The following is a 72,089-nucleotide window of genomic DNA, read 5'->3' as shown; positions in this document are numbered from 1 at the left end:
ATTGGGTTATAACATATTGCTATATAATTATTGTCTCTGTGTTCTTTGACATCATATCATATTATTGTATGTGGGTGAATTGGCCAGAAACTATAAGCCAGTTACATACATTAGTCAACACTATCCATTACAGAGGTTTTCAACCTGACCAACTCAGAGAGAAGGTTGGATGTCCTCTTTTCACTGGTGCTAGAAACCTATACTTCCAATCTTTCTGCTTCTTAAAACACCAGTGAATATAATCTTATATGGTTTGGTTACTGTCAGTAAATTATCTATAAGCTGCTCAGGACTTGGTACACTATCCATTACAGAGGCTTTCAAACTGACCAACTCAGAGAGAAGGTTGGATGTCTTCTTTTCACTGGTGCTAGAAACCTACACTTCCAATCTTTCTGCTTCTTAAAACACCTGTGAATATCATTCTATAGGGTTGGTTACTGTTAGAACACTATCTATTAGCTCATCAAAAAGAAAGTAGGACCAAGGCACTCTTCATATAATTAATATTAATGTCTTTATTTGTATGGCATGTTCAATGAACATTATTTATTTTATTTATTTAACCTTTGTTTAACTAGGCAAGTCAGTTAAAAACAATTTTCCCGTATTACCAAAGAGCACCTACTGTCTACCAAAATCTACTATAGTGTAGCTTAGCAGCGTTTCTCTTCCTCCTTTTATTAACTTTCTATTAGCTGTTCAGGACTTGGTCTAAGGAGGTTTATTCTTATACCGTGTCCATCCCATAATAAACTTTCCCCCCATTCAATTGCCTTTTACCAGTGCTTCTCTACTCAAGGCCAGAGTCAACACAGAATGACCACTGAATGGAAATCAACAGACCCAAAATACTCTACCACACTCATGAAAATTAAAAAACATGGTTTCTCTTTGTTGTTGCAGCTGTAGCACTTGTCCCACAACTTGTCTAGAGAATAAAGATCAATTGATCCCCTAGTACTACTAGCCCTTTGAAAGTATCAGTGTTTGATGTGGATGGGTGGCACATGTCTGAGAGAAGTGGGATCAGACCTCTTATAATGTCAGGCAAATTGGAGTTACCTCTCAGATAGCACATTTGGTTTTAAAGGTTAAATTTAAAACCAAATTGCAAGTCAGTTAATAAGAAAAAATTATTATTTACAATGATTGCCTACCCCCAGCCAAGCCCTAACCCGGACGACGCTGGGCCAATTGTGCGCCGCCCTATGTGACTCCCAATCACAGCCAGTTGTGATACAGCCTGGAATCAAACCAGGTCTGTAGTGACGCCTCTAGCACTGAGATGCAGTGCCTTAGACTGCTGCGCCACTCGGGAGCCCAAAATCTATCATAATAGATAGTGGTTACTTGGAAGTTGTGGGAACATATGTTTTTTGTTTCACATTGGTTGTGGAAACGAAGCCATAATGTTTTACTCTGGTTCTCTGAATGTTTTCTTGGGAGGTTTTATTAACGAGAACGGAAAGTATAGAACGGAAGTATAGGTAATATGATCTATTCTATTGACAAGTGTCACGCCCTGGCAATAGAGGGTTTTATTCTCTATTTTGGTTAGGCCAGGGTGTGACTAGGGTGGTCATTCTATGTCCTTTTTTCTATGTTTTGTGTATTTCTTTGTTTTGGCCGGGTATGGTTCTCAATCAGGGACAGCTGTATATCGTTGTCTCTGATTGGGAGCCATACTTAGGCAGCCTGTTTTCCTTTGGGTTTTGTGGGTGGTTACTTTCTGTTTAGTTGATGTTCCTGACAGAACTGGTTGGCTGTCGTTCATGTTCTTGTTTTGTTTAAAGTGTTCTATTAAAAGTTTATGATGAGCACTCAACACGCTGCGCCTTGGTCTACTCCTTTCAACGGCCGTTACAACAAGATAGTCAAGTAACCGCTCTAACAGTGGAAATATATGTCCTGAAAGATGTAAGGCAGACAGGAAAAGGCGACATCAGGTGGGAAAATTCTGGCCAATGAGAGGGAAAATACACGTGAGCAATAGGCACAACTCCGATATAAAGTCGTTTTTTTCAGTGTTGCCAAAATGCTTATATCGGTCATCACTAGTTACCACAACCACAAAGTCAGAATGCCAAAATGGCTTTAGGCTATCATAAAAATTTATGAAAACAACATTTTCTTTGATTTCATTTAAGGTTAGAATTAGGCATAAGGTTAGCAGTGTGGTTAGGGTTAAGGTTAGGTTTAAAATCAGATTTTAAGAAGAAAGATTGCAGAAATAGGCAGGTTTTAGCCATAATTATGACTTTGTGGCTGTAGTAACTAGTGACTTACACTGAGCGGACAAAACATTAAGAACACCTTCCCAATATTGAGTTGTACCCCCTTTTGCCCTCAGAACAGCCTCAATTCATCGGGGCATGGACTCTACACGGTGTCGAAAGCATTCCACAGGGATGCTGGCCCATGTTGACTCCAATGCTTCCCACAGTTGTGTCAAGTTGACTGGATGTCCTTTAGGTGGTGGACCATTCTTGATACACAGTGTGAACAACCCAGCAGCATTGCAGTTCCTGACAAAAACTGGTGTGCCTGGCACACAACCTTTTGTCTTGCCCATTCACCCTCTGAATGGCACACATACACAATCCATGTCTCAATTGTCTCAAGGCTTTAAAATCCTTATTTAACCTGTCTCCTCCCCTTCATCTACAACGGATTGAAGTGGATTTAACAGGTGACATCAATAAGGGATCATAGCTTTCACCTGGATTCACCTGGTCAGTCTATGTCATGGAAAGAGCAGTTATTCGTAATGTTTTGTACTCAGTGTATATTGGTGTATTCATAAAACCTAACCTAACGTAGCAGGCGTAAAAAGACGCCTGAGCAGAGTACCAACATTCGTTTTTCAGGGGAAACAGAAGCTAGGTTGAAAATACTGTATCCTTGAAAACCGGAAACATCCACTTTCTGCCGACCCAGCGGAGAGTGGTAACAAATTCAACACTCTTACATTGACCTTCATACAAAAGTTCCTCACTTATTTTCGTGGACAGATTTTGGGCGGAGTAAACCATCTCGCTTCGCCTCAACATTTAATCGGGACCTTTTTTTTAGGAAAGCTTTTAGAAATGTTGATTTAAACAGCGCACGAAGACTGAATTGCACATTGCAAAGACAACCAAGACTTTGGACTAAACTTTTGTAATACTTGGTTTGTATATCCATTGTTGCCTTAGTTAGCATTTACTGGTAGATACCATAAGTTGAAATATGTTTCCTACCTATCCTACCGGCCACTGATGTTGTTCTCCTGTGAGCTGCTCCATTTGACAACAAGTTGAGAGCTGTGCACTCTTGCTGCCTGATTCCTCTGAAACTACGCACTGAGCACAGATGTCAATTGTACCCGTCTCTCCCACGTTGCTCCAATGTAATTGAAATTACATGAAAACTTAGTTGATTCAACCAGTGTGTGCCCAGTTGGTAGGCTATGTGTGCAGCACACATGTGAATGTGTTTCACATGCATTTGCCTTTGTGTAGGCTATTTTATGCCTGATTTCTCTGTTGTACTACATAATTCATATGGTGTATTCCTCCACTATTGAGCTCAGGTGATCATCCTTGAGATGTCACTACAACTTAATTGGAGTCCACCTGTGGCCAAGTCATTTTTTTGGACCTTATTTAGAAAGAAACACACCTGTCTATATACAATTCCAGAGTTGACAGTGCATGTCAGAGCAGAAACTATACCAGGAAGTCCAAGGAACTGTCTGTAGATCCCCAATATGTAAATGTGATTTGGCATATATCTGGGGAAGGGTATAAAACCATTTCTAGAGTGTTGAACATTTCCAAAAGCATGGTGGTCTCCTTCACTGGGAAATACGGAACTATCCATACTCTGCCTAGAGCTGGCTGTCCGACCAAACTGAACAACCGGGCAAGGAGGACCTTGGCCAGGGAGGTGATCAAGACCCCAATGACCACTCTGACAGATCTACAGAGTTTCTTGGCTGAGATGGGCAAACCTGCCAGAAAGGACAACAGTCTTTACAGCACTTCACCAATCTCAGCTTTATGGGAGAGTGGCCAGACGGAAGCCACTCCTGAGAAAAAAGCACATGACAGCATGCCTGGAGTTTGCAAAAATATATGTGAAAGACTCTGAGATCATAAGGCAAAAGATTATGTGAAGGGGTGAAGGGGTGAAGATTTACATTCCAACAGGACAACGTCCCTAAGCATACAGCAAAAGCAATACAGGAATGGCTTCAGAACAATAATGTGAAAGTCCTTGAGTGGCCCAGACATATCCCAGACTTGAATCCAATTGAAAACCTTTGGAATGACTTGAAGATTGCTATTCACCACCGATCCCCATCAAAATTAACAGAGCTTGAGAAAATCTGCAAGGAAGAAGGGGAGAAAATCCACAATCTTGATGTGCAAAGCTGATACAGACATTCCCAAGATGACTCAAAGAGGAATTCGCCACCAAAGGTGTTTCTACAAAGTATTGACTCGGGGGTGAATACATATGTAAATGAGATTTTTCTGTATTTCATTTTCAATACATTGGCAAACATTTCTAAACATGTTTTCACTTTGTCATTATGGGTGTGTTGGATTCTAGCTTGAAATACTGGCAATACTAGAAGTTAATGATAACATGCATAAGGAATATATATGGTGGGGTCAATGGAGGTTGGATAAGAATTACAGGTCTGGAAAGTTGCTGAGGGAAGAGGCAATCACTTGGTTGCGGTCACTGATAAGGTTGGATAGCTGTGGATTAGTGAGGAATGTGGGCCAAGGTCAAGTCAGGTCAGATGAATTGAGAAGGAACAGTTTTATTACACATATCACTTAACTTCCTGACTAGCATCAAAGATGTATTGTCTGTCTAAATGTGCAAAGAGGAGAATCAGCCTAATAGGAGGGTATAAATACTTGTGCTGGTGGAAACATGTCTTTGTCTTTTCAGCTGTTTGACCCAGTGGGTGAATAAACTTGGTTTGAGCACTGACTGTTAGGTTCTGACAAACAGAGTTAGAAACTAATAGGGTTAATGTGTGTAGATGGGTGACAAAAAAATGAATACATTTTTTATTCAGACTGTAACACAACAAAATGTGGAATAAGTTAAGGGGCATGAATACTTTCTGAAGGCACTGTATCATGTCACTTTCTGGAGTCCAGAGCAAGCAAAATCATACTGCCTACTTGTAGATGAGGTTACAGGATTGTTTGGAAAGCATATTCTGTCTGCACCACACCATCACTTTGGAGGACAGTCTGCTTGCAGTGCTTGTTGACAGTCGGGTAGCCCTGTTGTTCTTCAAATATCGTAATCATTTCACCAGAATCTTCATCCCATAATACTGAAGGCAGTGCGATGTTACATTGCGATGGTATATATGCAGTGCATTTGGAAGGTAATCAGAGTCCTAGACTTTTTCCACATTTATAGCTTTATTCTAAAATGTATTAAATAATTTTGTTCATCATCAATCTACACACAATAGCCCATAATGACGAAGCAAAAACAGTTTATTTGTATTTTTTTGCAAATATATTAGAAATAAATAACTGAAATATCACATTTACATACAGTACCAGTCAAAAATTTGGACACACAAACTCATTCAAGGGTTTTTCTTTATTTGTACTATTTTCTACATTGTAGAATAATAGTGAAGACATCAAAAGAATGAAATAACACATATGGAATCATGTTGTAACCAAAAAAAGTGTTAAACAAATCAAAATATATTTTAGATTCTTTAAAGTAGCCACCATTTGCATTGATGACAGCAACTGTATGCACACTCTCGGCCTTCTTTCAACCAGCATCATCTGGAATGCTTTTCCAACAGTCTTGAAGGAGTTCCCACATATGCTGAGCACTTGTTGGCTGCTTTTCCATCACTCTGCGGTCCAACTCATCCCAAATCATCTCAATTGGGTTGAGTTCGGGTGATTGTGGAGGCCAGGTCATCTGATGCAGCACTCCATCACTCTCCGTCTTGGTCAGATAGCCCTTACACAGCCTGGAGATGTGTTGGGTCATTGTCCTGTTGAAAAACAAAAGATAGTCCCACTAAGCACAAACCAGATGGGATGGCGTATCGCTGCAGAATGCTGTGGTAGCCATGCTGGTTAAGTGTGCCTTGAATTCTAAATAAATCACAGACAGTGTCACCAGCAAAGCACCCCCACACCACCACACCTGCTCCTCCGTGCTTTACGGTGGGAACCACACATGCGGAGATCATACGTTCACCAACTCTGCGTCTCACAAAGACACGGCGGTTGGAACCAAAAATCTCAAATTTGGATTTCTGCCGGTCTAATGTCCATTGCTCGTGGTTTTTGGGCCAAGCAAGTCTCTTCGTCATAATGGTGTCCTTTTGTATGGTTTCTTTGCAGCAATTTGACCATGAAGGCCTGATTCACGCAGTCTCCTCTGAACAGTTATTGTTGAGATGTGTCTGTTGAACTCTGTGAAGAATTTATTTGGGATGCAATTTCTGAGGTGCAGTTAACTCTAAAGAACTTATCCTCTGCAGCAGAGGTAACTCTGGGTCTTCCATTCCTGTGGCGGTCCTCATGAGAGCCAGTTTCATCATTGTGCTTGATGGTTTTTGCGACTGCACTTGAAGAAACTTTGAATGTTCTTGGAATTTTCAATATTGATTGACCTTCATGTCTTAAAATAATGATGGATTGTCATTTGTCTTTGCTTATTTGAGCTGTTCTGTTATAATATGGACATGGTCTTTTACCGAATAGGGCTATCTTCTGTATTCCAACCCTACCTTGTCACAACATAACTGATTGGCTCAAACGCATTAAGAAGGAAAGAAATTCCACAAATTAACTTTTACAAGGCACACCTGTTAATTGACTACCTCATGAAGCTGGTTGAGAGAATGCCAAGAGTGCAAAGTTGTCATCAAGGCAAAGGGTGGCCACTTGGAAGAATATAAAATATAAATTATATTTTGATTTGTTTAACACGTTTTTGGTTACTACATGATTTCATATGTGTTATTTCATAGTTTTGATGTCTTGACTATTATTCTACAATGTAGAAAATAGTAAAAAAGAAAAACCCTTGGATGGGTAGGTGTGTCCAAACTTTTGACTGGAACTGTAAGTATTTAGACCCTTTACTCAGTACTTTGTTGAAGCACCTTTGGCAGCGATTACAGCCATGAGCCTTCTTGGTATGATTGCTACAAGCTTGACACATCTGTATTTGGGGAGTTTCTACCATTCTTCTCTGCAGATCCTCTCAAGCTCTGTCAGGTTGGATGGGGAGTGTCACTGCACAGCTATTTCCAGGTCTCTTCAGAGATGTTTGATCAGGTTGAAGTCCGGGCTCTGGCTGGGCCACTCAAGGACATTCAGAGACTTGTCCCGAAGCCACTCCTACATTGTCTTGGCTGTGTGCTTAGGGTCGTTTCCCTGTTGGAAGGTAAACCTTCACCCCAGTCTGAGGTCCTGAGCGCTCTGGAACACGTTACTGTGCTCCGTTCATCTTTTCCTCTATCTTGACTAGTCTTCCAGTCCCTGAAAAACATACCCATAGCATGATGTTGCCACCACTACCACCATGCTTCACCGTAGGGATGGTGCCAGGTTTCTTCCAGACGTGATGCTTGATATTCAGGCCAAAGAGTTCAATCTTAGTTTCATCAGACTAGATAATCTTGTTTCTCATGGTCTGACCAAACTGAGAAATCAAGAGAGAAGGGAGGTGACTAAGAAACCGATGGTCACTCCGACAGAGCTCCAGACTTCCTCTGTGGAGATGGGAGAACCTTTCATAAGGACAACCATCTCTGCAGCACTCCATCAATCAGGCCTTTATGGTAGAGTGGCCAAGCGGAAGCCACTCCTCAGTAAAAGGCACATGACAGCCCTCTTGGTGTTAGCCAAAAGGCACCTAAAGGACTCTCAGAACATGATAAACAAGATTGAACTCTTTGGCCTGAATGCAAAGTGTCACGTCTGGCACCATCCCTACGCTGAAGCATGGTGGTGGCAGCATCATGCTATAGGGATGTTATTCAGCGGCAGGGACTGGTAGACTAGTCAGGATTGAGGGAAAAATGAACGGAACAAAGTACAGAGAGATTTTTACAATTTATAAAAACCTGTTTTCGCTGTGTCATTATGGGGAATTGTGTGTGGATTGTTGAGGGAAAAAATGTCATCCATTTTAGAATGAGGTTGTAAAGTAACAAAATGTGGAAAAAGTCAAGAGGTCTGAATTCTTTCCGAATGAGGTGTAGGCAGTGCAATGTTATATATAGGCATATAGCCAGTAGGCACCAAATCTAGGCCTATCTGAAATCTGAAAAGTATCAATCAAATCGGCAGGTAGTCTATTGGCAAAGAGTAGTCACTAGTAGATTTGCTAAACTGTATTTTCTATGGATGATAACACACAGGCCTAGTCTGTTTTTGTCAGTTAAAAGTTATTTTTGGTCACTAATCTGGATATGCTCGGCCGCCTTTGCACGGGCGAGCAAAAGGCGGGCATTGGTCAACAATGAAGATGCACAGCTTTTTGGTTCTGACGCACTAATGAGAATTTAATGACAACTTGCGGGCAGTGGGTTCAGAACAACAACGGCAAAAAATATATTCAAAAAACATTTGTGGGGAAATGATACTAGCAACAAAAAGGGCGCTTTGGAGTCTGGAAGGGCAAATGGGCAAGTGCTCTGCACAGGTAAAGCCCTATCTATGCACGTGCCTGGACCACACTAAAGAGCTTATAGGCGCACTTGACATTGCACGCCCACTGGAGAATCAGAGTTGAGGGGCGGCATCGGGCTCACATCGATATATAGCCTAATAAGCAACTTGTCACGCCCTGACCATAGAGAGCCATTGTTTCTCTATGGTGAAGTAGGTCAGGGCGTGACTGGTGGGTATTATAGTTTATTATTTCTATGTTGGTGATTTGTATGATTCCCAATTAGAGGCAGCTGGTAAACGTTGTCTCTAATTGGGGATCATATTTAAGTAGCTGTTTTTCCCACCTGTGTTTGTGGAATATTATTTTGTATTTTGTGTTTTGTGCACCACTGAGTCACGTTTCGTTTATTCTTTATTGTTTTGTGAGTTTCACTTTAATAAAATATGTGGAACCCAGATCACGCTGCACGTTGGTCTGAGTATGCTTCCAGTTCGTACGACGAGCGTGACAGAATATCCCACCAAACCAGGACCAAGCAGCGTGCCCAAAGAGGAAAGGATTTCTGGACATGGGAATAAGTGATGGGGAGATGCGAAACCCTTCCTTGGGGACAGACGGAAAGAGATAATGGAAGACAGCGACAACGCCAGGGTTAGCGGCTACAGAAAGCCCAAGGACAGCCCCAAGTTTTTTTGGGGGGGGGCACATGGAGCTGGCAGCTGAGCAGAGGGAAGAGCCAGAGACTGTCAGGGAGGCAATGGCGAAGTTGGGAGAGAGTGAGATGAGAGAGATGTTGTGCAAGTGTGTTCTGCTCAACATCTGATCAGAGGATCCGGTTAGCAGTCTGGTGCAACCTGTGCCGGTTCCACGCTTCTGGCCTCCAGTGCGCCTCCCCAGTCCGGTACGTCATGTGTCTCCTCCTCGCACTCTCCCTGAAGTGCGTGTCCCCAGTCCAGTACGTCCTGTGCCTGCTCCTCGCACTCTCCCTGAAGTGCGTGTCCCCGGTCCGGTATGTCCTGTGCCTGCTCCTCGCACTCTCCCTGAAGTGCGTGTTCCCGGTCCGGTACGTCCTGTGCCTGCTCCTCGCACTCGCCCTGAAGTGTGTGTCCCCGGTCCGGTACAACCTGTGCCTGCTCCTCGCACTCTCCCTGAAGTGCGTGTCCCCGGTCCGGTACGTCCTGTGCCTGCTCCTCGCACTCGCCCTGAAGTGAATGTCACCAGTCCGGTGCAACCTGTGCCGGCACCACGCATCAGGCCTCCAGCGTGCCTCCCCAGTCCGGTGTGTCCAGTGCCTGTTCCTCACACTTGCCCTGAAGAGTGTGTCACCAGTCTGGTGCAACCTGTGCCGGCCCCATGCATCAGGCCTCCAGTGCGCCTCCCCAGTCTGGTGCCCCCTGTACTGGCTCCACGCACTAGGCCTCCAGTGTGTATTCACAGTCCAGAGCCGCCAGCGACGGTTCACAGTCCAGAGCTCCGGGGACGGTTCCCAGTCCAGAGCTTCCGGCGATGGTTCCCAGTCCGGAACCTCCTGAGACGGTCCACAGTCCGGAACCTCCTGAGACGGTCCACAGTCCGGAACATCCTGAAACGGTCCACGGTCCGGAACCTCCAGCGACGGTCCATTGTCCGGAACCTCCTATGACGGTCCACGGTCCGGTACCTCTTGCAACGGTCGACGGTTTGGAGCTTCTAGACACGGCGTCCAGTCCAGCTCCATGGCTGGAGCCCTCCTCTGCGCCGGTGTCCAGTCCAAACATGGCATCCAGTCCTGCTCCATGGCTGGAGTCTTCTTCTGCGCCGGTGCTCAGTCCAGATACGGCATCCAGTCCCGCTCCATGGCAGGAGCCTTCCTCTGCACCGATGTCCAGGCCAGGGCTGGTTTATTCGCGGGATGAGCGGGTTCTTCGGCCCGCACCAGAGCCGCCACCAAAGCTGGTGGATCCGCGAGCTGAGCGGGTTCTTCGTCCTGCACCAGAGCCGCCCCCGATGCTGGCGGATCCACGGGATGAGCGGGTTCTTCGTCCCGCACCAGAGCCGCCACCGATACTAATCACCCCCTACTCTCCCCATTTGATTTCAGGTTTTGCGGTCGGAGTCCGCACCTTTGGGGGGGGGGTACTGTCACGCCCTGACCATAGAGAGCCATTGTTTCTCTATGGTGAAGTAGGTCAGGGCGTGACTGGGGGATATTCTAGTTTATTATTTCTATGTGGGGTTCTATGTTATTATTTCTATGTTGGTGATTTGTATGATTCCCAATTAGAGGCAGCTGGTAATTGTTGTCTCTAATTGGGGATCATATTTAAGTAGCTGTTTTTCCCACCTGTGTTTGTGGGATATTATTTTGTGTATGTGCACCACTGAGTCACGTTTCGTTTATTCTTTATTGTTTTGTACGTTTCACTTTAATAAAATATGTGGAACCCAGATCACGCTGCACGTTGGTCCGAGTATGCTTCCAGTTCGTACGACGAGCGTGACACAACTAATTCTAAAACAATTACAAATTACATGACCCTCCCCTGGACTCAATAAAAAAAACACTAAACCCTCCCCTAACGGAAACTAAAAAGCATGACCCTCCCCCATTGTCCTCCAGGTCATTTTGTACATTTCTAACCATCCCTTTTTAGGGACAGACGGCTATTTTATACTCGATGTTTAAGGTACTCCTGTCTGAACAGACATTAATAAAATCATAGAAAATACTACAGAAGAGAGCATAATTTAGCCACAGAGGATCAATAGCTTCCAAAAAATTGCTGTGGATTGTTTTTTCACAAGCACTTACTGTCGGGAGGGCCGCAATTTGGGCAGCATGCGTGCCAAATATAGAACAGCTTGATGCGTTGTGACTATAGACATATTATAGTGGTGGCAGCCTATTAGATGATCGTTAGGTGTGGCTTGTTGGAAGCGTGGCCTTGGGATAGCTCTGTTGGAGACCTGTGGGAGAACGTGTCATACCAGTTCATGTGTTGTTGTACTCTTAACTACAAGATCACTGTCCTGACAATCATGACAGTTGTTACTCAGTATATGATATGTGACTAGAATGGTGTTGTAAACAACAGCCAACTGTCTGGGACATAGATGTTTTACATTGTCAGAAGGCTTAGATGATTGTTATATAACTGCAGTGTCCAATTTAAAGTAGCTATTACAGCAAAAAAATACCATGTTATTGTTTGAGGATAATGCACAACAACAAAATACTTTTATCAATGCAACTGGTTTGATACTTTCACCTCTGACAGTAAATAATGTACTTACATTCAGTAATCTTGCTCTGATTTGTCATCCTGAGGGTCCATAAAATCCCTTTGTATATCCTAACACGATCCATGTTGTATACAGCGTTTTGCATGAATTCCGACTCTTTCAACTTGCAACAAAACAGTTTATGAAATCTAAATCGGCAAAACTTTGTTTAACCCGGTCAAGTTCGTTTTTTTGTCAATCCTCAGACACTTTAGAAGGCAACCAAACTTGTTTCATCATTCTACATTAGTATTGGTGACACAACACGTCAATTAGCCCATGAAGGTCAGCCATCATTACGCACCAATGAGACAAGCGTTGTTCACTTGATTGACAGTGTCTTGGTCCAATGACCACCTATTGTTTTGAAACATAGCTAACTATATTGCCAATGAGCTGGGCTTTCCAGTAGTATGTGACGCCCTTTGTACGACAAACAGCCATCACGTTAGAGCTGTGCGCAACAGTGTTCATTCTCAAGGGGAAAGCAAACAGGACGCACGGTAGTTTATGATATGCAGTGGTTCGTTCTCTTCTACAAACTTTTCTCAAAACTGAAAAAGTAAACATGGCTACCTAGAGTGGAAAAGCTAAATTGAAGTCCAAGTATACAAATCGGGATGAGATTATTGCAGAAATTGACCGGGAGGTTGACACAGAACGAATGGATGAGGACTCTGTGAGTGAGCACAGTTTTGATTACAGTGCGGAATAAATGTTTTTGAAAAGAAAATATCCACTTTTAGATCAGTAAGTAAAATATGTTTTTGCTTCTCATGCTAATGCAGTTGTTTAAATGGTTGCATATTCATTTCAGATATTTTGGGGGGATTTCTGTATATATATGTACAGCCTATGTGTATGTTATGTTGGCTATGACATGCTGTGGCAGTGGTTTTTGAGTGTCTGATTGCCTTTTGGTCCACCTATTTCAGTATAGTGATTGTGTTCTCCATACTCTATATAATATAAATGTTTATAGATATGTGTTGATGTTTTGATGTAGGGTTCATCCATAAAATTATTGATGCAGGGCTCTCCTGGGAGTGTGTAAACGTACATTTCTTATTACCATAGTATTTTTGTATGTTCTCTATAGTTTGTACTTGAAAATGTATCAATTGACCAATTTGGCCACTTGGGTATATTTGGGCAAACTCATGAGGGATACCTGGGAGATTTCATACTAAATATTATGTAGCTCTCTCATTCTTGAATGTATCAGTCTGAAACTTTGCACACACACTGTTGCCCTGTAGTGGACAACATCTAAATTATCCCCAGCCATATCTCAATGTATGGCCTTTATTTTGCATTTCAAGATAAAATGAAAATAGAAAAAACATGTTTTTTTATCTGTTACCATATCTATTGTGTTATATTCTCCTACATTCATTTGCAATCTCCACAAACGTCAGTGTTTCCTTTAAAATAGTATCAAGAATATGCATATCCTTGCTTCAGGTCCTGTGTTACAGGCAGTTAGATTGGGTAAGTCATTTTAGGTGGAAATTGAGATGAAGGGTCCTATCCAGAAGAGGTTTCAAAAAAGGTTATTAAGCTTGTACACCGCCAGTTCTGCAATCTTAATGAGATGGACATAAGCGTATGTGATACCAAAAGTCTACTAGAGTTCCATTTTCTAACATTGGTGTCAGAAGTGGGATAGCTATACACCTAAGCCTTGATGAGATGGATGACACCATGAAGCAGCTGGCGAAGAAGACCGGGTGTAATGGAAATTATATGATTAAAGGTTTGACTAAATGATTTCACTCAGAAACCATATAACCAGTTGAAATGTATTAGCAATTATAAGGCTATAATAATATGTTAAAAACTATAACCCAATACTGTGTGTGAGTAGACTGTTTAAGACTAGGACACTGTTACCACTTCAAAATGAGCAGGGCAGAGTTGATAAAACGACCTTGGGAAAGGAACAGGAGAAGAGGCCTCCCTAAGTTAGGGAGAGAAACAACGGCCTGAGAACAGCTTAGCTGGCAGTAGATTAGAAGACAGGTGGCAAGGTTTGATAATGAATGTATGTGTACTGTGGAAAAATACAGCCGCCTAAAGCGGGGTGGAGTTCTCTACTGATGCGAGTTCATTTGGGTGTGTGTGTTAATATAAAAGGCTTTGTACATTGTATGGATTTTAGAGCTTTCATAAATAAACGTTTTGACCATTGTAGGCTGGTTCTCCGTCTGCTTTATTCAACCGGAATCTTACACACTCTGGGGGGGCAGACTGAGTAGTTTAACCTGTTGGGGGTAGGGGGCAGTATTTGCACGGCCGGATAAAAAAACGTACCCGATTTAATCTGGTTATTACTACTGCCCAGAAACTAGAATATGCATATAATTATTGGCTTTCGATAGAAAAGACCCTAAAGTTTCTAAAACTGTTTGAATGGTGTCTGTGAGTATAACAGAACTCATATGGCAGGCAAAAACCTGAGAAGATTCCTTACAGGAAGTGGCCTGTCTGACAACTTCTTGGGCTTCTTGATTCTCTTTATTGAAAACTTAGGATCTCTGCTGTAACGTGACACTTCCTACGGCTCCCATAGGCTCTCAGAAGGCGGGAAAAAGTTGAATGATGTCTTTGCAGCCCCTGGCTGAAAAACATTAGCGCCTTTGGTAAGTGGTCTATCAGAGGACAATGAGACTGAGGCGCATGCACGAGGTGACACCATGTTTTTATTTTCTCTCTCTTTGAATGTAAACACGGTTTCCCGGTCGGAATATTATCGCTTTTTTACGAGAAAAATGGCATAAAAATTGATTTTAAACAGCGGTTGACATGCTTCGAAGTACGGTAATGGAATATTTACAATTTTTTGGTCACGAAATGCGCCATGCTCGTCACCCTTATTTACCCTTTCGGATAGTGTCTTGAACGCACGAACAAAACGCCGCTATTTGGATATAACAATGGATTATTTGGGACCAAACCAACATTTGTTATTGAAGTAGAAGTCCTGGGAGTGCATTCTGACGAAGAACAGCAAAGGTAATCCAATTTTTCTTACAGTAAATCTGACTTTGGTGAGTGCTAAACTTGCTGGGTGTCTAAATAGCTAGCCCTGTGATGCCGGGCTATCTACTGAGAATATTGCAAAATGTGCTTTCACCGAAAAGCTATTTTAAAATCGGACATATCGAGTGCATAGAGGAGTTCTGTATCTATAATTCTTAAAATAATTGTTCTGTTTTTTGTGAACGTTTATCATGAGTAATTTAGTAAATTCACCGGCAGTGTTCGGTGGGAATGCTAGTCACATGCTAGTCACATGCTAATGTAAAAAGCTGGTTTTTGATATAAATATGAACTTGATTGAACAAAACATGCATGTATTGTATAACATAATGTCCTAGGGTTGTCATCTGATGAAGATCATCAAAGGTTAGTGCTGCATTTAGCTGTGGTTTGGGTTTATGTGACATTATATTCTAGCTTGAAAAATGGGTGTCTGATTATTTCTGGCTGGGTACTCTGCTGACATAATCTAATGTTTTGCTTTCGTTGTAAAGCCTTTTTGAAATCGGACAGTGCGGTTAGATTAACGAGAGTCTTGTCTTTAAAATGGTGTAAAATAGTCATATGTTTGAAAAATTTAAGTTTTTGCATTTTTGAGGTATTTGAATTTCGCGCCACGGGATTACACTGGCTGTTGAGTCGGTGGGACGCAAGCGTCCCACCTAGCCCATAGAGGTTAAGGAAATTTGTATAACTGATTATGATGATGGAGTTTAAAGTTTTTAGACACATTGCTAATTTTAACCAATGAGAAGACTGAAAGGGCAAAGCCTTAGACTAAGGGTAGGCTTCCTTAACATCTCTGGGCCAGTGGGACGTTTGCGTCCCACCCTAGTCAACAGCCATTGGAATCGCGTGGCGCAAAATAAATGCTACAACTTCAATTTATCAAACATATGACTATTTTACACCATTTTAAAGACAATATAAATAGATAGAAAACACTCTGAAGTTTCTAAAACTGTTTGAATGGTGTCTGTGAGTATAACAGAACTCATATGGCAGGCAAAAACCTGACAAAAAGTCAAGCAGGAAGTGGGAAGTCTGGTGCTTGTAGTCCTTTCAAGAGATTGCCTTGACTGTATACAGTGACTTAGGGTTCATTTTGCACTTCCTAAAGCTTCCACTAAATGTCAGCAGTCTTTAGAACGGTGTTTGAAGATTCTATGGTGAATTTGAAGGGAATACCAGCTGTGGTAAACTGGTGTCCCATTATAAGGCATGGGCTCAAGTCACGCGCAATGACTTTGGAGCGAGCTGAGTTCATATTCACTCCTAAAGAGAACGGATATGTCCGGTTGGAATTTTATTCAAGCTATATGATAAAAACAACCTAGAGATTTGATTCTATACATTGTTTGACATGTTTCTACAAACTGTAGTATAACTTTTTTGACTTTTCGTCTGGACTTAGTAAGCACGCGCGTAGTGGATTTGGATAGTGAACCTAATGCGCTAACAAAATTGATTATTTGGAAATAAATATGAACTTTATCGAACATTTATTGTGGATCTAGGATTCCTTAGAGTGCCTTCTGATGAAGATAATCAAAGGTAAGTGAATATTTATAATGTAATTTCTTAGTTTTATTGACTCCAAGATGGCGGGTTTCTGTTTGCTAGTTGTTAGTGTCATCTGGGCTGTACTCAGATTATTGCAAATTGTGCTTTCGCCGTGAACCTTTTTTGAAATCTGACAAAGCGATTACATTTAGGCGAAGTGTATCTATAATTCTGTGCATAACACTTCTATATTGATCAATATTTACGATGAGAATTGACATACTATGTGTGCTCATTGTGCTCACTCACTGGCGGGTTTGGAGGGAAAACATTTCTCAACATTACGCGCCAATGTAAAATGCTGTTTTTGGATCTAAATATGAACTTTATCGAGCAAAACATACATGTATTGTGTAACATAATGTCCTAGGAGTGTCATCTGAAGAGAGATCGTCAAAGGTTAGTGCTTCATTTAGCTGTGTTTGGGGTTTTGTGATGCATCTAGTTGCTTGGAAAATGGCTGTGTGGTGTTTCTTGTGAAGTTTATGTCCTAACATAATCTAATTTTATGCTTTTGCTGTAAAGCCTTTTTGAAATCGGACAATGTGGTTAGATTAACGAGAAATTTCTCTTTAAAATGGTGTAAAATAGTTTATTGTTTGAGAAAATGGAATTATGAGATTTTAGGTGTTTAAAATTTGACGCTCTGATTTTCCACTGGCTGTTGTCAAAATCAATCCCGTTAACTTCTATGGGCTAGGTGGGACGTTTGCGTCCCACCCTAGTCAACAGCCAGTGGAATCGCGTGGCGCGAAATACAAATACCTAAAAAATGCTATAACTTCAATTTCTCAAACATATGACTATTTTACACCATTTTAAAGACAAGACTCTCATTAATCTAACCACATTGTCTGATTTCTAAAAGGCTTTACAGTGAAAGCAAAACATTAGATTATGTCAGGAGAGTACCCTGCCAAAAATAATCACACAGCCATTTTCAAAGCAAGCATATATGTCACAAAAACCAAAACCACAGCTAAATGCAGCACTAACCTTTGATCTTCCTCAGATGACACTCCTAGGACATTATGTTATACAATACATGCATGTTTTGTTCAATCAAGTTCATATTTATATAAAAAAACTGATTTTTACATTAGCATGTGATGTTCAGAACTAGCATACCCACCGAAAACTTCCGGTGAATTTACTAAATTACTCATGATAAACATTGACAAAATACATAACAATTATTTTAAGAATTATAGATACAGAACTCCTTTATGCAAACGCTATGTCAGATTTTAAAATAGCTTTTCGGCGAAAGCACATTTTGCAATATTCTGAGTACATAGCTCAGCCATCACAGGCTAGCCAATTTGACACCCACCAAGTTTGAGGCTCACTAAACTCAGAATTACTATTAGAAAAATTGGATTACCTTTGCTGTTCTTCATCAGAATGCACTCCCAGGACTTCTACTTCAACAACAAATGTTGTTTTGGTTCCAAATAATCCCTAGTTATATCCAAATACCTCCGTTTTGTTTGTGCGTTCAGGTCACTCTCCGAAGGGTAACGCGCGAGCGCATTTCGTGACAAAAAATTTTCAAAATATTCCATTACCGTACTTAGAAGCATGTCAAACGCTGTTTAAAATAAATTTTTATGCTATTTTTCTCGTAAAATAGCGATAATATTCCAACCGGGCAACGTTGTATTCATTCAAAGGCTGAAAGAAAACAAATGGAGAAGTCTAGTGAACGCGCATCTCAGTCTCACTGTCCCCAGGCTGACCACTTACAAACTCTGCTGCTGTTCTTTGCCCAGAGACAGCAGACACCCCATTCCACTTTCTGGCGGCTTTAGAGTGCCAATGGAAGCCTTAGAAAGTGTCATGTTCCAGCACAGATGCTGTATTTTCAATAGAGATGCAACAGAAGGACAACAAATTGTCAGACAGGGCACTTCCTGTATGGAATCCTCTCAGGTTTTGGCCTGCCATATGAGTTTGTTTATACTCACAGACACCATTCAAACAGTTTTAGAAACTTTAGAGTGTTTTCTATCCAAATCTACTTATTATATGCATATTCTCATTTCTGGGCAAGAGTAGTAACCAGTTTAAATTGGGTACGTTTTTTTTATCCGGCCGTGAAAATACTGCCCCCTAGCCCCAACAGGTTAATGGGATGAGAACGGAAAGGGGTCACCAACAGGTTATAAAAGGCTTTGTACACTGTATGTATTTTAGAGTTCTCATAAATAAAAGTTTTGACCATTGTAGGCTGGTTCTCTGTCTGCTTCATTCAACCGGAATCTTACACACTCTGGGGGGGGGGGCAGACTGAGTAGTTTAATTGAAGTTTGGTTTAAGAACACTGATAACTTAATTCACGTAACACCGGGTAAGAAGAGGAGGAGCTGATCACTCTGCTCCAAGAACTGAGCCTCTGTTGGAAGTGGCTCCCCCCCACATGAACGTGGGGGAAGTACGATGAACGACCCCTGGGAGGAACAGTCAAGTCGGCCACGGATCCTGCATCGGAGGGCTCATACCAGGACACCCCACTCGACACCCAGTGGAGGTTCCTTTTTCACCATGTCCACAGCTCCACCTGGAGGAATGTGCGGTGCCTCATCGTCCTGCACAGTGGCATGGAGACGGACCTGGACCAGATGGTGGTGGTCAAAGGAATTAAGTACCCACCCGGAACGTGAAGGTTGCCCGCTACTGGGGAGTGGAGTACTGGGAACCCTACCTAGCCCAGTTTCAGCTATCTATGTGGCAAAATATATGGGTTGAAGAGAAAATGGCTGTGCAGCTTGCCCTGGCCCAGGAGGGGCGTGCGTTACAGGCCCTACAGACCTCAGCTCTGATCAGCGGATGGACTACACTGGCCTAACTACCACTTTGAGGTATAGGTTTGGCAGTTGGGACTCCAGCGAGAGAATGTGGGGGAAGTTAGCAGGTCATAAGATAAATGGATGTGAGAGCCTTGGCATCCTGACTGCAGATATGTTTTTTCGCCAGACAAAGTTACCCCCAGTTTGCCACGACTGCTCAAAATGAACTGGCCTTACAATCTTTCCTCCGGACCTTGACACCAGAGAGGCTCCAACAGCAGGTGTGCCTGGCTGCTCCTGCCACACTGTGTAAGGCCCTGGAAGAAGTGGAATGAGTGGAAAGCTTCTTGAATCCAGAGAGTCGGGTTAGCCCAAGGATGCGGTGGGTAGAAACGGAGGTGGAGACCAAGAGTGATTTCAGATGAGGTGGTCTGTCAAGCCAACATGGAACACTGACAGTGGACTCCATGATGGTCCACTTCTAGAGGTCAACACCAGCCTAAAACCATCTGTTTTCGTTATGGCCAGAAATGCCACATCGCTCAACACTGTGAAGCCCCACCTCAGCCCTTGCCCGCCCCTGAGTCGACAGAAACGCTAGGGGGATGATGAAGTGAGGGGAACATCATCTGAGTCCCCTGAGCCCCTCGTTGAGCTGGAACATCAAGTTGGTCGTTTGGGCCAGATGCAGGGCCTCTACCTTCCATGCAGCATCAGCGGTGAGGCCTGCCAGCCATTGAATGACAACCGGTTCCACAATATCCCTTGTTTGGCGGAGGTCCTTATCGCTGAGAGTTGGCAATGCCTCGTTGGCCAACATCCAAGATAACTGCATCCTAGTGTTGGATTTCCTCAGTCAAGTGTGAGCATACCTAGATCTTGGAAGGCAGAAACTCCAGATGAAAGACTCTGATGGGATTTTGGAGCAGTGGAAGAAGACAACGGCAGCCGCAGGTGACTTGGCAGGAATTGGCGACACAGACTCACAAAGATCCTTTTTCCAGATGAGAAGGAGCAGCCCACTGAAAAGGTGAGTGAGAGGAAGCACTGATTACACAGTTTGTGGATATCTTTGCAGCATGAGACAGACTGCCAGAGATCCAGTCTGGTCCAACACTCTATCGATACTGGAGACGCAGCACCTGTCCGTTTGCGGCCCCATCGCTTGCAATTGGTGAAGAGAGAGGTAGCGGCACAAAAGATCTGGTAGATGGGGAGAAAGGGTTCATCGAGCCATCCAACAACCCTTAGGTGACCTCCGTAGTCCCTGTCAAGAAGATGGACAGCTCTTTAAAAAAAAAACATTTTAATGATTTAGCAGACCCTCTTATCCTGAGTGATTTACCGTAGTGTGTGCATACATTTTTGTACTGGTTCCCCATGGGAATCAAACCGAAAACCCTATCATTGCAAGGGCCTGTCACACCCTAATCTGTTTCACCTGTCCTTGTGCTTGTCTCCACCCCCTCCAAGTGTCACCCATCTTCCCCATTTATCCCCTGGGTATTTAAACCTGTGTTTTCTGTCTGTGCCAGTTCGTTTTGTATGTTCCAAGTCAACCAGCGTGTTTTTCCTGTGCGCCTTCCTTTTCCATTCTCTTTTGCTAGTCCTCCTGGTTTTGACCCTTGCCTGTTTTCTGGACTCTGTACCTGCCTGACCATTATGCCTGCCCTGACCTCAAGCCAGTGTGCCACACTGTATCTCCTGGACTCTGAACTGGTTTTGACCTTTTGCCTGTCCACAACCATTCTCTTGCCTACCCCTTCTGGATTTTTAATTTTTTTAAATTTAATTTTATTTCACCTTTATTTAACCAGGTAGGCTAGTTGAGGACATGTTCTCATTTGCAACTGTGACCTGGCCAAGATAAAGCATAGCAATTTGACACATACAACAACACAGAGTTACACATGGAATAAACAAAAACATACAGTCAATAATACAGTAGAAAAAAAAGTCTATATACAGTGAGTGCAAATGAGGTAAGATAAGGGAGTTAAGGCAATAAATAGGCCATGGTGGCGAAGTAATTACAATACAGCAATTAAACACTGGAATGGTGTATGTTCAGAAGATGAATGTGCAAGTATAGATATTGGGGTGCAAAGGAGCAAGATAAATTAATACAGTATGGGAATGAGGTAGATAGATGGGCTGTTTACAGATGGGCTATGTACAGGTGCAGGGATCTGTGAGCTGCTCTGACAGCTGGTGCTTAAAGCTAGTGAGGGAGAGATGAGTCTCAAGCTTCAGTGATTTTTGCAGTTCGTTCCAGTCATTGGCAGCAGAGAACTGGAAGGAAAGGCGACCAAAAGAGGAATTGGCTTTGGGGGTGACCAGTGAGATATACCTGCTGGAGCGCGTGCCACAAGTGGGTGCTGCTATGGTGACCAGTGAGCTGAGATAAGGCGGAGCTTTACCTAGCAGAGACTTGTAGATAACCTTAATAAATATCAAAGACTCAAACCATCTGCCTCCCGTGTCTGCATCTGGGTCTCGCCTTGTGCCCTTATAGCGCCATGCTTTACCAACTGAGCCACACGGGACCACAAGCTCATGGCGCTGGACTACCTCACAGCATCATGGTTGTTCAGTGTCCTTGATCTCCACAGCTGTTATTGGCAAGTGGAGCTTGCCCCTTAAGCCAGGCTGAAGACCGCTTTCTCGATTGGACAAGAACTGTGGCAATTTACAGTGATGCCCTTCGTCTCTGCAATGCTCCGCCAACATTTGAAAATCTTATGGAGCAAGTGCTGGCCACAATCCCCTGCAACAAGTGTGTAGTCTACCTGGACGACATCTTTGTGCATGCAGCAGACTTCCATGGATTTCTGGCGAATCTACTCAAGCTCCACCCCAAGAATTGTGACCTACTGCAGCGGGAGGTCAAGTTCCTAGGCCATGTCGTTGGGGGAGGCGAAGTCGCAGCTGATCCAGCCAAGGTGGTGGCGGTTCAGCACTGGCTGACCCCCCCCAGGACCTCTCTGAGTTGAGAAGCTTGGTTGGCCTAGCTTCTTACTGCTGGAGTTTGAACAAATTCCTTGCAACAATAGCCAGCTCTCTACACTGCCTCACAAACAAGGCATTGTGGACACAGATGACAGCAATGTGAGTTTTGGGGCCGTTCTTTCGCAGGAGGAGCAGGGTGGGGAACGGGTGATGGCCTTCTACAGAGTGCAACTACTGTGCCACCCAGCGAGAATAATTGGCTCTGGTCAATGCACTCCATAATTTCCGACCCTACCTCTACGGTACCCAGTTCCTCCTCCCTACTGACCATGCCTCACTCACCTGGCTCCTCAACTTCTGAGAACCACAAGGCCAGGTGGCTCGCTGGATAGAAGAGTTACAGGAGTATGACTACCAGATGCACCCCCGAGCTGGTCATCTCCACACAAACGCTGATGCGTTGTCTCGCCGGCTGTGTGAAGAAGAATACTGCAAGTACTACCCACGTTTGGAACAAAAGTGGCAGACAGGAGCTCAGCACCTTGGAGACCTGGAATGACCAATACCTGAAGAGGGAGCAGGAAGGTGACCCGGTGTTGGCAACTGTTCGGGGCTGGTTGGAGACCGGCCAGCGGCCTGCCTCGAACAGTCTCACCCCTGTGCGCCTAAGCCAAGGCATAGTACTCCCAGTGGGACAACCTTTCCATTCATAATGTGGTGCTGTTTCGAAGATGGAGAGAACCAACATGCAACTCAGTGGTGTGGCAGCGGCTGGTGCCTCGTTTCATGCGTGCCCATGCCATCAGAGCTGTCCATGGGTCAGTGGGGCCAGGCCACTTTGGGTACACAAAGACCCTCCAGTATGTGAATGCCTGCGACACCTGTACTGCCCACAAAGGACCAACCTGACGCTCTCATGCCCCGTTGCAGCAATACCAGGTGGGGGCCCCCATGGAGTGGGTTGGTGTGGACATCCTTGGTCCTTTCCCTGTGACAGAGGCGGGCAATCGATTCATACTTGTGGCCATGGACTGTATTATCAAGCGGCCAGAAGCCTACTCGGTCCTCGACCAGGGTACCACAACCACAGCTGTTGTTGTCTTAGGTCTCTCTTTATGTAGTGTTGTCTCTCGTCTTTTATGTGTGTCATGTCCTACGTGGTTACTCCTCTTCACAGCCCTGGACCATCAGACAACGCAGCGGTTTCCTCACACGAGTGGCAAGGTGAGAATGGGACTCCCACAAGGCAACCAGAGCGTCGTCACTGCAAGCACCCATCTTGAGTTTCATTACTTTGTTGGATTTCGGGGTTGTCAGGGATGAACCTTTAGGGGGGGGGGGGGGCAATGTAGCAGTGGCAGCCTATTAGAGGCTTGTTGGAAGCGTGTCCATGGGTTAGCTCTGTTGGACACCCGTGCAAGAAAGTGTCATGCCAGTTCATGTGGTATATTGCACTCCCTTTTAACAGTTGAGCTTGTACACTGCAAGTTTTGCAGTTTTAATGAGACTGACAAATGTATGTGATACCAAAAAGCTACTAGAGTTCTATTGTTAACAGTCACTATTTACTTATGATATGATCCATATAAGTAGGGGTGATAAATGTAAGTAATTTGGCTGAAATCAAATCGAAATAATTATGCCAAAAATTACAGGATATTACTCCTGTCTGAACCAACAAAAATAAAATCATTAAATACTACACCAAAGAACATAATTTAGCCACAGAGGAACAATAGCTTCCAAAAAATTGCTGTGGTTTTATCACAAGCACTAAAACATGATTTACAGTCAATCTGGCGTCTGTATTGGTCAAATCAAATTTTACTGGTCACATATATATGGTTAGCAGATGTTATTGCGAGTGTAGCGAAATGCTTGTGCTTCTAGCTACAACAGTGCAGCAATATCAAACAAGTAATCTAACAATTCCACAACAACTACATAATACACACAAATCTAAATAAAGGAATGGAATAAGAATAAATAAATATATGGATGAGCAATGACCAAGCGGAATAGGCAAGAGCTGTTGTGAAGGAAATTGTCAAGGAAGTGAGTTTGTGTTTATACACTGCTCAAAAAAATAAAGGGAACACTTAAACAACACAATGTAACTCCAAGTCAATCACACTTAGGAAGCAACACTGATTGACAATAAATTTCACATGCTGTTGTGCAAATGGAATAGACAACAGGTGGAAATTATCGGCAATTAGCAAGACACCCCTAATAAAGGAGTGGTTCTGCAGGTGGGGACCACATACCACTTCTCAGTTCCTATGCTTCCTGGCTGATGTTTTGGTCACTTTTGAATGCTGGCGGTGCTTTCACTCTAGCCTGTTGGGGGTAGGGGGCAGTATTGACACGGCCGGATAAAAAACGTACCCGATTTAATCTGGTTACTACTCCTGCCCAGTAACTAGAATATGCATATAATTATTGGCTTTGGGTAGAAAACACCCTAAAGTTTCTAAAACTGTTTGAATGGTGTCTGTGAGTATAACAGAACTCATATGGCAGGCAAAAACCTGAGAGGATTCTATATGAGAAGTGGCCTGTCTGACAAGTTGTTGTTCATCTTGGCTCTTTTTATTGAAGACTGAGGATCTTTGCTCTAACGTGACACTTCCTACGGCTCCCATAGGCTCTCAGAGCCAGGGAAAAAGCTGAACGATATCGAGGCAGCCTCTGGCTGAAACACATTATCGCTTTTGGCAAGTGGCCGATCAGAGTACTATGGGCTTAGGCGCGTGCCCGAGTCGACCCCATGCTTTATTTTCTTTCGTCTTTTTACCTAAATGCAGATTCCCGGTCGGAATATTATCGCTTTTTTACGAGAAAAATGGCAAAAAAATTGATTTTAAACAGCGGTTGACATGCTTCGAAGTACGGTAATGGAATATTTAGACATTTTTTGTCACGAAATGCGCCATGCTCGTAACCCTTATTTACCCTTTTGGATAGTGTCTTGAACGCACGAACAAAACGCCGCTATTTGGAAATAACTATGGATTATTTGGGACCAAACCAACATTTGTTATTGAAGTAGAAGTCCTAGGAGTGCATTCTGACGAAGAACACCAAAGGTAATAACATTTTTCTTATAGTAAATCTGACTTTGGTGAGTGCTAAACTTGCTGGGTGTCTAAATAGCTAGCCCGTGATGCCGGGCTATCTATTTAGAATATTGCAAAATGTGCTTTCACCGAAAAGCTATTTTAAAATCGGATATATCGAGTGCATAGAGGAGTTCTGTATCTATAATTCTTAAAATAATTGTTATGCTTTTTGTGAACGTTTATCGTGAGTAATTTAGTAAATTCACCGGAAGTTTGCTAGTTCTGAACGTCACATGCTAATGTAAAAAGCTGGTTTTTGATATAAATATGAACTTGATTGAACAAAACATGCATGTATTGTATAACATAATGTCCTAGGTGTGTCATCTGATGAAGATCATCAAAAGGTTAGTGCTGCATTTAGCTGTCTTCTGGGTTTTTGTGACATTATATGCTAGCTTGAAAAATGGGTGTCTGATTATTTCTGGCTGGGTACTCTGCTGACATAATCTAATGTTTTACTTTCGTTGTAAAGCCTTTTTGAAATCGGACAGTGTGGTTAGATAAGTTGTCTCGCTGAAATGTCCTTACTCTTTCAAATGACTGCTCGACTTGTTGACTGCTCGATCCACACAGCAGACATTGTGGGCAAGGTTAGGAATGCTGTGTTGCACATGTAGTGCAAAATTTTACATGGAGTGATCACTTCATGTACCTACGTTATACAAAGATGTTCTCATCTATTTGTGTTATATAAACTCAGCAAAAAAAAGAAACATCCCTTTTTCAGGACCTTGTCTTTCAAAGATAATTCAAAAAATCCAATCAACTTCACAGAACTTCATTGTAAAGGGTTTAAACACTGACTATGCTTGTTCAATGAACCATAAACAATTAATGAACATGCACCTGTGGAACGGTTGTTAAAACCCTAACAGCTTAGGGTAGGCAATTAAGGTCACAGTTATGAAATTTAGGACACTAAAGAGGCCTGTCTACTAACTCTGGAAAAACACCAAAAGAAAGATTCCCAGGATCCCTGCTCATCTGCGTGAACGTGCCTTAGGCATGCTGCAAGGAGGCATGAGGACTGCAAATGTGGCCAGGGCAATAAATTGCAATGTCCGTACTGTGAGATGCCTAAGACAGCGCTACCGGCGAGACAGGACGGAAAGCTGATCGTCCTCGCAGTGGCAGACCACGTGTAACAACACCTGCACAGGATCGGTACATTCTAACATCACACCTGCGGGACAGGTTCAGGATGGCAACAAAAACTGCCTGAGTTACACCAGGAATGCACAATCCCTCCATCAGTGCTCAGACTGTCCACAATAGGCTGAGAGAGGCTGGACTGAGGGCTTGTAGGCCTGTTGTAAGGCAGGTCCTCACCAGACATCACAGGCAACAACGTCGCCTATGGGAACAAATCCACCGTCGCTGGATTAGACAGGACTGGCAAAAAGTGCTCTTCACTGACTAGTCACTGTTTTGTCTCACCAGGGGTGGTGGTCGGATTTGCGTTTATCTTCGAAGGAATGGGCGTTACACCGAGGCCTGTACTCTGGAGCGGGATCGGTTTGGAGGTGGAGGGTCCGTCATTGTCTGGGGCGGTGTGTCACAGCATCATCAGACTGAGCTTGTTGTCATTGCAGGCAATCTCAACGCTGTGCGTTACAGGGAAGACATCCTCCTCCCTCATCTGGTACACTTCCTGCAGGCTCATCCTGACATGACCCTCCAGCATGACAATGCCACCAGCCATACTGCTCGTTCTGTGCTTGATTTCCTGCAAGACAGGAATGTCAGTGTTCTGCCATGGTCAGCGACGAGCCCGGATCTCAATCCCATTGAGCACATCTGGGATCTGTTGGATCAGACGGTGAGGGCTAGGGCCATTCCCCCCAGAAATGTCAGGGAACTTGCAGGTGCCTTGGTGGAAGAGTGTGGTAACATCTCACAGCAAGAACTGGCAAATCTGGTGCAGTCCATGAGGAGGAGATGCACTGCAGTACTTAATGCAGCTGGTGGCCACACCAGATACTGACTGTTGCTTTTGACCTGGATTACTCCATTTCTGTTAGTCACATGTCTGTGGAACTTGTTCAGTTTGTCTCAGTTGTTGAATTTTATGTTCATACAAATATTTACACGTTAAGTTCGCTGAAAATAAACACAGTTGACAGTGAGAGGACGTGTCTTTTTTTGCTGACTTTAGGTATGCGTGTCAGCTTTGACGTCGGTTTTGCAAATCGTTGTTAAACTAGACATCGGGCCGATAACAATGTTGTCATTTTTAGCTAAAATCGGCCAATTCCGATATATCGTGCATCCCTAATTATATTTTTGTATTCTTCTTCCAGGTTAGGGAACTGGATGGTCTTCCTCTCATTATGGACAACTGCATTATTGACAGCAACAATCCCTGTGTCCTTTTGATTCGTCTAGAATCTGATGTCCCTGTGGTGTTTAAATTATACTAGTCGTAACTGTCATGTTATAAGCCACTGTGGATGGATGTTAACCTAATGAGCTTTGTACTTTTATGTATCACCCTTTTTGTCTTCCTGTAAGTATTGTTGTTGCTGATACGTACGTTTATCTACCATGTTTATAGTCATAAGTCAATGTTGGTGGATGATAGATATATTTTACTGTATACACTCCCTACGTATTTATTTGGATACACAGTGACGCTAAAATGTGTACATTTGTCTTTATCCTCCAACATTTAGGATTTGACAAATGTCATGAGACGACAGTACAGAATGTCATCTTTTATTTGAGGGTATTGTTATAAATATTTGTTTTACCATTTTAGAAATGAAAGCATTTTATATATCTAATCCCTCTCTTTGAAGGTGTCATAAGTATTTGGACAAATTCACGTATGTCTATGTAAACCTCTTCCATTTAAGAATGATGGAGGCCACTGTGTTCTTGGGGACCTTCAATGCTGCAGAAATGTTTGGTACCATTTCACAGATCTGTGCCTCGACACAGTCCTGTCTTGGAGATCAATCGACAATTCCTTCGACCTCATGGCTTGGTTTTTGCCCTGACGCACTGTCAAATGTGGGACCTTTATATAGACAGCCTTTCCAAATAATGTCCAATCAATTGAATTTACCACAAGTGGACTCCCAAGTTGTAGAAACATCTCAAGGATGATCAATGGAAAGAGGATGCACCTGAGCTCAATTTCGAGTCTCATAGCAAAGGGTCTGAATACTTAATGTAAATATCTCTTTTCTGTTTTTATAAAGTTGCTAAAATTTCCTAAAACCTGTTTTCGCTTTGTCATTATGTGTAGATTGCTGAGGAGTTTGTCTTTTTTACACTTTTAACGTAAACATTTTTGGAAAAAGTCCACAGGTCTTTTTACCAGTATGTTATTGAGCTCATTTCTGGAGATGGAAATTATATTTCAGATGGATTTTTTTTAAGTAGAACAAAATCCCAGAACTGAGCTTCTCAGTTCACATGAATGTCCTTCTACATTAATGTGGATGCTTCCATGATTATGGATAGCCCGGAATATATCGTGAATAATGTTGAGTGAGAAAGAGGAGCAAAGATTCATACCCCCCCCCTGTTATTAGTGATGTGGGAGGTTTGCATGTTTTCGGGCATGATCTTTGTACATTTGTAAATTTCTCACACATCATTATTCACTATTAATTCATGATCATCTGTAATCATGGTAGTATTCACATTAATGTAGAAGTGTTCAGAAACATTCTTAATCACAAAAGTGGCCTCAAAATGACACAATACATTATTTACCATTTATTTGGGGTACAACATATTTAGAAGCACAACCAAATCAAACTGCAAATGCTACCAACAAGTTTGAAGAGTCACAAGCTTGATGTAGTCATTGTGTGCTAGGAATACAGGACCAAATACTACATTTTATCCTCTAAGTGAATTTGTCCAAGTACTTAATGTCACCTTCAAACGGGGGGACTAGATGCATAAAGTGCATTCATTTCTAAATGTAAAACATATATGTACGAAAATAACCTCGTATAAAAGGTGACATTCTGTACTTTCACATCCATAAAACATTTGCTCTCAATTCCAAAATGCTGGAGTATAGAGCCAAATTAAACATTTTAGCTTAACTGTCCAAATAAATGTAGGGGAGTGTCTACATTTGTATTTATTAGGGATCCCCATTAGCTGCTGCCAAGACGGCAGCTACTCTTCTTGGGGTCCAAACACACCAACACACCAAAGCACCCACATTTACGTGTAAAACAAAAGATCAAACAGTGAACTATGTTTGTATTGAATGAGCTAAAGATTAAACAGTATATCATTCAACATCCCTACACCACCACATATCTACAACACAAAATGTTCAACACCAATATCACAATGTGTGTGTGTGTATGCATGTGTCTGTTCCTTTGTGTGTGTCTCTTCACAGTCCATGTTGTTCCATAAGGTGTATATCTACCTGCTTTTTAAATCTGATTATACTGCTTTCATCAGTTACCTGATGTGGAAAATAGTCATGGCTCTATGTATCACTGTGTGCCTCCCATAGTCTGTTCTGGACTTGGGGACTGTGAAGAGACCTCTAGTGGCATGACAAGTCACTGTGGTGAATTATTATACAGTATGTGTCGTGTATCCATCATGTTTATACTGTTGGTGGATGTTGGCACTGACACAACAACAGCTTAGTTTGAGTCCACCTCCGTCCATCCCCCGGGGGCTATCTGTCGGTCAGGGCACGGTGCCAGCTTGTCTTTTCACCAGGAGGTGAGCAATTAATCTGAGCCCCACTGTCCCCCTGACCCCCTCAGGAAGGAAGTTGTCATCGACGGTTACTGTTGACCTCCCTCTGCTCTTCTCAGGTGGGATACAGCCAGACACACTGGGCAAAAACTGTTTGAATCAATGTTGTTTCCAAGTCAATTCAACAACATTTATGTGATAACGTTGAATCAATGTGGAAAACTGATTTGGATTTGAAAAGTCAACATAAATCAAATTACATGAAATGTTTTGTTGATTTCAAGTAAAATCCACTTAAATTGACAACTGAACCGAACGTAAACCAAAGCTAGACATTGAAATGATGTCTGTGCCCTGTGGGTAGCTTGCCTGGAATGCCGGATGTGTGGTCTTTGCCGGTTTGAGATTATTCTATTGGTCCATTCAGCCAGGCAAGCTCAATCAAGCACAGATAGTATTTGAACCCAGGTCTGGACCACAGCCACACAGCTACATGGCCTGGTCACAGATGTTGACTGGGGATATGTGGAGAAGAAAATAACTAGAGGGGGTGGGAGGCTGGGTTGCTTCCTTGTCATTCAAAATGGACACAGTACTCACTCATTGTACTGATAGTGTCCTGTACAGTGGGATGGTGGTAGCTAATTGAGAGTGGGTTAGTGTTACATTACTTTGATTTGTGGTTGAAGGGAGGTATGTGTGAATGTGTAGGAGACAGCAACCAATATGGGTAGTTTTGGTGTAGAATAAAGCTTTTGAGGGTTGGGTTTCTACATTCCTCTTGTTCCTCTTCCATTGTAAAATAAAACTTTAACCTCAGTCAACAGCCAGTGGAATCGCGTGGCGCGAAATACAAATACCTCAAAAATGCTATAACTTCAATTTCTCAAACATATGACTATTTTACACCATTTTAAAGACAAGACTCTCGTTAATCTAACCACATTGTCCAATTTCAAAAAGGCTTTACAGTGAAAGCAAAACATTAGATTATGTCAGGAGAGTACCCTGCCAAAAATAATCACAGCCATTTTCAAAGCAAGCATATATGTCACAAAAAAACAAAATCACAGCTAAATGCAGCACTAACCTTTGATGATCTTCATCAGATGACACTCCTAGGACATTGTTATACAATACATGCATGTTTTGTTCAATCAAGTTCATATATCAAAAAACAGCTTTTTACATTAGCATGTGATGTTCAGAACTAGCATACCCACCGCAAACTTCCGGTGAATTTACTAAATTACTCACGATTAACGTTCACAAAATACATAACAATTATTTTAAGAATTATAGATACAGAACTCCTTTATGCAATCGCGGTGTCAAATTTGAAAATAGCTTTTTGGCGAAAGCACATTTTGCAATATTCTGAGTACATAGCCCCCTAGCTATTTTGACACCCACCAAGTTTAGCCCTCACCAAACTTGGATTTACTATAAGACAAATTGGATTACCTTTGCTGTTCTTCGTCAGAATGCACTCCCAGGACTTCTACTTCAACAACAAATGTTGTTTTGGTTCCAAATAATCCATAGTTATATTCAAATACCTCCGTTTTGTTCGTGCGTTCAGGTCAGTATCCGAAGGGTGACGCGCGAGCGCATTTTGTGACAAAAAATGTCAAAATATTCCATTACCGTACTTCGAAGCATGTCAAACGCTGTTTAAAATCAATTTTTATGCTATTTTTCTCGTAAAATAGCGATAATATTCCAACCGGGCTGTTTTTCGCTTTCCACTTTCTGGCGCCTTCTGAGAGCCAATGGAAGCCTTAGAAAATGTCACGTTACAGCAGAGATGCTGTATTTTTGATAGAGATGCCACAGAAGGATAACAAATTGTCAGACAGGGCACTTCCTGTATGGAATCTTCTCAGGTTTTGGCCTGCCATATGAGTTCTCTTATACTCACAGACACCATTCAAACAGTTTTAGAAACTTTAGAGTGTTTTCTATCCAAATCTACCAATTATATGCATATTCTCATTTCTGGGCAAGAGTAGTAACCAGTTTAAATCGGGTACGTTTTTTATCCGGCCGTGCAAATACTGCCCCCTATCCCCAACAGGTTTTAACTCTCACTCTCTTTGTGCCATAAATGTATGTGTAATGCCATCCTTAACCGTTGTTTCTCCATCAGCCAGTGGGCCATCTTTGCTACCTGGAATATTCTAGAACACAACCTGGTGAATCAGGAGCTGGTGGCAGCTCTAGAACGTTGTGGGGTGGCCGATGACTCCGCCCTGAGGGCCATGGGCTTAAGAGTAGAGGAGAGAGATGGTATCATGCTGCTCAAACCCTGTTCAAAAGACCCTTGAAGGTTTTCACAGAAATGATTTCAAACCAATTTGTTAGTGCTTACCAAACAATACAGGGTTCCCCCTTCCGTTCTAAGGGTGTTGCAAAGGGAATGGATTTTGATTGTCTTGCTACAAGCTTTGCACTATATCTGCTTTTACCACCCTGTTTTGGCTTTTGGTTAGAATGTCAATGATACAAAGGACCATTCCTGTACTTCAGGGTACCGCATGTTTCTTTACAAAAAAAAACAATTAGATGTAGTTACATGTAGTTACTTATTCCAACCAACACCAGTCGTCAACTTCCTTATGCATTTCAATAACCTAATCTATGTTATGTGTCAGCTATGTTTGCTGTGTGTGTGTGTGTGTGTGTGTGTGTGTGTGTGTGTGTGTGTACTTTGACTGGTGTGAGTCTTTGGCAGCCAGCTAGATGGGGCAGATAGTGTGATTGGCAGTGTGTAGACAGTGAGCCCTTGTGTAAGTGGTAGTATATGTGTTTGTAGACAGAGACCCAAGTAGTGTGAGTGGCAGTGCGAGTGAATCAGACCAGAATTATTGGCTTGCAGAATGACCCCCCCTCCCTCCCCCACACACTGAATAAGCTGACCGGTCCTGACACCTCACCAATACATTTGCTTTAGTCACCCGGCCCACTGGCTGCTCCGCCCTATTTACTCTGTCCCTTGTTTTTTAATGACAAAATGTTTTGAAACAATCGGGTTGACTTTTCCCAATCTGCTAGGTATAGTGAGGGGAGCTTATGAGGTTCCGGTCCCCAGCATTTCAGACGGCTGACAAAACACGGCTTTTACTTCTGCTCCAGTGGCTGCCTGCAATGCTTTTCAAACACAGGACAACCCAGAGAGAGCGTCAGGCTGGCTGAATGAGGTGGCCGTTACAGCCGTCTATTCAACAACTTCAGGGTCAGGAGCAAACAGCTGTCCAACAGCAGCCAGCACTGAAAGGTGTCATCTAGATCAGCGTTTCACAACTCAAACCATAACTCTGTCCTCCTGTGCCTTCTGTACTGGTATTCTTCCAGAATTATATCCGTACTACTCAAGGTCTATATAATGGATGATTGTAACTTTAACTGCTGAATAAAACTTGTGACAAATGTTCCAGTTTTTTTCAGAGAGAATGGGTCAGTCTTGTGTAAATTGATGTATGCTTTTGTGTCTAAAGACAGTGGTACAGTAGTCTGGACAGGAAACCCAAGAAATCACTAAAAGATGCTCAGATTTTATTAGAAAAATTATAATTGTCAATTTTTCGGTGGTGCACTCAAGCCTGCATGGCCTAAAAGCTGTGCAATCATTTATCAGACATATAGCAGACATCAAATCCAACACTCGATCTCCAGCATCCATTTATTTTCTTAATACTTAACATTTTGCTGCTGCATTGCTTGATAATTCACCAAGTAAACAAGGAGCTACAGAGAATTATGGTCTTCATATCAAGAATAAAACAATCTGGGCTAATTACAGAACACATGGACTATGTACACTACAGCAACTTTAATAAATCAGAAACTGAATAATCATTCAGAATAATTTGTAGCTCTCAAATCTTTGATAATGAATGAAAACAAAGTGCCATATGTAATGCATATAAAAATATATATTTTTAGCTATATAAGGCCTAACTCACCAATTCACCTAGTAACATGGTCAAATCATGTCCAATGAATTGAGGGATGGTGAGCACAAAATAATAAGAAAACTACTTTCACATGCTACTGACAATAGAAGTGCATAGATTTAAGAAAATGAAAATAGCAGAAAAAGTGTACTCTACTGTTGTGGCTTAATGCCACACTAACTCTGGTAAATCAAAGAAACAACAAAAAAAATCTGTGGTGTAAAGTACTTTAAAGTATTTTTACTAAAGTCGTTTTTGGGGGTATCTGTACTTAAATATTTATATTTTTGACTACTTTTACTTTACTACATTCCTAAAGAAAATGATGTACTTTTTACTCCAAACATTTTCCCTGACACCCAAAAGTACTCGATACATTTTGAATGCTTAGCAGGACAGAAAATGGTCCAATTCGCACACTTATCAAGAGAACATCCCCGGTCACCCCTACTGCCTCTGATCTGGCGGAATCACTAAACACATGCTTTGTTTTTAAATTATGTTTGAGTGTTGGAGTGTGACCCTGGCTATCGGTAACTATATTTACTTTTGATACTTAAGTATACAGTATTTAAAACCAAATACTTTTAGGCTTTCACTGAAGTAGTATTTTACTGGATGACTTTCACTTGAGTCATTTTCGATTAAGGTATCTTTACTTTTACTCATGAGAATTGAGTACTTTTTCAACCACTGCAAAAAATTATATTAAACATTGCTATCCATACTAAACTCAGCAAAAAAAGAAACGTCCTCTCACTGTCAACTGCGTTTATTTTCAGCAAACTTCACATCTGTAAATATTTGTATGAACATAGCAAGATTCAACAACTGAGACATAAACAGACATGTGACTAACAGAAATTGAATAATGTGTCCCTGAACAAGGGGGGGGGGTCAAAATCAAACAGTCAGTAACTGGTGTGGCCACCAGCTGCATTAGGTACTGCAGTGCATCTCCTCCTCATGGACTGCACCACATTTGCCAGTTCTTACTGTGAGATATTACCACACTCTTCCACCAAGGCACCTGCAAGTTCCCGGACATTTCTGAGGGAAATAGCCCTAGCCCTCACTCTCCGATCCAACAGGTACCAGACGTGCTCAATGGGATTGAGATCCGGGCTCTTCGCTGGCCATGGCAGAACACTGACATTCCTGTCTTGCAGGAAATCACACACAGAACGAGCAGTATGGCTGGTGGCATTGTCATGCTGGAGGGTCATGTCAGGATGAGCCTGCAGGAAGTGTACCACATGAGGGAGAAGATGTCTTCCCTGTAACACACAGCGTTGAGATTGTCTGCAATGATAACAAGCTCAGTCCGATGATGCTGTGACACACTGCCCCAGACCACCTCCAAATCGATCCTGCTCCAGAGTACAGGCCTCAGTGTAACACTCATTCCATAAACGCGAATCTGACCACCACCCCTGGTGAGACAAAACCATGACTCGTCAGTGAAGAGCACTTTTTGCCAGTCCTGTCTGGTCTAGCGACGGTGGGTTTGTGCCCATAGACGACATTGTTGCCAGTGATGTCTGGTGAGGACCTGCCTTACAACAGGCCTACAAGCCCTCAGTCCAGCCTCTCTCAGCCTATTGCGGACAGTCTGAGCACTGATGGAGGGATTGTGCATTCCTGGTGTAACTCAGGCAGTTGTTGCCATCCTGTACCTGTCCTGCAGGTGTGATGTTCAGATGTACCGATCCTGTGCAGGTGTTGTTACATGTGGTCTGCTACTGCGAGGACGATCAGCTGTCCGTCCTGTCTCCCTGTAGCGCTGTCTTAGGCGTCTCACAGTACGGACATTGCAATGTATTGCCCTGGCCACATCTGCAGTCCTCATGCCTCCTTGCAGCATGCCTAAGGCACGTTCATGCAGATGAGCAGGGACCTTGGGCATCTTTCTTTGGGAGTTTTTCAGAGTCAGTAGACAGGCCTCTTTAGTGTCCTACGTTTTCATAACTGTGACCTTAATTGCCTGTTAGTTGTTAGTGTCTTAAGCTGTTAGTGTCTTAAGTACCGTTCCACAGGTGCATGTTCATTGATTGTTTATGGTTCATTGAACAAGCAACCTTCAAACTAAATGTCTTTATAAGCTCAGCAGTGTTTAAACCCTTTACAATGAATATCTGTGAAGTTATTTGGATTTTTACGAATTATCTTTGAAAGACAGAGTCCTGAAAAAGGGACGTTCCTTTTTTTGCTGAGCTTATAAAAAGACATTTAGTTTGAAGGTAACATAAATCATTTATTTTCAGTGTTCAAACATAGTGCCTTCAGAAAGTATTCACACCCCTTGACTTTTTCCACATTTTGTTGTGTTACAGCCTGAATTTAAAATGGATTCAATTGAGATGTTGTCACTGGCTTACACACAATACCCCATAATGTCAAAGTGGAATTCTGTTTTTGGAAATGTTTTACAAACAATAAAAATTAAAAGCTGAAATGTTATGATACAATAGGTATTCAACCCCTTTGCTATGGCAAGCCTAAATACGTTTAGGAATAAAGTTTGCTTAACAAGTCACAAGTTTAACAGCGTCATTTCTGTACCCCACACATACGATTATCTGTAAGGTTCCTCAGTTGAGCAGTGAATTTCAAACACAGATTCAACCACAAAGAAAAGAGGTTTTCCAATGCCTCCCAACGAAGGGCACCTATTGGTAGATAGTTAAAAATGTAGAAAGCAGACATTAAATATCACTTTGAGCGTGGTGAAGTTATTAATTACATTTTGGATGGTGTGTCACTACAAAGATACAGGTGTCGTTCTTAACTCCGTTGCCGGAGAGGAAGGAAACTGCTCCGGGATTTCACCATGAGGCCAATGGTGACTTTAAAACAGTTACAGAGTTTAATGGCTGTGATAGGAGAACACTGAGGATGGATCAACAACTTTGTAGTTACACTACAATACTAACCTAATTGACAGAGTGAAAATAAGGAAGCCTGTACAGAATACAAATATTCCAAAACCTGCATCCTGTTTGCAACTGTTTGCAACTCGTAATGTGGTGTTTTGTATTTGCCCCAAACATAACACTTTGTATTCAGGACAAAAAGTGAATTGCTTTATGGCAAAAAATGTGGCATCACTTTAGTAAGTGATGCCACATTTTTTGCCATAAAGCAATTCACTTTTTGTCCTGAATACAAAGTGTTATGTTTGGGGCAAATCCAAAACACCACATTACGAGTACCACTCTCCATATTTTCAAGCATAGTGGTGGCTGCATGATGTTATGGGTATGCTTGTAATTGTTAAGGACTGGGGAGTTTTTCCAGATAAAAATAAATGGAATGGAGCTAATGTTGCACAATCCAAGTGTGGAAAACTCTTAGAGACTTACCCAGAAAGACTCACAGCTGTAATCACTGCCAAAAGGTGATTCTAACATTTATTGACTCAGGGGGTTGAATACTTCTCTAATCAAGATGTATGAGTGTTTTATTTTTCATGAATTTTCTACAAATGTTAGAATTTTTCTTCCACTGACAGAGTATTTTGAGTATATCGTTGACAATAAATGACAAATCCATTTTAATCCCACTTTATAACACTACAAAATGTGGAAAAAGTCAAGGGGTGTGAATAGTTTCTGAAGGCACTGTAATTACAGTGTGATTGGATAGTTAAGGTACGCCACCATTTCAACGTCAGCCTATTGAAACCATGCTCCTCTCTCTCTCTCCGTCCGTCTTGCATCAACGTCAAAAGGCATTTTGCTGATGTACCGTTTCCAGTTTGAGGTTGTTATTTTGTCAGTTGGTCAGTTTTTTCTCCTCCATTTCAGATGTCAAGAGATTGAGCTTTTTTGAGCAGTGTTACTAAGGAGGTGAAAACTGCACTTGATAAAGTTTGGGTCCACAATGTTTCCAATAACAGATTTGCTTGGTTGGAGACAGAAAAATGAACATCCACAATCCTTTCACTTCATCAATATCCTGCAACACATAGTATATCTGCATCACAGTTTTCCAGTCAGCGCATGAGAAGAAAACATTATTTGCCTACTTCTCAATGTACTTTCTCTCAAAGTCATGTAGTTAATTTAATCTTTTGTCTTTGTTTTTAAAAACAAATAGGATGTCCAATGTGCAAAATGAAGCCATGAAGAATCTAACAATTTCCAAGTCCACTGTAGAGTACATCCTGAAGAGTCCTTCCCCACTAAGTCCACGTCCTAATATCCTTTTTTCCTTTCCTTGTATCCTCTCTCATGGCCTTGCCCTGTCCCTTGTCCCAGCTCCCTCCTTCATCCCTCCGTCCCCCTCCATCCATCCATCCATCCTTTATTTGCAGGTGAACACCTCAGACTTCTCACTGCACGTGTTACACTTCACAAAACAGCACCACTGGAACTTGCAGTTGCACTGCCACACGCGGGTGTACTGGTGGGTGTTGTGGCCTCTACCACAACACATCAGATTGCAGCCGTCGGTATGGGGTAACGTGTGGTTACACAGCCTCCCCCGCGTCCTTGTGCTCCCTGTGCTCCCTGTCACTGTGTCCTCCTCACAGTAGTTAGGAGACCTCTCCAGGTAGACCAGATCTGTGTCCGTGGGTTTCTGGTACCCCCGCGACTCCTTCAAACGCAGGAAGGAGGGTTGACGGCCCGGACCGGTTCAACTTGGACCGCCTCACCGTAGCGCTTTTTCAGGACGTAGCCGATCTACAATACATTACGTCTATTAACCTGTTGGGGCTAGGGGGCAGTATTTTCACGGCTGGATAAAAAAAATGTACCCAATTTAAACTGGTTACTACTCTTGCCCAGAAACGAGAATATGCATATCATTAGTATGCAAATATGTAAATGTAATGTAAATGTAAATTAGTAGATTTGGATAGAAAACACTCTAAAGATTCTGAAACTGTTTGAATGGTGTCTGTGAGTATAACAGAACTCATATGGCAGGCCAAAACCTGAGAAGATGCCATGCAGGAAGTGCCCTGTCTGACAATTTGTTGTCCTTCTAGGTTATCTCTATCAAAAATACAGCATCTCTGCTGTAACGTGACATTTTCTAAGGCTTCCATTGGCTCTCAGAAGGCGCCAGAAAGTGGAATGAGAGCTCTGCAGTCTCTGGGCGAAAAACAGCAGCAGAGTTTGTTACTGGCCTGCCTGGGGACAGTGGCACTGGAGATGCACGTTCATGTGAAATCTCCATTTTGTTCTTTCAGTCTTTGAACGAATACAACGTCACCCGGTTGGAATATTATCGCTATTTTACGAGAAACATCACATAAAAATGTATTTTAACCTGTTATGGCTAGGGGGCAGTATTTTCACGGCTGGATAAAAAACGTACCCGATTTAATCTGGTTACCACTCCTACCCAGTAACTAGAATATGCATATACTTATTACATATGGATAGGAAACACCCTAAAGTTTCTAAAACTGTTTGAATGGTGTCTGTGAGTATAACAGAACTCATTTGGCAGGCAAAAACCTGAAGGTTTCATGCAGGAAGTGGCCTGTCTGACAAGGTGTCGTTCTTCTTGTCTCTGTTTATTGAAGAGTGAGGATCTTAGCTGTCCCGTGACACTTCCTACGGCTGCCATAGGGTCTCAGAAGGCGGTAAAAAGCTGAATCGTGGCTTTGCAGGCTCTGGCTGAAAAAAAGTAGCGCGTTTGGGTAGTGGCTGGTTACAGTACTGTGAGACTCAGGCTCGTGCCCGCGTCGACCGAAAGCTTTGTTTACTTTCCTCTGTTTAGCTAAAAGGAGATTCCCGGTCGGAATATTATCGCTTTTTTACGAGAAAAATGGCATAAAAATGGATTTTAAACAGCGGTTGACATGCTTCGAAGTACGGTAATGGAATATTTAGATTTTTTTTGTCATGAATTGCGCCATGCGCACGACCCTGATTTACCATTTCAGATAGTGTCTGGGACGCACGAACAAAACGCCGCTATTCGGATATAACGATGGATTATTTTGGACCAAACCAACATTTGTTATTGAAGTAGCAGTCCTGGGAGTGCATTCTGACGAAGAACAGCAAAGGTAATCCAATTTTTCTTATAGTAAATCTGAGTTTGGTGAGGGCCAAACTTGGTGGGTGTCAAATTAGCTAGCCGTGATATCTACTCAGAATATTGCAAAATGTGCTTTTGCCAAAAAGCTATTTTAAAATCTGACATCGCGATTGCATAAAGGAGTTCTGTATCTATAATTCTTGAAATAATTGTTATGTATTTTGTAAACGTTTATCGTGAGTAATTTAGTAAATTCACCGGAAGTTTGCGGTGGGTATGCTAGTTCTGAACATCAGATGCTAATGTAAAAAGCTGGTTTTTGATATAAATATGAACTTGATTGAACAAAACATGCATGTATTGTATAACATAATGTCCTAGGAGTGTCATCTGATGAAGATCAAAGGTTAGTGCTGCATTTAGCTGTGGTTTTGGTTTTTGTGACATATATGCATGCTTTGAAAATGGCTGTGTGATTATTTTTGGCAGGGTACTCTCCTGACATAATCTAATGTTTTGCTTTCGCTGTAAAGCCTTTTTGAAATCGTACAGTGTGGTTAGATTAACGAGAGTCTTGTCTTTAAAATGGTGTAAAATAGTCATATGTTTGAGAAATTTAAGTTATAGCATTTATGAGGTATTTGTATTTCGCGCCACACGAATCCACTGGCTGTTGACTAGGTGGGACGCAAGCGTCCCGCCTTGCCCAGGGAGGTTAACTAAGGGCATCCCCTGCAATATAGCCTAAAGTCCATATGGAGTACATATTTCAAATCCCCCAACTGGACAGTGATGCCAGGTTCAAGCCTCTACTCTCTTACTAACTTGACCTTCCTAAAGACCACAATGGACAGAATAAACGACCAGAACCATGTATAACGTTGTACTGAGGTTTCATGTGCAATTTAAGTTGATGCCTCACAGATATATTCAGTGGACACATTTGACAGTTTACCGTTTAGGGTTGAGTTATATAGTTTTGACCAAATCGGAAATGTTTATGTAGCCCAATGTTCAACCCAAAATTATAGCAACTTCTAACACAATGCAATATCTATCAGTGTTGCATAGATACATTGTCTATAGGAATTAAAGTAAAACGTCTAACTGGGTGGCCAGTACTGTAGCCTACTTGCCTATCATGTACGAGTGTATCAGTGTATCACGCCTGTTGCTCTTGATCTGCCCTGCTATCAAGTTAGGGGAATTGGCTCATGATTAGGTTAGTTCAGTGTGTGTAGTGGTGCAGCAGCGTGGTTTTGGGAGCTGCCACCGAGAGAGGAAGAGAGAGAGACTGCAATAATATCCTGTATCCTGACTTAATGCTCTGTAATTCAATAAAATGGTACTGCAGGGTTATGGCAGGCCTCCATTTGGCAGCCGGTTTGCCTGGCCTTGCATTCCCTCCACTCACACACACACACGCACACACCGACACATGCATTCTGAAACCCTCTGTTTTTAAACTAGTATAGCATCATTTAGCACAGCGATGCTGTCTCCGCTGAACTTATATTTACACTGGAAAAATATATAAATGCAGCTAGCAACAATTTCTAAGATTTTACTGAGTTAAGTTCATTTAAGGAAATCAGTCAATTGAAATAAATAAATGAGGCCCTAATCTATAGATTTTAGATGACTGGGAATACAGATATGCATCTGTTGGTCACAGATACCTTTTAAAAAAAAAGATAGGGGCCTGGATCAGAAAACCAGTCAGTATCTGGCATGACATCTCCTTCGCATTAAGTTGATCAGGCTGTTGATTGTGTCGTGTGGATTGTTGTCCCACTCTAATGGCTGTGCAAAGTTGCTGGATATTGCTGGGAACTGGAACACGCTGTCAAACACATCAATCAAGAGAAAACAAACGGGATTCATCCGTGAAGAGCACTCTTCTCTAGCGTGTCTGTGGCCATCGAAGGTGAGCATTTGCCCACTGAAGTTGGTTATGACGCCGAACTGCAGTCAGGTCATGACCCTGGTGAGGATAACAAGCACACAGATGAGCTTCCCCGAGACGGTTTCTGACAGTTTGTGCAGAAATTCTTTGGTTGTGCAAACCCACAGTTTCATCAGCTGTCCAGTTGGATGGTCTCAGACGATCCCGCAGGTGAAGAAGCTGGTTATGTAGGTCCTGGGCTGGCGTGGTTGGACGTACTGCCAAATTCTAAAACGACATTGGAGGCAGCTTATGGTAAAGAAATTTAAATAAAATGATCTGGCAACAGCTCTGGTGGATATTCCTGCAGTCAGCATGCCAATTGCACCCTCCTTCAAAACTGTGGCATTGTGTTGTGTGACAAAACTGCACATTTTAGAGTGGCCTTTTATTGTCCCCAGCACAAGGTTCACCTGTGTAATGATCATGCTGTTTAATCAGCTTCTTAATATGCCATACCTGTCAGGTGGATGGATTATCTTGGCAACTGAGAAATGCTCACTAACAGGGATGTGAACAAATCTGTGCACAAAATTTGAGAGAATTACACTTTGTGCATATTGAACATTTCTGAGATCGTTTATTTCAGCTCATGAAACATTTATATTTTTGTTCAGTATACTTTTCTGATGGAGTTGTATTATATTCTATTGTCTTCTATTCTAGATCTCTACAGAAACAACTACATTTTTGTTAGGTGTGTTAAAATCCCAGACAACAAGACAAGCAGTGTCAGTCACTTTACCTTTCGTCCTGCCTCATTATTATGCAGGTTCATCAGACGTCGGGCGTTCTTCTTGATCTCTCGGGCATCCACGAAGTGTCTGGAGAACTCCACACCGTACTTGATGTTGGCCGAGCAGCCTCCCCACTTCCAGCCCACCTCCTGGTCATGGTAGCCCTGCTTCTCCCATTTACATTTTACATTTTAGTCATTTAGCAGACGCTCTTATCCAGAGCGACTTACAGTAGTGAATGCATACATTTCATACATTTTTTTTTTTTTCTGTGCTGGCCCCCCGTGGGAATCGAACCCACAACCCTGGTGTTGCAAACACCATGCTCTACCAACTGAGCTACAGGGAAGGCTAAGTCGCAGCCCAGTCGCAGCCACATTGGCTCAGGTTGCCCTGACTACACGCTGCTGTCACCGAATGGGCCACGCCAGCCGCCGTGATGGCATAGGTGAATGCCGCCTCTCGGCTACCTGGGGAGGAGAGAGAGAGGGGCAAATAGTTAACTTGCACTAGTCCTAGGTAAGTTGTAGTGCATTACAGTACATAGTATGAGTTTGTTACAGTACAGTATTTTATGTTGTGGCCTAATGAAAGGCTTGTGGCCCACTACAACAAAGTGTATCCACACTTTACATTACTGGGTGACCTGACTGCAGTTCGGTCTTATACTAGTGTAATGTAATTAAGCTGTAACAGGCTAATAAATACCTACCATTCCTTATTTGATACTCTCAGTCTATCGGACTCTCGTCAGAGCCCTAATTTTTAACAGGAGGGCTGGGTAAGATTCCATTGATAAAACCAAAGTGACATCTGCTGGTTACCAGAGGAGCCTTACTGTATCTGTACAGCAGATACAGTAAAAACTGCTGTATGTACTATAGTAGTATATGTACTATAGTATATATACACTGAACAAAAATATAAATGCAACAATTAGAGTTGCAGTTCATATAATGAAATCAGTCAATTGAAATACATTCAGTAGGCCCTAATCTATGTATTTCAGATGACTGGATGACTGATACCTTAAAAAAAGGTAGGGGCGTGGATCAGAAAACCAGTCAGTATCTGGTGTGGCCACCAGCGCAACATATTTCCTTCGCATAGAGTTGATCAGGCTGTTGACTGTGGCATGTGGAATGTTGTCCCACTCCTCTTCAATGGCTGTGCGAAGTTGCTGGATATTGGAACATGCTGTCGTACACATTGAGCAAGAGCATCCCAAACATGCTCAACGGTGACATGTCTGGTTAGTATGCAGGTCATGGAAGAACTGGGGCATTTTCAGCTTCCAAGAATTGTGTACAGATCCTTGTGACATGGGGCCGTGCATTATCATGCTGAAACATTAGGTGATGGCGGTGGATGAATGGCACGGATCTCGTCACGATATCTCTGTGCATTGAAATGACCATCAGTAAAATACAATTGTGTTCATTGTCTGTAGCTTATGCCTGCCCATACCATAACCCCACAGCCACCATGGGGCACTCCGTTCACATCAGCAAACCGCTCGCCCACACGACGCAATACATGTGGTTTGCAGTTGTGAGGCCAGTTGGACATATTGCCAAATTCTCTAAAATTACATTGGAGGTGGCTTATGGTAGAGAAATTAACATTAGATTCTCTGGCAATAGCTCTGGTGGACATTCCTGTAGTCTGAATGTGTGTAGGTAGTGTTGATGGTGGATACTGAATGTGTGTAGGCAGTGTTTATGGGTGGATACTGAATGTGTGTAGGTAGTGTTGATGGGTGGATCCTGAATGTGTGTAGGTAGTGTTTATGGTGGATACTGAATGTGTGTAGGTAGTGTTGATGGTGGATACTGAATGTGTGTAGGTAGTGTTGATGGGTGGATACTGAATGTGTGTAGGTAGTGTTGATAGTGGATACTGAATGTGTGTAGGTAGTTGCACACTCCCTAAACTGAGGACATCTGTGTCATTGTGTTGAATGACAAAACTGCACATTTTAGAGTGGCCTTTTATTGTCCCCAGCAAAAGGTGCACCTGTGTAATGATCATGTTTAATCAGCTTGATATACCACACGTTAGGTGGATGGATTATCTTGGCAAAAGAGAAATGCTCACTAGCAGGGATGTACAAAATTTGTGCACAAAATTTGAGAGAAATAATATTTTTAGCGTATGGAAAAATTCTGGGATCTTTTATTTCAGCTCATGGGACCAACACTTTACATGTTACGTTTCTGTTTAGCGTAGATTATCCTATCTATAAGTGCACTTAATGTGTGCCAGTTGGTTTCTGTTTCAGCCAACACATGTCATTCTATAGCTCACAATGTAGTGTTATTGAGCTCACTACCTTCATTCTAGACGAGTTGTTTATGGATGTAGTGTAACGTCTTGTAAATTATTTATAAGAAGTTAAACACACAAACTACACCGTCAGAGCAACGATGATTACCCGCAAGAGCCTTTCAAATGGCAAGCTTTCCATTTCAGAACAAACACATTAACATTTACCTCATGGAAAGAAAATGAATTACTGTATATAACATTACTATTGTGTTGTCCTTGTAATAGGATATATCCCGCCTCAAATCAAGATACTATGTTGGCTTCAATTCTCCTCAACAACCTGAGTATTAATGCATGGCGACTAGTGGAAGGCAATGGGGTGGCTTCTCTCCAACCTGACAAACTCAGTCATAGATCCCATTAGCTCTGTGGCTCCCTGATCCATAACTTTAAACTATCTCTGAACTCTTCTCTCATCAGTCTGAACCAGGGAACCAGACCTTTCGGTAAATGTAGAATAGTGAATGTTTTCCTCGAGCTGCCAAACTTCGTCCCCAGCATATAAATGTGTTTTCATTACAGAGCAATACATGACTGGTCCCATTGTTGTTGGTATTCTAACTGCTGTAGCTGACCTTGATTAGTGGTCAAGACAGAAACCTGGTCTCACTCAATAGTTATGTTCTCTGTCCTTGCAGGTCAATCAAAATAAGTGATTGAAGAGGAACTTCTTGACAACCGGCTGGCCCTGCTGGCCACTTGGTTACTCCAACCCCGGCCAACCCCCCCAACCCCCCACCCAAATCCAGATAGCTGATGTTGTGAAAGCTGCAAAATCTGGATCCCTACAAATCAGCTGGGCTAGACAATCTGGACCCTCGCTTCCTAAAAGGGGGAGACACTCTAGACCCAAACTGTTACAGACCTATATCCATCCTGCCCTGCCTTTCCAAAGTCTTCAAAAGCCAAGTGAACAAACAGATCACCGACCATTTCGAATCCCACCTTACCTTCTCCGCTATGCAATCTGGTTTCTGAGCTGGTCTCAGGTGCACCTCAGCCACACTCAAGGTCCTAAACGATATCCTAACTGCCATCGATAAAAGACAGTATTGTGCAGCCGTCTTCATTGACCTGGCCAAGGCTTTCAACTCTGTCAATCACTGTATTTTTATCGGCAGACTCAACAGCCTTAGTTTCTCTATTGACTGCCTCGCCTGGTTCACTAACTACTTCTCAGATAGAGTTCAGTGTGTCAAATTGGAGGGCCTGTTGTCCGTACCTCTGGCAGTCTCTATGGGGTTGCAATAGGGTTCAATTCTCGGGCCGACTCTTTTCTCTGTATATATATATATATATCAATGATGTCGCTCTTGCTGCGGGTGATTCTTTGATCCACCTCTACACAGACGACACCATTCTGTACACATCTGGCCCTTCTTTGGACACTGTTAACAAACCTCCAGACGAGCTTCAATGCAATACAACACTCCTTCCGTGGCCTCCAACTGATCTTAAATGCAAGTAAAACGAAATGCATGCTCTTCAACCAATCTCTGCCCGCACCCGCCCTCCCGACTAGCATCACTACTCTGGACGGTTCTGAATTAGAATATGTGGACAACTATAAATACCTAGGTGTCTGGCTAGACTGTAAACTCTCCTTCCAGACTCGCATTAAGGATCTCCAATCCAAAGTTAAATCTAGAATTGGCTTCGTTTTTCACAACAAAGCCTCCTCATGCTGCCAAACTTACCCTCGTAAAACTGACCATCCTACCAATCCTTGACTTCGGCGATGTCATTTACAAATGATCCTCCAACACTCTACTCAGCAAATTGGATGCAGTCTATCACAGTGCCATCCGTTTTGTCAACAAAGCCCCATATACTACCCACCACTGCGACCTGTATGCTCTCGTTGGCTTGTCTGTGCTACATATTTGTCGCCAAACCCACTGGCTCCAGGTCATTTATAAGTCTTTGCTAGGTATAGCTCCGCCTTATCTCAGCTCACTGGTCACCATAGCAACACCCACCCATAGCACGCGCTCCAGTATATTTCACTGGTCATCCCCAAACCCAACACCTCCATTGGCTGCCTTTCCTTTCAGTTCTCTGCTGCCAATGACTGGAACGAATTGCAAAAATCACTTGGAGACATATCTCCCTCACTAACTTTAAGCGTCAGCTGTTAGAGCAGCTTACCGATTGCCGCAGCTGTACACAGCCCATCCAACCAACTACCTACCTCATCCCATATTTGTTTTTCTGCTATTTTGCACACCAGTATTTCAACTTGCACATCCTCATATCACTCCAGTGTAAATTGCTAAATTGTAATTACTTCGCTACTATTGGCCTATTTATTGCCTTACCTCCTGGATTTCCTGTATACAGATTTTTCTATTGCGTTATTGACTGTACGTTTGTTTATCCCATGTGTAACTCCGTGTTGTTGTTTTTGTCACACTGCTTTGCTTTATCTTGGCCAGGTCGCAGTTGTAAAATGAGAACTTGTTCTCAACTGACCTACCTGGTTAAATAATGGTGAAATAATATATATATATATATATATATATATATATACACACACTGCTCAAAAAAATAAAGGGAACACTAAAATAACACATCCTAGATCTGAATGAATGAAATAATCTTATTAAATACTTTTTTCTTTACATAGTTGAATGTGCTGACAACAAAATCACACAAAAATAATCAATGGAAATCCAATTTATCAACCCATGGAGGTCTGGATTTGGAGTCACACTCAAAATTAAAGTGGAAAACCACACTACAGGCTGATCCAACTTTGATGTAATGTCCTTAAAACAAGTCAAAATGAGGCTCAGTAGTGTGTGTGGCCTCCACGTGCCTGTAGGACCTCCCTACAATGCCTGGGCATGCTCCTGATGAGGTGGCGGATGGTCTCCTGAGGGATTTCCTCCCAGACCTGGACTAAAGCACCCGCCAACTCCTGGACAGTCTGTGGTGCAACGTGGCGTTGGTGGATGGAGCGAGACATGATGTCCCAGATGTGCTCAATTGGATTCAGGTCTGGGGAACGGGCGGGCCAGTCCATAGCAACAATGCCTTCCTCTTGCAGGAACTGCTGACACACTCCAGCCACATGAGGTCTAGCATTGTCTTGCATTAGGAGGAACCCAGGGCCAACCGCACCAGCATATGGTCTCACAAGGGGTCTGAGGATCTCATCTCGGTACCTAATGGCAGTCAGGCTACCTCTGGCGAGCACATGGAGGGCAGTGCGGCCCCCCAAATAAATGCCACCCCACACCATGACTGACCCACCGCCAAACCGGTCATGCTGGAGGATGTTGCAGGCAGCAGAACGTTCTCCACGGCATCTCCAGACTGTCACATGTGCTCAGTATGAACCTACTTTCATCTGTGAAGAGCACAGGGCGCCAGTGGCAAATTTGCCAATATTGGTGTTCTCTGGCAAATGCCAAACGTCCTGCACGGTGTTGGGCTGTAAGCACAACCCCCACCTGTGGACGTCGGGCCCTCATACCACCCTCATGGAGTGTGTTTCTGACCGTTTGAGCAGACACATGCACATTTGTGGCCTGCTGGAGGTCATTTTGCAGGGCTCTGGCAGTGCTCCTCCTGCTCCTCCTTGCACAAAGGCGGAGGTAGCGGTCCTGCTGCTGGGTTGTTGCCCTCCCACGGCCTCCTCCACGTCTCCTGATGTACTGGCCTGTCTCCTGGTAGCGCCTCCATGCTCTGGACACTACGCTGACAGACACAGCAAACCTTCTTGCCACAGCTCGCATTGATGTGCCATCCTGGATGAGCTGCACTACCTGAGCCACTTGTGTGGGTTGTAGACTCCGTCTCATGCTACCACTAGAGTGAAAGCACCGCCAGCATTCAAAAGTGACCAAAACATCAGCCAGGAAGCATAGGAACTGAGAAGTGGTCTGTGGTTACCACCTGCAGAACCACTCCTTTATTGGGGGTGTCTTGCTAATTGCCTATAATTTCCACCTGTTGTCTATTCCATTTGCACAACAGCATGTGAAATGTATTGTCAATCAGTGTTGCTTCCTAAGTGGACAGTTTGATTTCACAGAAGTGTGATTGACTTGGAATTACATTGTGTTGTTTAAGTGTTCCCTTTATTTTTTTGAGCAGTATATATATATATATATATTTTTTTTTAAACGTGACTCCTTTACACATGCATGAACTCAAATGGATCAACTGACCATAGGATCAGCCTGCCCAGGCCCTTTGAATGACCAATCCAACATCTCATCACTACCAACAACAACCCAAGAGATGAGTCCTACCATAACTTTCCAGTAGATCGACAGAGTTCTTGTCATATCAATCTCTCCCAACACATACAACCAGTAGAGGGACAAGCTGAGTGTCCCATTTAACCCCCTAACACACCATAACCCTAACACACCAAGGTGAACAGAGGAATAGATACATTTCCTTTCCTCTAACAAAATAACTAAATGGATCCAGCGGTCCGCCTGTCTGTGAGAGGAGTGATTGTTCCCAGAGCTGTTGGATTAAACACAGTTCCCAAACCACAGCGAGACTGCAATAAAACCTTTCTGACTGATAGACAATTCATATAAGAGAGCCCGTATTAAGACCAATCAATACGACTAGTGCGCTGTGGGAAATAAAATAATAGGGGAATGTTGACTAAAACCAGATCAGAGCAATGTTTAGAGATTATGAGTATAGATAGTTAGGAAAGGTTGCACTTCTAAGGACTTTCTAGTTCATTTTCACACAATTAATACAGACCTACTGTATTTAAGACAGTCAGTGTTGTAAGAATGAATTCACAAACCAAACTCAAGCCCAGAGGCAGGACAGACTTCTACACAACGAGGTCACGTGTAGGAAAGACTGTTGTAGGATTGAAACCCCACTAGCAACACGGCTTCAAGTTTTAACTGTTCCCGTATTCCTAATATTATGGAGTCAAAGTACAGTATTCACTGTGGTTATTGAAGGAGGATGATGGTGAAAGAATAGTACGCTCACTAAACATCAAGGCATAGAGTCGGCGGGGCATAGAGTCGGCGGGGCATAGAGTCGGCGGGGCAGAGTCGGCGGGGCAGAGTCAGCGTGGCACTGTATTGTAGCTACAGATTCTATAGGTCCCCCCATGAGCTACAGTGTTCCCTCACATCAGCCAGGTTTTGGTTCTGCTAACAATCTAGATAGAGCACTTAATACACACAGCTGATTTAAGACACACGACTGGTTCGAGACAAGCTCACAGGTCACTGAGATTGTTTATTGTGACCTTGTAGATCTGAGCCAAGCAACTTGACCCTCATACATTTTAAAGGTCCACTGTGTGTAAGATTTACTTCAAGTCATTGAATCAGATTTTAAAATGCACAAAAGCAAACAATGCTTAGCCAATGAAGAACAGACAACAAACCAACTCTGGCTAATAGCCGTTTAAGCCCACATTTTAACTAAAGCCATGATCCTCAACTAGGGCTGTTTTAGGTATTGGTCAGGTCTGTCTGTGCAAGTATGGGATATATCTGCACTAATCATATGTTCTGTGAGGGTCCAGGTCTTTTAATGTAATAAGAAATAACAACTTGTACAGTTTTATGTCTTCAGAACACAGGATGTCATCCAGCGACATGTTGCTCTTTCCCATATGTTGCTTTACAAATATCGCATGTAGAGAACATGGTCATGTTGCAATGTGTAAATCCTACTGATCAGGTAAGCTCATCAATTTACTTATTGAACACTGAATACCACATAAGTCATTTATAAGTCCATCAAAATATTTTTTTTAATGTAATTTGTTATTTTGGGAAGTTGTAGCAGTTGTTATTGTGAACCTCTCCATTGACTAAGACTTTTAAGCTAGTTGTAAAATACATTTTGTCAGCGAAGTTTAAATTAAGCTCTTCAGACAGGTAAAATGTTCATTAAACAATTTTATTCTTGTTAAGAGGTTGTCTTGTTATTAATATTCTATTTTCAGTCACAAAACCAAACAGATATTGTTTGCCACCAACAATTTCATGTAAAGGCCAATATCAATCCCAGTATTTTACAAAAGGCTATTATCTAAGTTCCAAAAGTTTATTTGAGTTGTTCATTTTATAGTGAAATTGTATTATAAACCACATATGCTCTATAATTTCCACGTGCGTAAATGTCCCAATCAACAAAGTAATTAAATTAGTGCATAAGAGAAAAAAAATGTAGAGATCTTACAAATGCACACCATCACATGGCTGTACAAGCACCTGTAGAAGAGAAGGTTAAAAAGCACGTGCCAACCTACAGGTAGCTACCGCTGGTTAGGATGAGGAAGATCTGGGGATAGTAGACGGACAGCAGCGCACTGCGGGACGAGACAATGAGCATGGTGTCATTGAACACAACGGCCGCTGCTTGCTTGAGTGAGGGGGGAAATGAAATTAGTTAGATAATTCCTTTAGAAGATAAGTAGTCCTTGGAGTTCGTATCAAACAAATCTCTGTTCGCTTCTTTGGGGTAATCGCGTCTAGTTCTTGGGGTCAGTCCGCGGAGCGTTGGTGCTATGCAGCTCCAAGCCCCCCGGTAGTAGCGTTGGCTGAGGACGAGGAGACTGGACGGGTCATCACTTGGCGGCAGTGGTGTTAATGTGGTTGTCCTCCTAGACTGATGTGGTGGATTTTAGAGTCCGGGACAGCAGGTATGTGCCGCTGTTTTATCATTGGCAGAGGTAGACAGACAGTGCTATACCGCCCACCCCCCTGTTAAAACCAAACGGGACAACGGTAGAGAGACGAGACTTCCACTATTTAGCTCCCAGCTATATATTTTTTCAATCAATGAATCCATGTGACCAATACTGTCTTAAACATGTTATGTGCTTTATGATTGTATATTGTTATTATGGTGTTAGGTAGACTAATATTTCTGGACATTCCGTCTTCAACAGGTCTCATCACGTTCCATTCAGTAAAAGGCGCGCGTAAAAAAACACGTGTAAAACCACCAATTGACTGCGCAGGTATGCAGGACAGGTGTCCAGTTCATTTCAACCGATAAGAGACACCATAACATTGGTTGTTGTGGAAACATGTAGGACACACATGGGATGACACAATATAACAACTCAACCCCTAAATAACAACTATAGAAAGAATGTAGGCTACTTTGAGGATACAATGAATTATCTTGCTCTCGCAATGGTCTTTAGATCTCAATGATACCCTCATGTGGTTCAAAGTTAGATTGCATTGCCATCACTCAACTTCAAGGAGGTCAAATAGTTGTGATCTTGAACACAAACTGCAGAAAGAAGCTATTATTTATTTTCCTTGGTATTAATCTTGTCAGGAATCATTTACTAGTTCATAAAGACAAAACTGTATCTAAGCTGAGTGATTCTTCTCAAACAGGCCCATGTTGCCACATGTTGAAAACTTCCAAGACATGCAAATAAAACCACCAAAAGCTCTAAAATATCAGATGAGAAACAAAGACAGACATATTTGCAGTCTCCCCTTTAAAGATGTTCCATGCAAATAACAGCTTGTTTGCCTAGAAACTTTGTGTGAGTAAAAGTGTTCAATGGGTGGGGATGGTGCTGTTTAGTTTCAAACAACCTTCAAATCATGGACCATTTTGCAAGGATACTTCTCTCATGGGATGATGGCTGAGGGCAAAGCCCATGTCTCTTCTCTCTCCTTTTCAGAGATGTCTTGTCATGTTAGTGAAGTGTTGAAGACATTCTCTGACTGTTGTGCTCTTCGTCTTGCTCTGCTAGCACAAACCGGACCAGCTGAGCACTGAGCAGTCATATAAGTATGAAAGGCACGCTTTGTTTTAATCAATAAATAATATCTCACATTCTTTATTCATATCAGACCAGAGAAACCACACCAAGCTGAGACTGACAGACTCACCCTTTTTAAGAGGCAGGCAAGGCAACCCGCTACACCAGTGTTTCCCCACTCCTCCAGTACCCCAACAGCACACCTGATTCAACTTATTATCAAACTCTCAATGAGTTGAATCAGGTGATTTTGTCTGTGGCTACAACAAAAATGTGTGGTGTTGGGGGTACTCGAGGACCGGAGTTGAGAACCACGGCACTACACCCTTCCTACTTGAACTTATTTGCCAACCTCTTGGTCATGACTGTTAGATATAACGCTACAGATCTGTGACCACAAAGACTCAGATTCACACAGTCTAAAACCTCCACCAACAAACCATAGATTGAATTCTATAGCTGATAACGCCTCAATCCAGGCTTTAATATCTTTCATTCCAACAAAGCCTGTCAGAAAAACACAACTCGTGTCCTACTTTGGATTCCAGCGGACATCTCACAGATAACACCGTTGGCTTTCTGATCAGGGCCTGCACAAAACACAGCAGACTGAGTGTGCATCTCAAATGGCACCCTATATAGACAACAGGGTGCCATTTAGGACGTATCCATTGTTAGTGTATTTAACCACTGCGTTTAAAGCCAAGACAGCACTTAAGCAGCAAACTCACTGTTTCGACTGCTCTGGACAATGGTATGTTTCTTATCATATTTTTACATTGTAAGGGAGGGAAGGGAAGAAGGGAAAGGAAAGGAATTCAAATAATTTTGGTTAGCAACCACCGGGGATGGATTCACAGAAGGATAGAGAACTTGTTTGGTGCAAGATGGCCTCTATCCTCTCTTAGAACTTGACCCAAGGACAGGGATAGTGACAGTCAGGATACCATTGGAGAATCTCAATTTCATCTCGTGGCCTCTCTCATTGTCTTCTCAAAACCCATTGGAAGAGAATGGACCTCACCTCTGGCTCTTTCATCCAATGGGTTTTGAGAAGGAGGCGAGGAGAGAATGTGAGGAGTATGCAATTGAGATTCTCCCAATGTCCCTGTTAGCCATGTATATGAATCTTTTTGGCATTTGACAGATTTGAGCGCTACAGTGTAGCCACTTGTGACTAGGACAGTGGTTCCCAAACTTGGTGTCGGGACCCCATGTGGAGACCCCCAAAATTGAAATGGGGTCCCCTGAGAAAATCTAATCTTACCAAACAAATTCATTTTCTCTTCAAATGTGTATATAATACAACCTTCTAGTGTCAACTAAGAACCTCTTATACTATAAGACTTTACTTTCATGTCATTGTGTCTCTGAACAGCCAGCATCACCTAACATTGAGTGAATATGAACAAACAGCATTAAAATAGGGGATATCACTTTTCCAAGTTGGGACCCCTGGATATTCTAGTGCCAATTTAAGCTAATGTTCAATACAAGTTTGGTAACCCCTGGACTAGGACTTTCTGCATGTGTCAAGTGGAAATCCACCCCAGTAGTCATCAAATAACTTTTACACATTTGTTTCCAATACCCCCAGGTGCCCTAAAGATAGAGAATCAAATAGCTAGAGGGTCATGTTATTAATCATATGTTAAGATAGTAGATATTATAGAACAATTGCTAAGACTTTATGGGTTAAAATTTGATGCCATAAAGGGATTTTTTTCTGGTACCATACACACCAAATATCACTTGACTTTCATCCTATTCACCCCAAACACTATACAGTGTAGGAAAAGATGAGACCAACCAGCACATTTAAGTAATCTCAACTCCTCCATACAGCCTAAAAGACCATACGAGGTCAGACCACCATGTTGACAATTACAGAACTGGCTTAGCTGTTATCCTTTACAAAACAGCAGAGGCATTTTTCATCAGTAATATGCATGGACAAACACACGGCATCGCTTATATGTAAAAGGAAAAAACGAACTAACAGTCAGGAACCTGTATCCCCCTCTGCTCCAATGAGATTGTAAATTACACATACACAGTATGGGAGATGAAAAGTAAACTAACCCAGGGGGGCGTTGGTATGAGGGAGTGTTTACGACAAACCCAAGTGGCTGCTTTGTAATTAAATCTAATTTACACTATTTAGAAATCCTTAAACTAAGAGGAAAATTGTTGCAATTGTCATGACTGTCCTGATCAGGTCAGGGTACAGGAGACCACCACCCTACAGATTATCTCCCAAACCCCCAACAGAGGAGGAGAGATCTAGGGGTCTGAAGATGTGGGGGGTTTTATGACACCTCACGCCCATAATAAACCTTAGGCCACTGAGAAATTCCTTTGTCCTCTCACTATGGAGAACTGGACTCAGAACTTTAAAACATGCAATAAAGGGACTTTGGAACAATGGTTTCCGTCAGCCACAATGGTGGTCATGACGAGAGGTGGAATATGAAAATGTATGTAACTTTTGAATTGTTATTAAAGGTTAAGAGATGACGTTATTATGAAAACATTGTACCTTTAAGAGTTTTCCCAGTATATGCCTGATGTTTATACATTGTACATTGTGTGGAAAATATCCAAATCAAAGAGAATGTTTTGGTAAAGATGAGATGTGAAGGTAGTGTCTAAAATAGGATTTTAGTCAAATCTAGGCCTTGCCCCTTAACTTGGTCCGCCCAGAGAATTGCCCTAAAGGCGGTTAAACCCACTTCTGACCCTAGGGTATAAGACAGGAGAGTGAAGAATTAACATAGGAGACTAATTGACCCCAAGCTGCAGCGAAGGTCTAACAAAGTCAACGAACCCCAAAACGAAACACAAGGTTGAAGACAAAGAAATCTTTTTCTACACGAGCTACGGACGAGTAGCTGTGTCTAAGCGGGTGAATTCAAGCCGAACCACCCAGCCTCCACTCTCCATTGAATCGTGGTATATACACCGTTCGAGTGCGAAGCTGTGAGCTCTGAGCTACAGAGCTGTCTGTCCTCAGAAGACCCCTTTCAGATCAAGGGCGAGGGATCAGACCACTTAGCCAAGAAGGACACTGACATCGTGAGGACAACCAGAGAGTTGCGCCGGAGAAGTGCGTCATTGAGAAGCCTAAACGACACACGCGGAGCTTCCCACCTGAGACCTCCAACACGTAATTACATCATTATATTCTGACCCATAAGAGCGGCAGTTCGGGGCAAGGCTAGGTTTAAATAAGCATGGCTGACAAATGAACCCAAATGTATATTTCTCTCGTGTACTTTCTTGGTTTCTCTCTCTTTTAAATCCCCATTTTGGGTAACACGCGCCGTAGTGTGTTGGCCCGTTATACTAAGTCCTAATCAATAGCTAGACTGTGTTTTGTGTATGTGTATTTTTATCATAATTTTAGCTTGCTAGTAAATAAATAATCAACTAAGATTGGTGTGGTAAACTCATTGGTGAAGCCCTGGTCCGTGCAGATTCCCGGATTATGCGACGTTCAGAATGAGACTGTAGAGGAAATTGATTAATTTAGCGACTGTTGTAAAATCGATATTCTGATATCCTTTGAGTTAAAACCTGTTGGGGCTACAGGTTAGCAATGAACCCCGAGTCGGGATTGCTAACAAGGCTGGAAATTCAAAACATCAAAAATCTAATAATTTCAATTTCTCAAACAATCAACTATTTTACACAATTTAAATGATAAACATCTCCTTAATCTAACCACATTGTTCGATTTTCAAAGAGGCTTTACGGCAAAAGCATAAAGTTAGATTATGTTAGGACAGTACATAGCCACAAAAGTACAAACATCCATTTTCAATTCAAGGTCAGGCGTCACCAAAAGCAGAAACCAGCTAGAATTATGCACTAACTTTTGTCAATCTCCATCAGATGACACTCCTAGGACATTATGTTATACAATACATGCATTTTTTGTTCCATCAAGTTCATATTTATATCCAAAAACAGCATTTTACAGTAGCGTGAAATTCAGATTTTTTTCTTCTCTGAAATGCTTCCGGTGAACATAACAAAATTACTATTCGAAAACATTGGTAAATTATAGTATTGTCATTCAAAGAATAATATATTATTATCTCGTAATTGCTACCGAATGGCCAGATCTCAAAATAACTTTACTGGGAAATCACATTTTGCAATAAACGGGGTGCTATGCTAAGAACAACAGGCTATGCTATACAGTTAGCATCATCTAAAATCGATAATAACATTGTAAATATCCCCTTACCTTTGATTATCTCCATCAGAAGGCAGGCATCCCAGGTCCGGAAGGCATCCCAGGTCCGGAACAAATGTGGTTTCTTTTGACAAAGTTCATAATTTATGTCCAAATAACACCAACTACTTAGCGTTCATTATCCTCCCACAAAACGTGGTGGGGGGAGTGTAAAATCACACCGAAAAGCTAAAAAAACCTAGTAAATAATCTATTTACGTCCGTTCAAACATGTCAAATGTTGTTTAGCATTAATCTTTTGGTCCATTTTTAACGTTAAACATCAGTAATATTTTCACACAACCTATCCTATGTCTAGATAAACAATGATGACAAACTCACGCTTCTCAGATTTATGCGCAGGCGCAAAAAAATGAAGTGATGACATGTCAACTTCCTTCGATTCTAATTTGCTCTCTGTTTATCATAGACGCTTCAAACAACTTTATAAAGATCGTTGACATCTAGTGGAAGCCGTAGGTGTTGCGAAATGAATCCTTTCTCACTATGGTATCTATAAAACAATGACACTAAATAGTACAGTCACAAAATTCACATTTTTTTTTAATCTATTTTTCACAGGTTTTTGCCTGCAATATGAGTTTTGTTATACTTACAGACACCATTCAAACTGTTTTAGAAAATTCAGAGTGTTTTCTATCTATATGCATATCCTAGCTTCTGAGTTGGTGTAGGATGCAGTTAAAAATGGGCACATATTTTTTTCAAAATGTCTCAATACTGCCCCCGAGCCCCAACAGGTTAATTTGGGAAATAGAAACTCAATCAAAATACTGTTCCCATGGTGCCCCAGGTTGATGAGTTAATAATTCGATGAGCAACAGTCGTCACATTAACTAATACAACGTCACGACACAATGTTTAGGGGGTTAAAAAAACACTATGCAAATCCATGTTTTGGGCCATTGTCCTTGCAGCATCTTGAAGGTTTTTAAAAGCAGATGATAGGAAACATTGTTTACAGTTTCTCAGTTGCTAACAAGCATTGGTCAATACTGAAGCCCCTTTTTCAAAACTCTTTAGTCTGCGTTACCAACATGCATCTCAGCCAAACAGTTAATCTCACCTCAAACTAATGAACAATGGGAGACAGAGCTGGTTTCAAGCACAGGCCGCAGCAGGTGTTTAATTGTAAAGGACCACAGGTGGAGGCATGTAGCTGGGTCCAGGGGCAGGCTGAAGGTCATACACAGGGGGTCCAAAAAAGCAACAGTACAGGCAGGAAAAAGGCTAGTAACGTCATCCAGGAGATCAGGCAATAGGTTGATAACAGGAACTCCGATAGATACAGGCAGGGAATAGGCAAAAGACATCATTAGTGAGGCAGGCTAAAACTATCATATATGGGAGGATTACATTACAGGAAACCCAACACTCCAAATAGCATGTCACAAAACAAACAATACCTCACAATGATGGTGGGCAAAGAACTTAACTAAATAGTGTGTGATAATGACATACAGGTGTGTGAACAGGTGATCAGAATTCAGGTGATTGGGATCTGGAGAGTGAGCTGTGTTCAGGGGATCTATGTGTTTGAGTGTGTGAGCTGGAAAGTGGACTGGAAAGTGAGCTGCGTTCAGGGGATCTTTGTGGTTGAGTGTGATTTGGAAGCAGACGTTACACAAACCACTTCATAGATATCTCAAAATAAGCTTGTTCGACCATAACACTGGCAACAATTCTCACTCAGAAAGCATACATTGTCACTCATAACACACTGACCTAAAAAACACTAACAGTGTCTTTTTGGCTCTCCTTTATTTTTTCTATATCTTTGCATATAGTAATATACTTGAAAAAAATAAAAAGTTGAAACAAAACAAATTCCTGACATTCCAGGTCTGCAATAATAATGACAAAAAAACAACATGTATAGTGCAATCACTCATACTGTACAGTACTGTGAGGGTTCTAGTTCTCCCCCTGTCCAGCATTTGGCTACAAGTTCTCATCAACATCACATCTTATGTCTTCTCTGGCGATGCATCTTGGAAAGTATCTTCTGGAATGTCTAATCCAACCCTGCCACCTTCTTTCCCCACCAACCTGTCTTCCTTGATCCATGTTTCAAACTAAGTAATTCCGAAGCCATCCTCTTTTGTCTGTTTGGTAACGAGACTAAAAACAGGACACTTGGGTTACTTTCAGCTGCAATTACAATCAGCTGTATGGAATGATTAAATATTCTGCTTAGATTTTCTATATGTTTCAATCTGGTTTTGCAGAAATGCACAACATTTGCCATCATTCTGTGTGGAATGTGTTTTTAACAGTTTTGGAAACAGTGTGTTAGTATTTGAAAACGTACTGCAAATATATAGTTTTGCAGGTGGTGGAGTATGAATGAAAAAAATAGTTAATGGATTTCGGAGAATGTGGTCATTGAATGTATTGTGTGTGAAAGCAATGAAAATTATTCACAGTTTGGTCCACATACACTTCTGTTTCGCTGACTGTGTGAAGAGTTTTGACAATGTCACTTCAGTTTTGACCAATGCATGTTAGAAATTGAAAAAAACTGTAATATGCTGCACATAAATGTCTATGGAAATTATCCCTTTCCATACAAGCTATTGCTAGGATTTATGCATTTTACATATCACTTTGAGTTTCAAACCTGTTGCATATTTTTATTTGTATTTATTAAGGATACCAGGGCAGCAACTACTCTTCCTGGGGCCAAACACATTAAGGCACTTACATTAACATAAAACCAAAAATAAAACAGTACATCATTTAACATTATTACACCACTACATATCTACAATACAAAATGTATGATACCACCATACAACAATATTACCATGCACATGTGTGTAAAGTGCATGTGCTAGCATTTGTGTGAGCTAGATACATTCTCAAACAAACATTTTTGAGACAAGTAAGCAATTGTTACAAGGTTTTAACGTTCAGGAAAGACCCCTTTTGGTCAACATAAAATATGTATTATTTATATTAACGTAGACACGTGTAGTTCACTGGTAAGTCAACTATTTACTATACTGTTATTACAGTTAATCAGAATGGAAAGTCTAAGCTTCCAAAATAATCCTTTGAATCTTAAAACATAATGCGGGATACGCATGCATTGTGCCGGACATTTATTAGTTCAAGACAGAGCAAGAAAATGGTGCCATGATGATGTAGGATGAAGTTAAGTTGCCCCCAGAAACTGATCTAAGAAACTGATGTCTTCTCCCTTATGGTTTTTACCAATAGAGAGAGACAATACACTTAAGAATGTCTGAGCTCAGATGATATAGCCTAAACTTCCAGCTTTTCAATCTCCCTTACCTCTACCCCATACATAGTGTCATTGTTTCCACTTATGTTTCAACTTTCATATTTTATTAATGTAGTACCATTGAATTTCAGTATATTCCATATTAAAGTAGAATTATGCCAATTAAGTTCTGGATTGTCTCTGTGTGAAAGCAATGCTCTAAATGTCCACATGAGGTCTCTTCTCATCCATATTTGCAGCAGAAAAAGTGCTGGAGATCATACTGTTCAACACCCTCCAAACCAGAGAGACTCTGCCTTGCAATGGTTCCGCCATTTTGATTCCCACCTTGGCAAGAGAGTGAGCATCGGTATTATTGATACACAACTAACCAGTTCATAGCTGAATCTGTGATTTTCCACTGGGCGTATTATTACTTCCTGAAAAGAGTATTGGATGTTTAAAGACATCTTTTCACCTTTATGTAACTATCTGCAAAGTGCAAACGTTTATTTGCACTGTCCCTTTTTGGGGCAAAATGTCAAAAGCAAGGACAGGAAAAGTAAAGGCCCTTATATAACAGCATTACATTGTGAAGTTATAGTTATGTACTGATCGTTGGTCCCCATTATGAACTGGTTGTTCACAAAATAGGGGATTTGGGAAACAAACACATATCAGATTTATGTAAGTCTTTCTTGAATATACTGAGTGCCATTAGTCCACAGGGCTAGATTTCTTTGTTGAAACATACAGACTCTCTCTCTCTCTCTCTCTCTCTCTCTCTCTCCCCCCCTCTCTCTCTCCCCCCCACTCACTCACTCACTCACTCAGTCAGTCAGTCAGTCAGTCAGTCAGTCAGTCAGTCAGTCAGTCAGTCAGTCAGTCAGTCAGTCAGTCAGTCAGTCACACACACACACACACACACACACACACACACACACACACACACACACACACACACACACACACACACACACACACACACACACACACACACACACACACACACACACACACACACACACACAGAGAGAGAGACACTGCACTGCACTGCTTAACAGGTTTTAGCAGGTTCTAATGGCTCAACCCACAAGGCAAAAGTTTTAAGAGTCATGTCGCATTAGTGCTGACCTTGCTGATTGAGATTGCTTATAATCACATGGGTCAACTCTGAGGTCAGCTGAAGAGGTCATTTGTTTTAACTTTAACAACCATTTTCTGCTTCTCAAAGCACATGCTGGAGAAAACACTAGCAGACATGCTAATGTATGTAGCCCGATTATTTGCAGTACTCGACTCAGCAGAGAAAGAGAGACTGGCTAAATCAAACAACTGGCTAAATCGTAAACAACAGGTGTAGACTAACAGTGAAATGCTTAGTTACAGGTCCTTTTCCAGCAATGCTGAGTTTACTATGAAGATAAAAATAGTGGCACAAGGAATAAATAAATGCACAGTAAATACACAGTGAATAACGAATAACAATTAACGAGTAAAGTAACAACAGGGAATACCAGTACCGAGTCGTTGTGCAGGGTAACGAGATAATTGAGGTAACTGTGTACATACAGGTAGTGGTAAAGTGAGTAGGCAACAGGATAGATAATAAACAGTAGCAACAGCGTATGTGGTGAGTGTGTGTGTGTGTATGTGTGACGTACCCTCTTCCCAACTGTGTGTGTGGACCATGTTAATTCCTTAGTTATTTGGACACAAAGGAATTTGAAGCTCTCGACCCGCTCCACTACAGCCCCATCAATGTGGATGGGGGTGTGCTTGACCCTCCGTTTCCTGAAGTCCACGATCAGCTCCTTGAGGGAGAGGTTGTTGTCCTGGCACCACACTGCAAGATCTCTGACTTCCTCCCTATAGGTTGTTGTCGGTGATCAGTCCTACCACCGTCATGTCGTCAGCAAACTTGATGATGGTGTTGGAGTCGTGCGCGGCCACGCAGTCATGGGTGAACAGGGAGTACAGGATGGGACTAAGCACACACCCCTGAGGGGCCTCGTGTTGATGGTCAGCGTGGCAGGTGTGTTGTTGCCTACCGTCACCGCCTGGGGGTGGCCCATCAGAAAGTCCAGGATCAAGTTGCAGAGGGAGGTGTTCAGTCCCAGGGTCCTGAGCTTGGTAATGAGCTTGGAGGGACTATGGTGTTGAATGCTGAGCTGGAGTCAATGAACAGCATTCTTCCATAGATATTCCTTTTGTCCAGGTAGTTTGGGGCAGTGTGGAGTGCATTAGAGATTGCGTCATCTGTGGATAAGTTGGGGTGGTAATTGGAGTTGGTTCAGGGTGTCTGGGATGATGGTGTGTTGATGAGTGGAAGAGAAAGACAGCAAGACTGGGAGAGGGAAAAAGAGTGAAGGGGCAAAGGAAAGAAAGATAAAGAGAGGCTAGTCATTTTGTGGCCCTTGTCATCAGCGCCCTGTTGGGACAACAGATGTGCGATGATGTCATGCAGAAAGGGATAGGGTGTGTGGAGGGGTGGAGCAAAAGAAGCCAGCGTGGGAGGACAGCGGACTGGCGGAGCCTTGATCCAAGTGAGGGAGAGAAAAGGGAAGGGAGGCGGGCAGAGAAAGCAGGGAGGGGGAGAGGGAACTCTTTTTCAGTCACTGCTCCTCTTCAGCCCTGCAGCCCAGTATTAAGTTATTTCTTATAAAGAACACACTGTATATGATGAAAAATGCAGATATATACATTTATAGTGCTTTATAATGCAGCAACTTTATAGCAACAACCCTAGAGGGCAAATAACTGTAAACAATTGTATTATCTACAAAATCCTATGTGCATCTACAAAATCATCACTGTTTAAGCTCAAGGGATAGTTACTGTGTAAATATGCTGAATAGCAGCACAACACAAAGCAGTGCTTTCTAAACAAGGGGACACACACAGGGTTGTAGCTTGTTTGTGAAGTTGTTGCAATGCTCAAATTTATCCTCCGATCCCCTGACTATCCGCAGTATAAGAAGTCAATTGTTCCCTGCGGTATGCTGTGACAATGAGTGTTTGTGGTCATCCGAGGCAAGCTATACAGTAATTGTACTGTTCACTCACTGCTGCTCAGAGACCAGGCCATATCTGTGTGTGTGTGTGTGTGTGTGTGTGTGTGTGTGTGTGTGTGTGTGTGTGTGTGTGTGTGTGTGTGTGTGTGTGTGTGTGTGTGTGTGTGTGTGTGTGTGTGTGTGTGTGTGTGTGTGTGTGTGGCTCATTGCTGCTGCACTAGTGGGGTCACCTCAAGGGCATAATGCTCCCAGTCAGTCACTCTATCAATTCCCTTGTCCTTTGCAATAATGATTATGTGATTATAAGATGAAGATAAACTTTTAGCTTTGCTTGCAGTTGTAGACTGACTCCCCTCCAGTCGAGTCCTCAGGTCCTACTCAGGGTAGTTTTTGCTGGCTTGGCAGCAGGAGAAATGGAATTAATTAAGGCCAGGGGATATTTCTGAATAGGTTTCTGCAAATACGCATCCATTCCTGGCATTGTAGTTTGTAAGTGTCGGTGTGAGGGGTATTGTGTAGAGTGGGGTAGAGTTGAGTGAGAGAGTCCCAGAGAGCCTCAGAGCCAGCGCAGGGTGGCAGAAACTATGTCAACCTGTGGGACTCAGTCCAAGGGAAAAGTGACGCAGTTCAGGGAGTGTTATTTTTGTCTGGCATGAAATTTAACTATGACTTTGACTCTTTTTTTATAATGTACAAGTCAGGTTGTGACTGTGACTCTTTTAACATAATGTATCCTACAAGGCCCTCAAACTCAACTCTGGACCTCTAAGCCAGTTCCACTACGTTTGTTTTCATTGTTCCCCTCTAATTTAAAAATAATCAGGGACTGATTTAGACCTGGGACACCAGGTGGGTGCAATTAATTGTCAGATAGAACAGAAATCCAGCAGGCTCCGGACCTCGTAGTGTAAGAGTTGAATACCTAGTTATTCCAGTTCTATTAAATCAGCTAGAGCTAGACACGCTCAATTAACTTTTATAATGCAAAACTTCAATATGTCACTATGGTTCACAACATGTATGTAACCAAAAAGGTACAAGACTAGCATACAGCTAGCATTGCCCTTGCTAACAATAACAAATAGACACAAATGAAAAATATGTTATCATCAGACAGTTAAATACAGCTAAATCTACTGGCAGTAGGTTAGCTACCACACCCCAACTATGCATGGTTCTGCTTGTGTCTCGGTCTCTGTCACAGTGTGGTGAGCCTGATGGCTAGGCCGTGACCTGTTCCTGAGGAAAGCCTCCCTTGGTCGGGGCTCCCTAGGTAATCATTCACCTGTTACCTGTGGCAACAGAGCTACAGCAGACACCCGCAGTGCCAATAGATAGCAGGGCAATAACAGCACTGGAGGTGCACACACACACACACACACACACACACACACACACACACACACACACACACACACACACACACACACACACACACACACACACACACAGGTGACCTGTTATTGACAGTCACACAGACAGACTTTTGACTGCCTTATCAGTGAAAGCTTAGGCCGACTCTGTCATAGTCTGTCACATTTAGTCCTAATGATTTTTTTAAATTATAGGTATATTTGACTTTCAGATGGTTTCTATACTTTGTGTTGGTAATACGGAAAATGATGCAGGTCCATTTAATAAAGATATATTCTATTTTATTCTATGTGAAATAGCACAGGTTATTGGGAGGCCTCTGTTCTTCTGAAGAAATAAGAGTGATTAGCAGTTTATTCTGTGTAGATTTCTGACATAAGGTTCATTTCCAAGAGTGACCTCTCCATCACAATGTCAGTTCAACATGAACACAGTGCATAATGTAATACTGCATAGCCAAGAGGCACAGAATAAATCCATGACCTGGATACCAGATATTGTAACAGAGCAGAGCTATAAAACCTGATTACATAACCATGGATATTAGATGTTAAAAGAGTAGAACTACCCCAGAGGCCTGAACACACAGTGCCTGCCTAGGCCCTAGGGTGTGGCACCTCAGCATGTCTTTGGTGAGGAGGAAAGGAGGGAATGGAGGGGGGAAGTTCAGTTTGCAGTTTGTCCTGCTTTGGTTCCGCCTCCTTGGCCGTCGTTGCCATCCCTTAACTCTCTCCCGTCCCAGAATGGTCTCCGTCTGAGAGCAATGGCCTGAAATAAAAGTGCGAGCTAGCTAGGGCCCTGGCTGGTCGGCTGCTCAGGCCCCAGAGAATGGCTGCTTTGTCTCAGCTGCCATTTACACTGTCTGGAGGCATGGAGAGAGAACTCAAAGAGAGTGTCTGATTGCAAATTAGCACAGGCCTTAGTGTGAAATGGAGCTACCCTCACCCTCCAGTTTATCCCCTTCCTCCTTCATTCACTCCTTCCCTCTGTACCTCAGATACAGTTGGTGCTGGAGGAAATTGGGAGAAATAGTCTTGTGAAAGCTACAGGTTTTGAGTCTTTGATAGAAGTTATTCAACTCAATTCGTGAAATTTGAGAAATCAAGATTTACTTTAATATCGTGTGAATCTAAATCAGAGCATGTAATTTGTTTTTGCTTGTAAACTGTTGTTAAATTATTGTCCACTAATTTATACAGTATAAGTTAGTGGGCATGTACATCATTTTGAATAATTTATTATGGGTTAAATGCAGATAATATCTTCTCATTTGCCTCATAGGCTTACTGTGTGATCTTGCAAACATTGCTATTTGGAATGAATATGTGAATGACACAGTATTTTGCAATGTTAGCAAAAACTGTGTGATCTAATTTATTCTTAATGCACGGATAAACAAGAGTCCTGCATCATCGGAACCTGCTCTACAAAAACACACACACACACACACACACACACACACACACACACACACACACACACACACACACTTGACACACATCTTTAAGCTCATTACATTTGTCGGTAGGGATCTATACTGTAGGGTCACTGAGTGCAGTCCACTTAACTCAGACCCAGGATATTACTGTAATCTTACTGACATACGGAATGATACTACACTGAACGAAAATATAAACGCAACATGCAACAATTTCAAAGATCTTACTGAGTTACAGTTCACATAAGGAAATCAGTCTATTGAAATAAATTCATTAGGCCCTAATCTATGGATTTCACATCACTGGGAATACAGATATTCATAGGGTTGTGGATCAGAAAAACAGTCAGTATCTGGTGTGATCACCATTTCCCTCATGCAGTGTGACACGTCTTCGTCTCGTCGCATAGAGTTGATCAGGCTGTGGATTTTGGCCTGTGGAATGTTGTCCCTCTCCTCTTCAATGGCTATGCGAAGTTTCTGGATATTGGCGGGAACTGGAACACGCTGTCGTACACATCGATCCAGAGCATCCCAAACATACTCAATGGGTGACATGTCTGGTGAGTATGCAGGCCATGGAAGATCTGGGACATTTTCAGGTTCCAGGAATTGTGTACAGATCCTTGCAACATAGGGCCGTGCATTATCATGCTGAAACATGAGTTGATGGTGGCGGATGAATGGCATGACAATGGGCCTCAGGATCTCGTCACGGTATCTCTATGCATTCAAATTGCGATAGATATAATGCTATTTTGTTTGTTGTCCGTAGCTTATGCCTGCCCATACCATAACCCCACTGCCACCATGATGCACTCTGTTCACAACATTGACATCAGCAAATTGCTCGCCTACATGACCCCATACACACTGTCTGCCATCTCCCTGGTACAGTTGAACCCGGGATTCATCCGTGAAGAGCACATTTCTCCAGCATGCCAGTAGCCATCGAAAGTGAGCATTTGCCCACTGAAGTTGGTTACGACGCCGAATTGTAGTCAGGTCAAGACCTTGGTGAGGATGACGAGGATGCAGATGAGCTTCCCTGAGACGGTTTATGAGTTTGTGCAGAAATTCTTTGGTTGAGAAAACCCACAGTTTCATCAACTGTCCGGGTAGCTGGTCTCAGACGAAGCACAGGAAAAAAAATTAAATAAAAAAATAAATAAATAAAATGTATGAAATGAAATGTTTGAAATGTATGCATTCACTACTGTAAGTCGCTCTGGATAAGAGCGTCTGCTAAATGACTAAAATGTAAAAAAAATGTAAAATGATGCCGCAGGTGAAGAAGGTGGATGTGGAGGTCCTGGCCTGGCGTGGTTACACGTGGTCTGCGGTTTTGAGGCTGGTTGGACGTATGCCAAATTCTTTAAAACGACATTGGAGGCGATTTATGGTACAGAAATTAACATTCAATTCTCTGGCAACAGATCTGGTGGACATTCCTTCAGTCAGCATGCCAATTGCACACTCCCTCAAAACTTGAGATATCTGTGGCATTGTGTTGTGTAATTATGTGATATTAAGACGTTATTATGAGATGCTAAATCATAATTATGAGATGCTAAGTCATAATTAGAAGATAGGTTGTCATTATTATGAGATGCTAAGTCATTATTATGAGATGCGTTTTAGGCGGTCTCTATCACATGAATTCAATGTGCACTTTGCATCAGGTCCTCCTCAACTTTCAAGCATAACCGTATGTATATCCTATAATCAATCTCACATTGTGTGTGTGTGTTTGCATGCGTGCGTGCGAGCGAGCGAGTTTGTGGTGATATTGTTATATTAATGTATTGGAGAGTTTTGTTGATGTGCCTGTTTGATGACATCTGGTTGACATCAGATTTAGGTTTCACCTCGGACCTAAGAACAGCCCTTAGTTAGGAGTTATCACACAATAATCCCTGGGTTCTCATGCCTTATTGCTTAAGTATCTCATTATTATTACTTAGTATCTCATTATTATTACTTACTATCTCGTTAATAGGATTTATTATGCCACCAGACTTTTTTCACATTTTGTTGTGTTACATGCTGAATTTAAAATAAATTAAAATAAGATTTTTTTGGTCAATGGCTTACACACAATACCCCATAATGTCATAGTGGAATTATGTTTTTTAATGTTTACAAATTAATAAAAAATTAAAAGCTGAAATGTCTTGAGTCAATAAATATTCAACCCCTTTGTTATGGCAAGCCTAAATAAGTTTAGGAGTAAAAATGTGCTTAACAAGTCACATAATACTCACTCTGTGTGCAATAATAGTGTTTAACATGATTTTTGAATTACTACCTCATCTCTGCACCCCCCACATACAATTATCTGCAAGGTCCCTCAGTCGAGCAGTGAATTTCAAACACAGATTCAACCACAAAGACCAGGAAGTTTTTCAGATGCCTTGCAAAGAAGGGAACCTATTGGTAAAAATATAAAAAGCAGACATAAAATATCCCTTTAAACATGGTGAAGTTATTAATTACACTTTGGATGGTGTATCAATACACCCAGTCACTACAAAGATACAGGCGTCCTTCCTATCTCCGTTGCTGAAGAGGAAGGAAACCGGTCAGGGATTTCACCATGAGGCCAATTTTAATTGGTGTGACAGTAGAATACTGAGGATGGATCAAATCAAATCAAAACAAATGTATTTATATAGCCCTTCTTACATCAGCAATACCTTGAAGTGCTGTACAGAAACCCAGCCTAAAACCCCAAACAGCAAGCAATGCAGGTGTAGAAGCACGAAGCAATCAACAACATTTGTAGTTACTCCACAATACTAATCTAATTGACAGAGTGAAAATAAGGAAGCCTGTACAGAATACAAATATTCCAAAACATGCATCCTTGTTTGCAACAAGGCACTGAAGTAAAACTGCAAAAAATGTGGCAAAGCAATTAACTGTTTGTCCTGAATACAAAGTGTTATGTTTGGGGCAAATCCAATACAACACATTACTGAGTACCACTCTCCATATTTTCAAGCATAGTGGTGGCTGCATCATGTTATGGATATGCTTGTAATCATTAAGGACTGGGGATTTTTTTCAGAATAAAAAAGAAACCGAATGGAGCTAAGCACAGGCAAAATCCTGGAGGAAAACCTGGTTCAGTCTGCTTTCCACCAGACACTGGGAGATGAATTCACCTTTCAGCAGGACAATAACCTAAAACACAAGGCCAAATCTACACTGGAGTTGCTTACCAAGAAGGCAGTTAATGTTCCTGAAAAGCCGAATTACAGTTTTGACTTAAATCTACTTGGAAATCTATGGCAAGACCTGAAAGTGGTTGTATAGCAATGATCAACAACCAATTTGACAGAGCTTGAAGAATTTTGAAAAGAATAATGGAAAAAGTTGCACAATCCAGGTGTGGAAAGCTCTTAGAGACTTATCCATAAACACTCACAGCTGTAATCGCTGCCAAAGGTGCTTTTACAAAGTATTGCCTCAGGAGTGTGAATACTTATTAAAAAAAATCTAAAACCAAATACATGTGTAGAATTTTTTCCTGAACTACAGGCCTATGGGAACCCTGTTATCCAATTTAAATAACGGGAGCACAGTAGTCTATAGCCTGTAAAGTCACCAGAGTGTGTTATAGCCATAGGCTAATTATGAGGAAAAGTGTCTTCTAGCCCGAGGCTAATTATGGGGAAAAGTGTCTTGTCTTGCACAATAATTTAAAGCAAAGCAGTTACAAATAATACTTTACAATACTTTTATCATACCACAAATTAGCTACCGCTCATCTAGAATTCCTATAAACATGTTGAACCCTCATATAACAGAATACAATAGCTAAATCATATCTGTTGACATGAAATCATATAGCCTAATCACAAGTCCAGGCATGAAATCACTTGACACTCCATGCCTGGAGGGGAAAAATATATACAACAGCACATGCTTTATTCCAGTTGACACAGGTAGATTAAACAGGTGCATTGTGCATAGGCCTAGCCTACTCGTTTATTGGGTGCCTTTTTGGCTAAGGTATTTTTGGAAAATAGGCTAGGCCCAAATGCCTGGAAATTATTATGAAATTGATATGATGGCCTATATTGACAGAACTTGTGTTTGAGACCTAGACCTATGCTTCTCATTTGCATTTACTTGAAACTGCCTCGGTAAAATGACAAAATATGCCGACAGTAGGCTAGGCTAGCCTATATGAACACGAGTGTCAGGTCTATTCTAGTAGGTATACATTGGAAGTGAAGGACTCCATTTAACACTTGAATAGACCAAACAAATTCTGATTGCGTTATTGAAAAGCAATGTTTTCCATGTTTTATTATGGAACAACTTCAATGTGGTAACACGTGTAATAAAAACGAGTGTAATAAAGAAATGAACAGGAGTAGCCAAAACGTGGTGCCTCGAGTTTTTTATAGCTATATTAAATAGTTTTGCATGCATGTATTCAATAAAAACGGATGCGTGTGTATGGCTGTTTGTTTGCAGTAGGCTAATGCTCCACACTATCGACACCTCTTATCTTTTGTAAATATGTAATTGTAGTAGGACTATGCTAGGTCCAGTGGTTTTCATATCTGAGATAGTGCAGCGACAGGCAGGCAGCTGCGAATCACAGTTCACCTTAGCTGAACTTCGCAAATCTATTTCAGCAATGGCAGAAGGAACACAGTGAGTTTGTCGGGTCTACTGATAGTCCGGCCCCGCCACCGATGTGGCAAGCGAGGAAATGTTGGTAGCCTATTCTCAATTAATATTTTTAAAAGAGTCGGCGAACTCATCACATCTTATTTTGCTATCGATGCTTCTTTGCAGAAGGTTATATAGGCCTACTTTGCTACAATGTTACAATGTATCTACTCAGAGCGCGTGTCACTACACAGCCTAGTCTTCTTTTCTCACACTCGCATCGTTGTTGCGACCGTGCAGCGAGGACACAATACTTACGGGGGAGTGGAATTGGACGTGAGGGAGAGACAGGGTGATGGTCGCTCAAGACTTGGACTTGAACTTGAACTTCATCTTGAAATTGGCGTCCTTGTCAAATCGACATTCATCTTTTTTCCATAAGAAATATATATTTTCTGTGATTCAATGACAAACTACGAGGAGATATAAGGAAAATACAGATGTTTTGAAGACAAGCAACTAAACGTAAGTTAATGTGCTCCATAAAAACAAACCGCATTTATTGTAGGGAATGGCCGTTTCAAATCGTGTGCTGTCTGCCGGTGGATAGCATGTATTTTCAGTGCAGTGGATGACACGAATCAGAGACTGAGATGGTCAACAATCTCGTCTCGTCCGTAGGCAAGAGGGAATTACGTTTTCGCGGGTAATTATTTCAACCGCAAACTAAATAGCCCCCAACAATGTTATGTTGTTCCGTGGGATCCACATGGGATCTTCTCTAGTCTAAAATATATTTTTAAATAGGTTTAGGCCTATAGAGGCTTGAAGCCCAAATGTCACATTTGGCCTCTATAGGCCTAAACCAATTTAAAAATATATTTTAGACTCGAGAAGAGCCCATATGGACGTTTTGTGTTTGGTTGTATATATTTAGCAGGCTATTCAGTCCTTGAGTCTTATAATGATTCACATAGTATGGGACAAAAAGAGATCTATTGAAAGTTGGGAGACAATTGCCTTCTTTGAGGAGTTGAAATTAGTTGGTGTTTTGCTATGATGTTGATAATAATCTCAGCAATGCATCCTGTGTGTCTGTGGAAGAAAATAGCCTATTTTCACTATTTGCCTTTTTTGATGGTGATCATTTGTAATTTTCAGATGCAAAGATACAAGGGTATTTCTATAAAAGTGCTAAAATGTGCTGTGCTTTCTGTTTCTGTGCTGGCTGCTCAACCTTGGACATTGAAGAAGTGGACATTTCAGATCAACAGAAAGTCAAAGATTTGAAGAATGCATGTTATAGACATTGTTATAACAGGTAGGTATAAAATTGTTTTATTATGTAACTA

General features: G+C 42.0%; 1 long non-coding RNA gene and 1 pseudogene across 1 annotated transcript in view; one reads left to right on the top strand and one right to left on the bottom strand.

Moving 5' to 3' along the window:
* Window positions 1–38,355: 38,355 nt before the first annotated feature.
* Window positions 38,356–51,396, bottom strand: LOC106609085 (protein Wnt-7b-like; annotated as a pseudogene).
* Window positions 51,397–70,672: 19,276 nt separating this feature from the next.
* Window positions 70,673–72,089, top strand: part of LOC106609101 (uncharacterized) — a 15,203-nt gene continuing 13,786 nt past the window's right edge. Inside the window, exons 1-2 of the long non-coding RNA XR_006770625.1 lie at window positions 70,673–71,262; window positions 71,989–72,058. This is a non-coding gene — a long non-coding RNA (uncharacterized lncRNA). The remainder of the gene's footprint in view (window positions 71,263–71,988; window positions 72,059–72,089) is intronic.

The sequence above is a fragment of the Salmo salar genome, chromosome ssa07, assembly GCF_905237065.1.
Source record: "Salmo salar chromosome ssa07, Ssal_v3.1, whole genome shotgun sequence".
Taxonomy (NCBI): Eukaryota; Metazoa; Chordata; class Actinopteri; order Salmoniformes; family Salmonidae; genus Salmo; species Salmo salar.
The sequence above is the reverse complement of the archived record's forward strand: the minus strand, read 5'-3'. Positions and strand labels throughout refer to the sequence as shown.